Genomic DNA, 72,089 nt, shown 5'->3' on the forward strand with positions numbered 1-72,089 from the left:
TTGTGTTAGTAGCAAACAACCCTCTGAGCCTCAGAGTTCCCATCTGAGAATCCCAGCCGTAAGATGATGTTGTTGTGAGGATAACATAAGAAAACATAAGGAGATGTGCCCAGCACATAGTAGGGCTCCACAATCATCTTTTGAACCTGAATCTGAATAATGTAGGTCGCTCACTTACAGGGATGAAAGGGATGAAATCTAGGCCACTAAGTCACAATGTGACATGCAGAAAAAATAAACTCCTTGACTAGGTAAAACTTGATGTCCCACTATTGAAAAGATCACAAGGCATATGTTGGTTTTAAAAAGAGAAATAAAACATGCATTACTCTCTCTCTACATATATAATATAATAAGACCCAGGTAAATGTTCTGGAAAGTCCAAGCTGCCCTTGTATATAGAGTATAAAAGGAAAACCTGTAAGAATTCCAGAATGATTTAACTGAGTTATCTCAGAAAATCAAAACATCTAATATACCCAGCAATCATTTCAACATGACTTCAGTATCCAAACACCAAAAAACGGTGTCTCAGACCAATACTAAAATCCAGTCCTGCTTTGTTTTATGTGCTTGAAGAAAAGATGTGTGCTATGCATCTCTATACAACAACTGATATTTTGTCGGTTACTGGGGAGTTTCTTCCTTGAAGTGACACTATGGTAAACCTTTTTGTGGAAATGATTATCCCTTATTTTATCTTTCATGTAAATATGGGTCTTCTAGAATCTCATCTGCTCCTAACTGCTCACAACTATCCCTCAGGAACTCAGGAACCCTGAGAATGGAGAGGGAATCAACGTGAGCCAGAACTCAGGATAGTATCTTTGGGAAGAGTCTGGCTCTTGGGATCTTACAGACTCAGGGCTGAGTCCTGTCTCTGACATGCACAAGCTGCATAAAATTGGATAAGTGACTTCGGCAACATTTCATCTGTAAAATGGGTATAATAATCATCTAGATCTAATAGTTTATAATTTAGATTCGATGAGACTATACCTGGTAAACCCTGAGAATAATAAGTGTCAGTGTTAGCTGTTGCCATCATCCTCATCTTGGCCAATAGACACTGAGAGATCTCCTCCCATTAGCATTTAATCCATGTAACCCTTTTGCTCTTCACACAGCCTCCAATATTTATAGTCCATATCAAGCCCACTGAGGAGTGTAGCTTTCAGACCCAGTCACATAACACTATCTACTTAGAGAAAAATGAGAAAAAGAAGGGGAAAAGCTACATGACCTTCTTTTCCTTCTCTCATGACATCTAAAGTGTCCGTAAAAGTCAGAACAGATAATAAAAAAATACATGTTGATTGACAAGTTCCTTGAATGTCACAGATTTCTACAAACCCAGAAATCAAGAAACCATGTTTCCTGTAGCACACTCATTCCACAAAGATGTCACGGGTACCAGAGAAAAACAGAGAGCAAGGGAATTAACTAATTAGCTTCAGTTAGGCACCAGGCAAATAATACCATTATCTTCCTACCTAATAGCCTGGGACCTAATCACGAGCTACTACTGACCATAAATATTCATATTGGCATTTGAATTTCACATAACTGACCTTTTATGTGAAGAAGCCAAGCTTGATCAAGACTGTGGGATACTAATGACATGCAGTGGAAGAGGATACATGAGAAAATATTGACAGGACCTTCCCACAAAATATGAAACCAGCACAGAAAAGACTTAAAGGAGGTAAAATAATACCTGATACTGGACTGAGCTGGCACCACGGAGTCTCTCCTCTCCTCAGCTCCTACCAGACTCTACTGAAGGTAGGATTAAAAAAAGAAAATGCTTGCACTCTCGAATCTTTTAGTCAGTTACCTTTGTCGATGATAGGGCTGATGATGGCTAGCTTGGCCTATGGGCTTCCTGCACTGTCTGCTGCTCTCTTTTGGGTTTGGAAATCTGCTTTGAGTCTCAGGAAGGCCCTGTGAGAACCGGGGCAGAGCCAAAAGTGAGAAAGTAGGGAAGGTTGGTAGGTCAAAGGAGAGACAAGGAGACCTTTGAGGGAGGTGTCCTCCCAGGGTGCCCAGTACCTGGCAGGAAGGTGGCAGAGGAGGCTGGACACTGCTCATTCTTTCATACATAAAAGGGACTTTTATTAACTATCTCTGTGTAAAAACTATTCTAGAAACTGGGGAAGTAAAGATGAACAAGACCTGGCCCCCATCCTTAAGGTTATCATTATATGTAGGGAAAACCAGTAACACACACACACACCACTTTAATACAATGGGGTTTCATGTGACAAGTGCTAAATGTGAGATGTGAACAATGTCTAAGCGATTCCAGAGGAAAGAATGCCTTAAGGATATTGGGGGTTGTCAGGAAGGTGTCTCAAGGAAGATCATATTTTGGTCTAAAGGAGCATGAGTTTGCAAAAGTACAAGTTGAGGTGAGAGTACAGGAAGAGGACAAGTCTTCCAGGTGGAAGCACCAGCATAAGCCCAGGAGATAAGAGGCAATCCTTCGAGGGTTAGTTCCCTTGAAGAGTGAGGTGGGAAAGATATGTGGAGGGGAAATGCAGGGAGATGTCTGCAGGCCAGATCACAAGTAATAAAGGGGGCCCTTCCTAGTGTCTGTATCTAGGACATAATTTGTCTCCAAGAATGCATTTGGCCAGAATGTCTCATGTGCTCTAATACCTCTCAGGAACATGAGAATATGAATGGGGAGGGAAAAGAGGAGGAGGAGGAGGAGGAGGAGGAGGAGGAGGAGGAGGAGGAGGAATGCCCCACAATTAGGGGGCTTCAATAAAGTGACATGTACCCTCAGTTACAAACAAGAAGAGAAAATGTGGCATTTGCTCTTTCAGTTGATTTTGGTCTGAAGTCTTAACACTGTCTTAAGTGAATACTACACCCTCTAATTTTCTGAAATTGCAAGGTAAATGTTTAAGAAAGATGAAAAACAGGGAGTTAGTCCTTTTTTTATTTTTTTCTGAGGTTAACCTTAAGAGTGAAAAAGAGTCTGCCTTCACATCACACCCACGCAGATCTCTGGATTCTTAGGATGAGCAGGGCTGTTGTACTAATCATGTTTTCTTATTGCAGGATGCAGAGCTACATAATAGCTGGGGAGTAACTTCACATTGAGGAGTTAGGTTTCAGAGCTGGCTCTTAGGGATCTGGAATAAAAGCAACTCATAGTCCCTCACAGGGTCTCCAGTTACTGGGAATGGGCAAAGCTTGCTGGAAAAGAGGAAGAAGGTATGCGCGTTGCAACCAGTTTGCAGCTCTGAAGTCACTGGATTTCTCAGCTCCTCCTTTTCTTCTTCCTCCTCTACCTCTTCCTGCCCTTGCTTCTCCATGAACCCAAGCCCCTGCCCCACCACATGGTTAGAGAAGCAGCTATAAAATAGGGACAAATTACCATGAAATTAGTGAGGGAAAAACTTTACATTTGTCTATTCTAGGGAAATTTTCCCCAAAGGGCTCAAAAAGATCTGGCAAGTGCTCCCTTCCTGCCTCAAATAGGTGGGAGTGTGTGGCAGTTCCATGTCTACCACATACTAAGCACTTACTACAAGGCTCTAGGCATTGTTAGTGCTTTAAATAGATGTCTCCATTTAACCATCTCTACAACCCTACAGTACTATTGTGACCATTTTATGGATGAGAAAACGGAGGTCCAGAAAAGTTAGGGGCTTCCCCAGAGCTCACAGCTAGTAAGTGGTGGAGCCAACATTTAAATCTTGGCAGTCTGTCACTAGAACCCTGGACATCTACCACGATACTATAAAGCCTCCCAGACTCCCAGAAATATGCCCATGAAATCTCCTAGATGCTGAAAATGAACCAAATTTCACCAAGGCCTTTTTAATGCAAATTATTCAATTGGATAAATGTGGATTACTATATCTTCAGGACTTTTATTAAAACTTGCTCTACTGTGTATAAAATATTCAAGATACATATGAAAAGTAAGAACAAGTGGCCATGTATGTGGTATGTTTACTCTTCCTACACACCAGTGTAGGAATATCTGAGCTACTGGATCATTGTCCACTTTGACCTTGAACAGCAGGCAGATCTTTCTAGCCATGATTGTTCCTGAATCACCAAACTCCTCTTCCTGCCCTTGCATAATGTGCCCTGCCCTGCTGACAATGCATGCCCCGATGTACTAAGTCACAACACTGAATATTTCTCTGTCCTCATTTTTTTCAGCAAACAGCATGAGTATCAGCTCCAGCAGAATACCCACAAGGTTGTATGAAATTCAGTGGGAGAAAATTCTAAAGTAAATGCTGCAGAATTCTATTATACAACACTGTTTCCAGAGTGCCCAGCATGTCACATTGCCCTGTAGAGCTGGGAATGCAGAAACAAAGGCCTCCAGTGTTGTTTCCATTTGTAAGAAGGCTGAATTAACGTTGCTAGGGAAACAAAGCCTCAGTTTCCTATTAAATTTACTTTCAGCTTATGTGTCACACCTCTTGCAGCCTCGGTGAAACACAATAAAGGAAGAGAACTACAGTTCCTTTATTAAAAGCTCTTAGCGCACACATTTCCCAGGTAAAGATAATCCACAGGAGGATAGATTTGGGCAAATTTCATCATAAAGGTGATTCAACTCCACCTAGGTTTTGCTATATGGTGGGGGAAGATCACATAAAAAGATGCCTGTGTGCATTGCTCACTGTACCTAGGAGCGCACGACACAGGAATTGCATTTGTCTCTATTTCCAGGGGTCATAGTACAGTCTAGAAGTCTTGGAACTTGTGTATAACTTATAATGTATATACAACTTATGTATAAGTTATAATGTAAGTTATTATGTGTATGTAACAATCAAAGAAAGAGAGAAAATTGGAAGAAATGCAGTAATGAATGGGGTCAGAATGGCGGATAGAGGGTCGGAAAGCAGGAAAGGAAGAAAGCAAATGGTAGAATCAGTTCAGTAGTTAGTAATGGACCACGAGACTTTCAAGAGGGAGCTGATCAATTGACTCTGATGTTGTTAAACATACAGGAGAAATGGGTTACGGCTAAGGCAATCCAAACCAGGTATCAAGGATGATCTGGAGAGAGGATATGGATCACACTTGGACGAGGCTGTGTCTGCACAAGCATGGGCTCTTCCTTTGCCGAAAAATGCCACCATCTTAAGAGCTAAAACCAAGCAAGCTTTCTGCAGACTGCTCAGATGTTAGTGTCTGCACACTTCCAGGGACTTGTCAAATCCTGGTCTTAATGCATCGTCAGTCCCCAAGGTTCATGCAGTGGTCCATGCTTTCCAAATCTCCGTTCAAACATCAATTCCCAAGGACATCTACCCTAACACTGCAGACTAGATTCAATCCATGCTATGCATTCTCAAAACCTAGCTATCATTTTCTCCAAATTACTCAGAAGTTATGTATTTCTGTGATTTTATTTATCTTTCTCCTTTATTAGACTATAAGCTCCTTGAATATAAGAAGTGTGCTTGTTTCTGCTTAGCATTGTATCCTCAGTTCCTACACTGAATCTGGCACATAGTAGAGGCTCAGCTAATATTTGTTCAATGAATGAATGAATGTATCCTAATCAGATATGACTAAAAGGTAAACAATCATCCCATGATGACTAATGATACCAAGCCTCCAAAGGCCAGCAGGAAGTCACAGAATCCCAAGCAACTTCTGACTGAGCTCCTTTCCTAGGGAAGCACACACTCCCAGACAGCACCAGCCAGAAGTAGACCAGATAAAATTTGGATCCATCATGAATGTTTAATTGCACTCTTATCTTCCACATACAATGTCAGTATTTGACTTGCCTTGTATGACCATGGGAGGCTTTCAGAATTAATTTCTGAATAACTTCTTAAGGCTTTTTGGTATATTGACTTCAGCCAAGGATCATTGGTATTTCCTGAGACCGGAAAGATTTGGGCCTCGTGCGTAAACAACATCTTGGATCAGGCATGGAAATTTCAACAGTACTTGGCAATTTCCTAGCGGCTTACAACTGCTGATCCCGCCAACACAGGGAGTTTAGATGCAGTTTCCTCATCCCTCTAGTTTCTATAAATGTCCTTCCTGCAGAAAGCAAGTGGCCAGAGGCACAGAGAATAGTGATGTACTCAAGTTTGTCTTCTGCAGCTGAGTTAAGAATTAAATCTAGCTCCAGTGAGGAAGCAGCAGACCATGCATTCAAGACCAGTTACATAAGTGGTTTGAATCACATTATTTTCTATCAAAAACTGTTTTATTCATTTGTACTATTCCATTTGTGATATCAAGGTAAGTGGGAGATGGGAATGTGTCAAGAAACAAAGGCTCTGGGGGATAGCACAGAATGCCCATGAGTAAATCTGTAAGACTCTACTGATAACTGTTCCTTTCATCAAAAGCAGGAAAAAGGTCACCAAGAAAGACATGGCTCTGAGGAATCCAGAAGCCACTAGATCGTCTCAAAATAGAGAATTTCCTCAGAAAGAAGCAGAAAGAGGCCCAGATTTGAGTCAAAGGGACCCAGATATGAATACTGGTTTTGTTACTGAGCTGTGTGACGTTGGGCAAGTTACTTCACTTTTCTGAGCCTCAGTTTCCTTATTTTAAAAGCAGAATAATAATATCTGCCTTCCATCACTGTTTCAAAATTAGAACTAGCATGAAGAGAGGCTCCAGACTGCTGTCTGGCTTGTAATAAGTTCAGCTGTCATTTCACTGGCCATCTCCAAATTGCCCTCACCACTTCTCCATTTTTCTTGGTTATCATCCTGGACCATGCCGGGTATACTTTATTCATGCTACTGTTTTGCATGTAGTTTGCTGAACTTAGAAGTGTGATTTTCTTGGCTTTAATATCTACGATAGTAATAACTTGAATTGCCTATTAATTGCATTTTGTGGTCTCATGGTATGAGAGAGAGCAAAAGCGAAAGTGAGAGAGCTAGAGAGAAAGAAAGAGGGCAAGTGAGGGTAAGCAAAGTCCAGAGACAACTACATAAACCATATCTGATTATGTGCATCTGTCAGAAGCAGGCCAGACCCACGGGATGATCAGGAATAAGTGCAGCTGGAACAGAACCCAGATGTCTTTCTTCTGGCCCCTCGTCACATTCACTCCCACTTCTCTTTCACTCCTCGTTCCCACTTCTCTTTCTCTCCTCGCTCCTTCACTCCAGATTTGGTACTCCTTTAGGATCCCAGCCTTCTACCACCACCACTTTAATGAACTTTGGTCCTGACCCTCATGCCTATCATCATCTTCTATCTAGTCCAGAGTGGTTCTCATGTACTCTCTGGCTCTGTCCAGGCCCAGCATTTCCTCCACTGTCCCTTCTCAATTGAGCCAACTTTGGCTTCCAGTGTCTGTCCTTTTCATCTCTCCTCAATAGGTTTCCTAAATCCACCACTGATTCAATGTAGTTCAGGACCACTGTTCTTCCTGCCTCTAGTTTTGTTTCCTGACTAGCTCATTCTTCCTTTTCATTTCTTTGAGCCAGGGGGCCAGGACAGTCTCTTGTTCATGTTTGCACACCGCAGGGTTGATCGCCCCGTGCCACTACAGACCTGACCAAATGTGAACTTGACTTAGATCTTGCATAGGCTATGCAGGTATAAAAATCCAGGCTCCTGCCATCAAGCAGCTTACATATGATTGGCAGATAACACAGACATATTAACGATATAAAGAAAAAACAGCCACAAAAAGTCTCATTTGAATTTGAATAATGTTCTCAGTAGATCATTATTTATCTGAGAGTGAACGCACCAAAAGAATCCAACAAAAAAAAATGGTCCTAACTGGATTATTTTTATGATTACTTAATTCCAAATTTATACTAATATAATGAGTACAATATGATTTGCTAAAGTACAATGCATAGGGAAAACAGAATCTGCTAAGCTAAGAATGACCTGTCAGTGATTCCATAAAGACTAACTTGCTTAACAGAGACTGGATGACACAGAATTTAAGGTACAACTGCAAGGATATTGTAACAATTTTGATGGTGATCAATAAGTTGATGATTCTTTATAGTTTATTTCAAAAATAGCAACTATTTTAAAGCACTGAATTTCAAGTATACACACACAGAGATACACATACACATAACCTGCTAAGTCATCTTTTGTCAATCATCGTACTTTTTAGAGTTATATATTTCAAACTTCAAAAATATTAGATATAACTCACATTGTTAACATTTGGATAATGGCATTTCCAATGCACAAACAAGGGCTATTGATCAACAAAAGAAAGCATACGATTCAAATAACTGAATTGCAAAATTAAGAAAGCACATCAACTTTGCATATTAAAGATATGTAGGAAAATATATTCATAAAACATCTGTCACCTGTTTCAAAAGGGAATGCTTAATTAGAATGCAATGACCCAGCTTAAATGGTTCAGGATTGTGTCCTGACTGAAAGTAGCCAAGGTAACTAAAAGTCAAGTCAAACAGCTGCTCACTCTGTTGCCTAACTTTGTTCACCTAGTTAAAAGTTTTCATGCTAGATAATATATTTCCCACATTTGTACTTATTTTTCAGTTTCTAGGAAAAAATGTAGAGGCATTCTGGCTTTTTTCTTGGTACAAGTCATGATTCATTTGTTATTATGGTTACAGATAAGAAATATCCAAAACAACAAACAAACAAACAAACAAACAAACAAAACCAGATAAGAAACATCCCAGATATTTCTACGTAATTCTAGACATCTGGATGTGCTGAAAGACACTTCAGATTTGAACTTTCCTCCCATAATGTTTGGTCCGTGTGCATTAAAATCCAGTTAAGCAAATCTTTATCTTAAAGCCTGCTATGTGGAGAATCTGACCTGAAATGAACATCCAGATATTTTTTCATAATTGGGGGAATTCCAACATGAGTGAGAGACAAGACCTTACTTCCAAGAATAGACATTATCACCCTTTACTTCCTGTCAACTAGAGTGTGGGCATGATATTTGAAGGAATGACCCACAGGTTCGGGCTCAGGTTTACAGAGTTGAGACCCCAGTTGTGTGGTCACAAAGGACGCATGGTGACAATGCCAACCAGCAGTGATCAGAGAGGGTAACTCCTATAGCATATCTTTGACCATGCTTCACTTCCTTTGGTTTCCATCTACGCCTAGTGTATTATCCTTCAAATGGAGGTATGAGATATTATTCCTATAAATTTATATTCTACTTAAGTTAACCAGATTAATCTCTGTTTTATTCACTAATAGAATCTTGACTAGCACGAAAATCCTAGTAGAAGTTATTGCAATTTACAGAGCTATAGGATAATGAAAGAGGAATGGATAAAACAATACACAGAATTTATTATGTAGCTTATTTGCTGACAAAGGCAGTGAAAATATAGCTAGTGTTAAAGGATGGGGAACACTGATGCTCTTGGCACAGATTGATGGCATGACTAATGAAATTGTGACCTATGATGTGATGATATTAGGGAATTTGTGCTCAATGTGTTAGGTATAGTCATGGTATTGTGTTTATGGAAGAAAATATTATTTCTTTAAATATTCATATTTCCATATGGGCAATGAAAAGCCATTTTGTCTATAAATAAATTTGGCATTAAATTTGTAAACATTAAACATAAGTGACGTATATATGTATTTTATTTATGCTATTTTCTCTAGTTTTTATGTGGCTGAAAATGCTTAAAATAAAGATTCTAAAAATTATTACTTGCAATTACCTGAGAAGATCACAAACCAGTTGGAAGGAGGGGAAACAAGTATCCATTGCCATAGAATAGTAAAAAGTGTCTAAAGAATTGAAGGATGAGGTCCAATGACAATATTATAACCCTAAATTATTAGTTAAAATTATGAACTTAATTATAGGGACTCATATAATTTTGTAAAATTGCCTCTAATCTCTTATAGCTACTTAGCTAAAATAAATGAATAATAAGCACTAAGTTCTATCATGCACATTGTTGAATTACATCCATTGAGTTCACAGATTTCCCAGACCTTTTTCTGAAAATGTGGACACTGACAGAGAACACATGGAATGCCCAAAATTGGAATGGAGCACTAATGGGGGGGTTTGGAGGACTTGGAAAATCAAGAACCTACAGCTTCCATTTAGTTTCCTCTCTCAATGGAAGTAGCTTCTCCCTTGCCTCAAATAATTATTCCTGCCTTTCCTGAGGACCCTGCAACTCTCTAATCTGTAGAAGAGATTAATTACATTAATTTACAATTGGAATCCATTTCTCTTCATGCCCCGTTACCCCACCCTTCACTTTCTCCAGAATCCTAACTAGAATCGGATTCCCAGTGTGCCCCAAATCTGAGAAGATAAAATCTATGCTACAATAATTGCAAAAATTGTATAAGTTATGTTAGGAAAGACATGGTTTATATATGTGCTAATTTCTGGATTCTGAGAGTGTTCAACTAAGAAAGGCACTGCAATTTAATCAACTGAATTTATTAATATAGGTACAATGAACACATTTTTTAAAGTTAATACACTAGTTCAAGCTGCTGGATCTTATTGTTTTCTTTTCTTTATTTTTATTATTTTTTTTTACTTTAAGTTCTGGGATACATGTGCAAAATGTGCAGGTTTGTTACATGGATATACACGTGCAATGGTGGTTTACTGCACCTATCAACCGATCATCTAGGTTTTAAGACCCATATACATTAGGTATTTGTCTTAATGCTCTCCCTACCCTTGCCCTCCACCCCCCAACAGGCCCCAGTGTGTGATGTTCCCCTCCATGTGTTCTCATTGTTCAACTCCCACTTATGAGTGAGAACACGCAGTGTTTGGTTTTCTGTTCTTGTGTTAGTTTGCTGAGAATGATGGCTTCTAGCTTCATTCATGTCCCTACAAAGGACATGACCTCATTCTTTTTGATGGCTGCATAGTGTTCCATGGTGTATATGTGCCACATTTTCTTTATCCAGTCTATCATTGATGGGCATTTGGGTTGGTTTCTTTCCTAACTGACTTACTTCTACATTCAACATTGGCCACAGGAAATAAAGTTGACATTCCATAAATTTCTTGAAATGTTATTAAGAAAGTCATCCAGAGACACTGAAAGACTGTTGAAGTGAATTTTATCATCCACTGACCCTCATACCCAACTATGACCTCTGAAAGGATCCTCAAAATACGCCCATTACTAAAGCCTTCAAAAATATATTGGTGAAAGAAATCCCAGCATCTTTATAAAGTGTCCAAGTTGTTCTCTGTAGGTGAGAGATGCTGAGGTTGAAATGAGCTCAGTGATTTCAACATGGGTTGAAAGATTCAAGGTGGAACTTCACCACCAGATATAAGGTATACATTATTACCAAAATAGATTACTTGGGTCAGTATGGTAATTAGAATGATCTCACTCAAAAGCCGCAGTTCTCAAACCATAAACTAAGATGCCCAAAGCTCTGCAGCAAAGCCAGAGAAGTGGCCCAATATCTTGTAAATGTTCAAGGAAAACACAGTGAAATATACTGGATGTACCACTAGCTCAAGATAGTTACAATTTCCACTTTAGACCATGCTACATTCCTTTCAGTAACATCATATCTTTGAAAAACAGGGTTTTGGTGGCTGCTGTGGTAAAAAGCAGATACTGACATGAAAATTAATGTTGAATAGAAAACGAGGGTGGTAGTTTTCAATGTGATTCCCAGATTTAAAAAGTTAAGTAGTGCCTAATAGGTATATATATTCCACAAGTAAGAAATTAAAATTATTTAAAGATAAAACAAAAATGTACTCTTTTCCTTCAATCTGTGTGTCCTGTGTTCTTCATGTACACATACATCCCTTTGGTAAGTAGTTGAAGTTATTTAAGAATAAAACGAAAATATTTTTTGTCCATTTTATGCATATTTCTTTTATATAATCAACAAGTTATTAGGACATAAATATATATGAAGTTGTTTTAGCCCAACTACTTAATAAATGGAACTTTTGGTTACTTAATTTGACCCAGAGGCACCAAAAAAAATTACTGAGACACTACGGACACTAAGACTGAGAAAGTTTAGAAATCTCTATCCACAGAGATCTTCATTACTGTTACTAAGACCAAACAACTTTATTTTATTTTTAATTTCATTTTATTTTATTTTAAGTTCTGGAATACACGTTCAGGACTTGCAAGTCTGTTACATAGGTAAACGTGTGCCATGTTGGTTTGCTGCACAGATCAACACAACACCTGCACACATTAAGCCCTGCACACATTAGATATTTATTCTGATACTCTCCCCACCTTTACCCACCCCTCCCCACTTCAACAGACCCCAGTGTGTGTTGTTCCCCTTTCTGGGTCTATGTGTTCTCATTGTTCAGCTCCCACTTATAAGTGAAAACATGTGGTGTTTGGTTTTCTGTTTCTGTGTTAGTTTGCTGAGGATAATGGCTTCCAGCTATATTCATGTCCCTGCAAAGGACACAATTTCTTTCCTTTTTATGGTTGTAGAGTATTCCATGGTGTATATGTGCTACATTTTCTTTATTCAGTCTATCATTGATGGGGATTTGGGTTGATTCCATGTCTTTGCTATTTTAAATAGTGTTGCAATGAACATACATGTACCTGTATCTTCATAATAGAATGATTTATATTCCTTTGGGTATATACCCAGTAATGGCACTCCTGGGTCAAATGGTATTTCTGGTTCTAGGTCTTTGATAAATCACCACACTGTCTTCCACAATGGTTGAACTAATTTACATTCCCACAAACACTGTAAAAGTGTTCCTGTTTCTCCACAGCTTCGCCAGCATCTTTTGTGTCTTGACTTTTTAATAATCACCATACTGACTGGAGTGAGATGGCATCTCAATGTAGTTTTGATGCTCATTTCTCTAATGATCAGTGATGTTGAGCTTTTTTTCATATGTTTGTTGGCTACATAGTAGACACAATAAAAAATAAAGGGAATATCACCACTGACCCCACAGAAGTACAAACAACCATTAGAGGATACAATAAACACCTCTAAGCAAATAAACTAGAAAATCTAGAAGAAATGAACACATAAATTCTGGACACATATACTCTTCCAAGATTGAACCAGGAAGAAGTTGAATCCCTGGATAGACCAATAACAGATTCTGAAACCAAAAAAAAAAAAAAAAAAAAAAAAAAGCCCAGGAACAGACAGATTTACAGCTGTATTCTACAAGAGGTACAAAGAGGAGTTGATACCATTTCTTCTGAAACTATTCCAAATAATTGAAAAGGAAAGACTCCTTCCTAACTCATTTTATGAGGCCAGCATCATCTTGATATCAAAACATGGCAGAAATACAACAACAAAAAATAAAACTTCAGACCAATATCCCTGATGAACACTGATGCAAAAGTTCTCAATAAAATACTGGCAAACCAAATCCAGCAGTGCATCAAAAAGCTTATCCACCACAGTCAAGCTGGCTTCATTCCCTGGATGCAAGGTTGGTCCAACATATGCAAATCAATAAATGTGATTCATCACATAAACAGAACTAAAGACAAAAATCACATGATCATCTCAATAGATGAAGAAAAGGCCTTTGATAAAATTCAACATCCCTTCATGTTAAAAAGAAACTCTCAGTAAACTAGGTATTGATGGAGCATACCTCAAAATAATAAGAGCCATTTATGACAGGCCCATAGCCAATATCATACTGAATGGGCAAAAGCTGGAAGCATTCCCCTTGAAAACAGGCACAAGACAAGGATGCCCTTTCTCACCACTCCATTTCAACATAGTTTTGGAAGTTCTGGCCAGGGAAATAAGGAAAGAGAAAGATATTCAAATAGGAACAGAGGAAGTTAAACTGTCTCTGTTTGCAGATGACATGATCCTACATCTAGAAAACCCCATTGACTCAGCCCAAAAGCTTCTTAAGCAACTTCAGCAAAGCAACTAAGCAACTTCAGCAAAGTCTCAGGATACAAAATCAATATGCAGAAATCACAATCATTTCTATACACCAACAACAGACAAACAGAGAGCCAAATCATGAATGAACTTCCATTCACTATTGCTACAAAGAGAATAAAATACCTAGGAATAAAGCTAACAAGGAAAGGGAAGGACCTCTTCAAGGAGAACTATAAACCACTGCTCAAGGAAATCAGAGAGCACACAAACAAATGGAAAAACATTTCATCCTCATGGATAGGAAGAATCAATGTTGTGAAATTGCTCTATTGCCCAGCAGATTCAATGCTATTCCCATTGAACTACCATTGACATTCTTCACAGAATTAGAAAAAACTACTTTAAAATTCAAGTGGAACCAAAAAATAGTCCACAGAGCCAAGACACTCCTAAGCAAAAATAACAAAGCTGGAGGCATCAGAATACCCCACTTCAAACTATACTACAAGGCTACAGTAACCAAAACAGCATGGTAATGGTACAAAAACAGACACATACACCAATGGAACAGAATAGAGGTCTCAGAAATAAGAAACACATCCACAATAAACATCTGATCTTTGACATACCTGACAAAAGCAATGGGGAAAGGATTTCCTATTTAATAAATGGTGCTGGGAGAACTGGCTAGGCATATGAAGAAAATAGAAACTGGACCTCTTCCTTATACCTTACACAAAAATTAACTCAAGATATATTAAAGACTTAAATGTAAAAGCCAAAGCTATAAAAATCCTAGAAGAAAATCTAGGCAATATCATTCAGGACATAGGCACGGACAAATATTTCATGATGAAAATGTCAAAAGCAATGACAGCAAAAGCAAAAATTGACCAAAGGAATCTAATTAAACTAAAGAGCTTCTGCACAGCAAAAGAAACGATCATCAGAGTAAAGAGACAACCTACAGAATGGGAGAAAAATTTTGCAATCTATCCATCTGACAAAGGGCTAATATCTAGAATCTATAGGGAACTTAAACAAATTCACAAGAAAAAAAACAACCCCATTAAAACACGGGCAAAGGACATAAACAGACACTTCTCAAAACAACTTGATTTTATTACATTAAAAGAAACTTCTAGGTCTAGTAAATAGGGGCTAGACTTGGTACTTGTTGAACCCTTGAATTTTGGAGGCAATATATACCACATTTACACTTGTGTCTGTGACCCAGTGTTAAATGAGACACAGGTCAAGAGACGACTCTTTGGCTGGTCTAGGATATTGTATAAATAGATCTATCACTCTGCCCTTATATGACAAAAAAAAAAAAAAACTTATGGGAATCACAACACCTGCAGTAGACTGGAATATTGTATGTATCCTGAGGGAAATCAAAACAGGAGAATCACACTAAAGATATCTAGAGTTTTGAAGTAAAGCTGATCCCTCTTCACTTTCTAAAACAGGTAATTATTCTGCTTTTAAAAACATCATTTGTTTTGTAACTAGGTCCTGTCCAGGAATCTTTTAGGCATAATTAACTTCAGCCTTGGTCAAGACTGGCAATACTCCAAAAGCACCTGACAAAAGCAAACTCAAAAATTCTCTAAGGAGACATACCTTCAAATCAGGATCTACAAAATTCTCACAACTGAAGCCCCACTGAATAGGAGCTTACAATCCAAAGTTACAAAATAGATGGGGAATTTCACCATGAGCCAGAGAAAGCAGACATAAAAATATTAGGATTATACCCCCCAGCAGTTTATAATTGAACAATAAGACAGAGGCTACCAAATAAAAATGTTTAAAATGACTACAGAAAGAAAAACTAAATATATATACATATATATATACACACTAAATATAGAACAGGAAGTTTTGGAGGGAAAATACCTGAAATGAAAACTATATCCATTGAAATTGCAATAGTAGATGTGTTAAGTTGGAATGTAGATAAAAGCATAAGGAAAATTAATTAACTGGAACATATATCTTTAAAAAATTACCAAGAATGCTGTATTGACAGGTAAATAGATGGAAAATATGAATGAGAAATAAAGAGACATGGAGGATAAAATGAGAAGACTTAACACATATCTGAAAAGGTTTTCTGAAGGAGATAAGTTATTGGAAGAGGTAATATCTGAAATTTTTAGCCTTGATAAAAGAATTGTGAAATTTCAAAACCAAACAGTCCTAAGTAGGATAAAAAAATAAGCTCACACCTAGACAACATAGTAAAATGGTAGAACAGTAGAGATATAAAGAAAATATTACAGACATCTGGAGAGAAGCAGCACATTATCTACAAAGAAATAATGCATAGTCTGGGTCTGGTCTCGATACATTCAATGGTAACAATAGAAATCAAAAAATACCTTTTTTCTCACTTGGACCCGGCAGAATGGCTCCCGCAAAGAAGGGTGGCGAGAAGAAAAAGGGCCGTTCTGCCATCAACAAGGTGGTGACCCGAGAATACACCATCAACATTCACAAGCGCATCCATGGAGTGGGCTTCAAGAAGCGTGCCCCTCGGGCACTCAAAGAGATTCGGAAATTTGCCATGAAGGAGATGGGAACTCCAGATGTACGCATTGATACCAGGCTCAACAAAGCTGTCTGGGCCAAAGGAATAAGGAATGTCCCATACCGAATCCGTGTGCGGCTGTCCAGAAAACGTAATGAGGATGAAGATTCACCAAATAAGCTCTATACTTTGGTTACCTATGTACCTGTTACCACTTTCAAAAATCTACAGACAGTCAATGTGGATGAGAACTAATCGCTGATCATCAAATACATCAAATAAAGTTATAAAATTGAAAAAAAAATACCTAGGAATCCAACTTACAAGGGATGTAAAGACCTCTTCAAGGAGAACTACAAACCACTGCTCAGTGAAATCAAAGAGGACACAAATAAATGGAAGAACATAGCATGCTCATGGATAGGAAGAATCAATATTGTGAAAATGGCCATACTGCCCAAGGTTATTTATAGATTCAATGCCATCCCCATCAAGCTACCAATGACTTTCTTCACAGAATTGGAAAAAACTGCTTTAAAGTTCATATGGAACCAAAAAAGAGCCCGCATTGCCAAGACAATCCTAAGTCAAAAGGACAAAGCTGGAGGCGTCACGCTACCTGACTTCAAACTATACTACAAGGCTACAGTAACCAAAACAGCATGGTACTGGTACCAAAACAGAGATATAGACCAATGGAACAGAACAGAGTCCTCAGAAACAATACCACACATCTACAGCCATCTGATCTTTGACAAACCTGAGAGAAACAAGAAATGGGGAAAGGATTCCCTATTTAATAAATGGTGCTGGGAAAATTGGCTAGCCATAAGTAGAAAGCTGAAACTGGATCCTTTCCTTACTCCTTATATGAAGATTAATTCAAGATGGATTAGAGACTTAAATGTTAGACCTAATACCATAAAAACCCTAGAAGAAAATCTAGGTAGTACCATTCAGGACATAGGCATGGGCAAGGACTTCATGTCTAAAACACCAAAAGCAATGGCAGCAAAAGCCAAAATTGACAAATGGGATCTCATTAAACTAAAGAGCTTCTGCACAGCAAAAGAAACTACCATCAGAGTGAACAGGAAACCTACAGAATGTGAGAAAATTTTTGCAATCTACTCATCTGACAAATATCCAGACTCTACAAAGAACTCAAACGAATTTATAAGAAAAAAACAAACAACCCCATCAAAAAGTGGGCAAAGGATATGAAGAGACATTTCTCAAAAGAAGACATTCATACAGCCAACAGACACATGAAAAAATGCTCATCATCACTGGCCATCAGAGAAATGCAAATCAAAACCACAATGAGATACCATCTCACACCAGTTAGAATGGCAATCATTAAAAAGTCAGGAAACAACAGGTGCTGGAGAGGATGTGGAGAAATAGGAACACTTTTACACTGTTGGTGGGATTGTAAACTAGTTCAACCATTATGGAAAACAGTATGGCGATTCCTCAAGGATCTAGAACTAGAAGTACCATATGACCCAGACATCCCACTACTGGGTACATACCCAAAGGATTATAAATTATTCTACTACAAAGACACATGCACACGTATGTTTATTGCAGCACTATTCACAATAGCAAAGACTTGGAATCAACCCAAATGTCCATCTGTGACAGACTGGATTAAGAAAATGTGGCACATATACACCATGGAATACTATGCAGCCATAAAAAAGGATGAGTTTGCGTCCTTTGTAGGGACATGGATGCAGCTGGAAACCATCATTCTTAGCAAACTGTCACAAGAACTGAAAACCAAACACCGCATGTTCTCACTCATAGGTGGGAATTGAACAATGAGATCACTTGGACTCGGGAAGGAGAACATCACACACTTGGGCCTATCATGGGGAGGGGGGAGGGGGGAGGGATTGCATTGGGAGTTATACATGATATAAATAATGAATTGATGGGTGCTGATGAGTTGATGGGTGCAGCACACCAACATGGCACAAGTATACATATGTAACAAACCTGCACGTTATGCACATGTACCCTAGAACTTAAAGTATAATAAAAAAAAAATCAAAAAATTATGAAACAATATATTCAGTGCTGAGATAAAGTAACTCTCAATTTGCTGTTGACAGAATTCCATGTCCAGTTAAACTACCATTTAAGAATGATAATGAATTAAATGTTTTCAGATCCATATTGTATGAGTTTACCATTAACAGACACTTACTAGTGAACTTGGAAGTATCTGCCTTAGTAAGAAAGAATCTCAATCTATAAAGAAGGAAGTGTGAGCAAAGAGACTGAAAAATATCAGTAATTCCAAGCAAACTGCCAAATGTTATAATATAATCACAATAGTTATTAACTTAAGAAGTACAAAAACAAGTTCAAACTAAAAAATGTAAGGTTGACATTTAAGATAGAATGATGGTGATTAGAGTTCCAGTGTTTCAGGGCTCCTGTATTTTTCCAATGGAGGGAAGAGAGAGTGATTAATTATATACTTTGTTAAAGAAAGTTTGCATATTAGAATTTTAAGAGAAACACAAAAAGACAAGAAACTGAATGCATAACTGTAAAATTACTAGGGTTGGAAGAGGTTATAAGATGCTTAATGCATGACTGCAGTAGACCAAGTGGCCACAGAAATTGATATATTCATAATGAACTGGATGTTTCTAATCCACCTATCATTAAGTTGAGCATACCCACAGACACTCCATCATCTAGTGGAAGTAAACATATTCAAGATCTGACCGTTGCAGTTCCCAGGTTGGACAAGCAAGTAGCTCACACTCCTAACATGTCTACTCCAGCCACACAGTGACATTCTACCTTCTCCCACATCCATAGCCTTATAAAACGTTGTCTAGGACCGTATTTTGAGTCTTATTTACAGAAGGCTTATCATGACATAGATAGAAATGCACTTTTACAATGCAACAGTGGTGGCTCTGAAAGACAGTGAAAACTAAAATTCTTCCAGTGGGACAAATGTGAAATGCTTTAATTTGTGATCAGGATGAAAGGAGAAATGTTCTTAGGTAAACATCTACATCTACTAGCAGGTTCCTTAAAGAAGCAAAACAGGAAAATTGATGACAAAGAGTCTTAGAGAAGAGCTATGTATACGAACTTTTGGCAATGGTCCCAGAGTATATTTGTGTCTCATGTGATGTAAGTACTCAAACAAAATTCTCCTCCATGGAGAATATTCTTCAAATCAAGTAAGATGATCCATTTGTTGTTGTTGTTGTTTTGTTTCAAATTAGTACTGACCTTTAATCAAAGAACTATAAATTCCCGGGTAGTCTTGGAAGCAAGACCGCTCAGTATTTGGAAACGCCTGTATTTGACTTTTCTTCCTCCTTTGCAACTGTGCAAGGTTTCTGTCTGGGTTTCTTCAGAAGACCTCTGCCTCCTTGTCCTGGCATTATGGAGACTCAGGCCCTAATGAAATGTATTTAAGAGGTTTTAAATAATTAAATAATGCCAAGCAGATGGTGATCAGCTCAGGGCAGATATGCTACAAAAAGCCAACTGAGGTCCCTCCAAGCTCATGGATGGAGCAAGGCTGACACTTCCCAATGGGCCTCGGGTTTCTCCACATGCTGTGCAGAGCCCACGGTGAAGTTGCTAAGGCTCTCCATTCATCTGCAGAAGCACACTCTTTTTTGCACAGCTGGAAGACTGTGCTTACGGTCTTTAATCTCTCTGAAAAGCATCCAATTTAGGAATTTTTGCAGTAATCATTTCAGAGTAATGAAAAATGGACGGAACAATAGAACATTTCAAATGTGATATGAGCACTCTGTGCACTTCTCTCTAATGTACGTTTAAAAAGATGTATTAGTCATCCTGAGGAACCCTCTTTTGTCTCCTCACACAATCAAATTGCGCCTGCATGTGGACCACAAACATCATAATACAGTTAATTTACCCAATGTACTCATTTCTCCCTCATAACAATGCCCATAAGATAGCATTCAATTTTGTTTTAAAGTTTTAAAGTTTCCTCACATACAAGATTGGGCTGGAATGAACATTTTTTCACCTTGCAGTGTTGCAAAGCACCATGGTAGAGGCTAATGTGTGCCATTTTGCCTGGTTCAAGTCTTTTTTTTTTAACTTTTAAATTTCCACAGGTTTTGCAGAAACTGGTGGTATTTGGTTTGATGAGTAAGTTCTTTAGTGGTGATTTGTGGGATTTTGGTGCATTCATCACCAGAGCAGTATACACTGAATGCAATTTGTAGTCTTTTATCCCTCACCCACCTCCCGCCCTTTCCCATGCATCCCCAAAGTCCATTGTTTCATTCTTATGCCTTTGCATCTTCATTGCTTAGCTCCCACTTAAGAGTGAGAACATAACAAAGTTTGGTTTTCCATTACTGAGTTATTTCACTTAGAATAATAGTCTGCAATTCCATCCAGGTTGGTGTGAATGCCATTAATTCATTCATTTTTATGGCTGAGTAGTATTCCATGGTATGTATATAACCACAGTTTCTTTATCCACTCATTGATTGATGTACATTTGGGCTGGTTCCATATCTTTGCAATTGTGAATTGTGCTGCTATAAGCATATGTGTGCAAGTGTCTTTTTTGTATAATGACTTATTTTCCTCTGGGTAGACACCCAGTAGTAGGATTGTTGTTTCAATTAGTATTTCTACTTTTAGTTCCTTAAGGAATCTTCACACTGTTTTCTATAGTGATTGTACTAGTTTACACCCACCAGCAGGGTAGAAGTGTTCCCTTTTCACCACATCCATGCCAACATCCATCATTTTTTTATTTTTTTATTATGGCCATTCTTGCAAGAGTAAGGTAGTATTGCATTGTGGTTTTGATTTGCATTTCTCTGATCATTAGTGATGTTGAGCATTTTTTCATGTTTGTTGGCCATTAGTACGTCTTCTTTTGAGAATTGCCTATTCATGTTCCTTAGCCCACTTTTTGATGGGATTGTTTGTTTTTTCTTGCTAATTTGCTTGAGTTCCTTATAGATTCTGGATATTAGTCCTTTGTCAGATGTATACATTGTGAAGATTTTCTCCCACTCTGTGGGTTGTCTGTTTACTCTGCTGACTGTTCCTTTTGCCATGCAGAAGTTATTTAGTTTAATTAAGTCCTACCTATTTATCTTTGTTTTTGTTGCATTTGCTTTTGGGTTCTTGGTCATGAAGTCTTTGCCTAGGCTGATATCTAGAAGGGTTTTTCCAATGTTATCTTCTAGAATTTTTATAGTTTCAGGTCTTAGATTTAAGTTCTTGATCCATCTTGAGTTGATTTTTGTATAAGATGAGATATAAGGATCCAGTTTCATTCTCCTACATGTAGCTTGCCAATTATCCCAGTACCTTTCATTGAATAAGGCGTCCTCTCCCCACTTTATGTTTTTGTTTGCTTCTTGAAGATCAGTTATCTGTAAGTATTTGGGTTTATTTCTGGGTTCTCTATTCTATTCCACTGGTCTATGTGCCTGTTTAAATACCAGTACCATACTGTTTGGGTGACTATAGCCTTAAAGTATAGTTTGAAATCAGGTAATGTGATGCCTCCAGATTTGTTCTTTTTGCTTAGTTTTGCTTTGGCTATGTGGGCCCTTTTTGGGTTCCATGTGAATTTTGTTTTTTTTTTTTTTTCTAGTTCTGTGAAGAATGATGGTGGCCTTTTGATACAAATTGCATTGAATTTGTAGATTGTTTTTTGGCAGTATGGTCATTTTCACAATATTGAGTCTACCCATCTATGAGCATGGGATGTGTTTCCAGTTTTTTGTGTGTCATCTATGATTTCTTTCAGCAGTGTTTCATAGTTATCCTTTAGAGGTCTTTCATCTCCTTGGCTAGGTATATTTGTAAGTTTTTTTTTTTTTTTTTTTTTTTTTGCAGCTATTGTAAAAGGATTTGAGTTCTTAATTTGATTCTCAGCTGGGTCACTGGTGGTGTATAGCAGAGCTACTGATTTGTGTATGTTAATTTTTTATCCTGAAACTTCGTCAAATTCATTTATCAGTTCTAGGAGCTTTTGGGAGGAGTCTTTAGCATTTTCTGGGTATCCAATTGTATCATCAGCAAACAGCAACAGTTTGATTTTCTCTTTACTGATTTGGATGCCCTTTCTTTCTTTCTCTTGTCTGATTGCTCTGGGTAGGACTTTCAGTACTATGCTGAATAGAAGTGGTAAGACTGGGAATCCTGTCTTGTTCTAGTTCTCAGAGGGAATACTTTCAAATTTTCCCATTCATTATTTATGTTGGCTGTGGACTTGTCATAGATGGCTTTTATTATACTGTGGTATGTCGCCTGTTTGCCAATTTTGCTAGGGTTTTAATCATGAAGGGATGCTGGATTTTGCCAAGTGTTTTTTCTGTGTCTATTGAGATGATCACGTGATTTTTGTTTTTACTTTTGTTTATTTATTTGTTTATTGACTTGTATGTGTTAAACCACCCCTGCAACCCTAATATGAAACCCACTTGATCATGATATATTATCTTTCTGATATGATGTTGGATTTGGTTAGCTAGTATTTTGTTAAGGATTTTTGCATCAATATTCATCAGGAATATTGGTCTGTAGTTTTCTTTTTTCTTTTTCTTTTTTTTTTTTTGTTATGTCCTTTCCTGGTTTTGGTAACAGGGTAACATTGGCTTCATAGAATGATTTGGGGAGGATTCCCTCTTTCTCTATCTTGTGGAATACCATCAACAGGATTGGTACCCATTCTTCTTTGAATGTATGATAGAATTCAGCTGTGAATTTGTCTGGTCTTGGACTTTTTTTGTTGTTGGTAATTTTTTTATTACCATTTCAATCTCACTTGCTGTTATTAATTTGTTCAGGGTTTTTAATTCTATCTGATTTAAGTTAGGAGGGCTGTATCTTTCCAGGAATTTATCCGTCTTCTTTTGGTTTTCTAGTTTATGCACATAAAGGTGTTCATAGTAGCCTTGAATGACCTTTGTCTTTCTGTGGTGTTGGTTGTACTAGCTCCTGTTTTGTTTCTAATTGAGCTTATTTGGATCTTCTATCTTCTTTTCTTGGTTAATCTCACTAACGGTCTACCAATTTTATTTATATTTCCAAAGAACCAGCCTTTTTTTGTTGTTTATCTTTTGTATTGTGTTTGTTTGCTTGTTTCAGTTTCATTTGGCTCTACTCTGATCTTGGTTATTTCTTTTCTTTGCTAGGTTTGGGTTTGGTTTGTTCTTGTTTCTCTATTTCCTTTAAGTATGACCTTGGATTACCTATTGGTGCTCTTTCAGACTTTTTGATGAAGGCATTTAAGGCTATCAACTTTCCTCTTAGCAATCACCTTTGCTGTATGTCAGAGGTTTTGATAGATTGTGTCATGGTTATTGTTCAGTTCAAATAATTTTCTAATTTCCATCTTGATTTCACTGTTGACCCAATGATCATTCAGGAACAGGTTACTTAATTTCCATGTATTTGCATGGTTTTGAAGGTTCCTTTTGGAGTTGATTTCCAATTTTATTCCACTGTGGTCTGAGAGAGAACTTGATATCATTTCAATTTTCTTAAATTTATTGAGACTTTGTGGCCTATCATATGGTCTATCTTGGAGAAAGTTCCACGTGCCGATGAGTAGAATGTATATTCTGTGGTTGTTGGATAGAATATTCTGTAAATATCTGTTAAGTCCATTTGTTCCAGGGTACAGTTGAAATCCATTATTTCTTTGTTGACTTTGTGTCTTGATGACCTGTCCAGTGCTGTCAGTGGAGTATTGAAGTCCCCCATTATTATTGTGTTGCTGTCTATCTCATTTCTTAGGTCTAGTAGTAATTGTTTTACATATTTGGGAGCTCCAGTATTAGGTGCATATATATTTAGGACAGTGATATTTTCCTATTGGACAAGGCCTTTTATCATATAATCTCCCTCTTTGTCTTTTTTAACTGCTGTTGCTTTAAAGTTTGTTTTGTCTGATATAAGAATAGCTACCCCTGCTTGCTTTTGGGGTTCATTTTCATGGAATGTCTTTTTCCACCCCTTTACCTTAAGTTTTTTGTGAGTCCTTATGTGTTAGGTGAGTCTCTTGGATGATGCATAATTTAAGTATCAGTTAGTCTCCTTCTACAACCACCCTAGAGTTTGTTCAGTGGTCTTAAAAAAGCAAACTAGCCATAGTGACTGACTTAGAAGCAAGGCAAAAATGTCTGCAACAGGGATTTCTTATGGAATCTGACACAGCTACTACCACAGCTGAAAATCCAATTTGCCAATTACTATGTTTAGCCCCAATACCCAATATGGTCTCATACAACAAGCACCACTCCACTAGCTGGTAGCAAGTTGATTACATTGAATACCATTCTGCATGGATAGGGAAAAAATTTATCCTCACTAGCATAGAGTTGTTATCTATTTAGATTTGTTTTCCCTGCCTACCAAACTTTTGCCAGCACCAATGTGGACCCACTGAATGTTAATAGAAAATTACAATAATCACATAAAGACAGTATCACAGGGGAATAAAGGTTAGGGTCTCATCACCAGATAAAATCCCTACCCAACTGCGGGTCTGGCTAGATGCAAAGGAAAATGGAATAGGTAGTCAGTAATAGAAATCACGGATAAGTTGCCACTTATTTCTGATTGTCCATGAAAATCACTGACACGTAAATAATGCAGTCTTGTGTTGGTGTGGTCTTGCCAGCCAAAATGATTTCATTGGGTTTTTCCCTCAGAAGCTTACATTATAAAAATAATATGGTCCCTTCGTGTTCCAGGTGCTTTGGGAGCTGGGTGTTAAAGTGCAGACATGGCCAAGTCCAAGAACCACACCACACACAACCATTCCTGAAAATGGCACAGAAATGGCATCAAGAAACCCTGATTGCAAAAATATGAATCTCTTAAGGGGGTGGACCCCAAGTTCCTGAGGAACATGGACTTTTCCAAGAAGTGCAACAAGAAGGGCCTAAAGAAGATGCAGGCTAACAATGCCAAGGCCATGAGTGCACTTGCTGAGGCTATCAAGGCCCTCATTAAGCCAAAGGAGTTTAAGCCCAAGATGCCAAAGGGTGTCAGCCACAAGCTCAATCAACTTGCCTACATTACCCACGCCAAGCTTGGGAAGCATACTTGGACCCTCATTGCCAAGGGGCTCAGGTTGTGTGGGCCAAAGGCCAAAGCCAAGGATCAAACCAAGGCCCAGGCTGCAGCTCCAGCTTCAGTTCCAGCTCAGGCTCCCAAAGATGCCCAGGCCCCTACAAAGACTTCAGAGTAGAGATCTCTGTCTGCCAACATGAAGACAGAAGGACTGGTGTGACCCACCCTGGGCTGCCGTCAGCATGGGGCTGGTGCCTTCCTGTGTAATTTGTACAAATAAACCTGAGGCAGGAAAATAATAATAATAATAATATGTTTTTTCCTCAATTAAAAACTTAAGTTTCAATAGTGATTATACTTTTTCAAATTTTTACATGCTGCCCCCAAAACACTTATATGCCTCCCTGGTGAGAGACTAAGAATGAGTACTTCAGATCAATGCATGGGACTCTACAGTTAGGGTCAAGTTAATTCTCTTGTGGGCTACAGACTCCTAGAAGTACAGCTCTTAGGAGTGTACAGACTGCTCATAAATCAGTTAGTCTATTATTGTAGCACTCAATGGGCATAAGTTTCCTGAGTGCTCTCAAAACCATTAACACATTATTCGAGTCATCATGAAGGTGTTCTATCCAAAGCCCTAGCATTTCTTTCTATCTTTAAGGTCAGTCACTTACAAAAAGAGATATTCAAGGTGAGACCATGTCACCTTAAGAAAATATACACACAGATTCCCATAAGGCAAATAATATGATTTTAAAAAACAAAACACTGAAGTGCTGTTTGATATCTAATTTGAAACTGCATTATGTTAGCAATTACATGAGTGGGGGTTCTTCCAGTAATTTTTCCATGTGATTGTCCTGACTGTTAGATTCAAAATGACCTTCATACAAAGACAGATAATATCGCAAGCTAATGAGGAGAGGCAGTCCTGTGTAGGCAAGGCAGGAATGAGTCACAGGAATCCTTCATAAAAGTAACTATGCACCTGCTGGGGAGTGTTTTCTGACTCCAGTAAATATTGATGCGCCTTTCCTCGGCTTTGCAAGATGAAGATTTGTTGAAGGCTGTGATCTACCATAGTTTTCACAAAAGTCTTTTTTGGGGGCTATTTTGTTTACTAGAATTACACAAATACAAGTCAGTCAAGCCTGAGGTACAAGTGGACAATAGAGTTAAATATGTTATCAGACATAAAGGACAAAAAAAAAAAAAAAAAAAAATCAGAAACCAACAAGCTATAGATTGAGGAACAATAGCCAGGAAGGAAAATTTACCAATTTACTAACTAGAATCTGGGATGAGGAGAAATTTCTATTCCCATAACAGGGCCCAGACAGAGTGACGGCAGGCTATAACCAAGATCCTAAAGTCAATCTAACAATGTAAGGACTTTATTGTTTGCAGAGGCAGGTAGGGAATAGTGTCACCGAAAACACTCAGATTTTGTTCTGTTAAAAATCCAGTTGAGCTGGGCACAGTGGCAGATGCTTGTAGTCCCAGCTACTAAAGAGGCTGAGGCAAAGGATCCCTTGAGCCCAGGACTTTGAGACCAGCCTGGACAGAATGAGTCCTCATTGCTAAGGAAAAAAAAAAAATTAATAATAATTTAGTTTTAAAAAATTAAAAATTTACAAAAAATTCAGTTGACTCTTTTTTTTTTTTTTTTTTTTTTTTTTTTTAATGGAGTCTGACTCTCTCCCAAGTTGGAGTGCAGTGGTGCCATCTTGGCTCACTGCAACCTCCGCCTCACAGGCTCAAACAATTCTCCTGCCTCAGCCTCCCAAGTAGCTGCGATTACAGTCACCTGCCACCATGCCCGGCTAATTTTTGTACTTTTAGTAGAGATGGAGTTTTGCCTTGTTGGCCAGGCTGGTCTCGAACTCCTGGCCTCAAGAGATTTCCCCCCACTTTGGTCTCCCAAAGTGCTGAGATTATAGACCTGAGACACTGCCTGACCCCACTGACTCTTGACCTTTGTAAGTAGTGTTTACTGTTTCATCTGCTACTATCTTTTGTGTTCACCACACCCAATATTTATTTAAGATTTGGTACTTAGTTAACTTTCTTTTTAGCATGCTAAAGCACTTCTATTGTTCAGAATGACTTTTGCATTTCCATAGTCAACTCTTCCAGATCAGTTTCTTGGTTTTGCCATCTCTAGGAACCTTCAACACCCCAGCTTTGGTCACCCACTCCCACAACCGCATCCTGAACCTCCTAGACACTTGTCACAACTCTGCGCTTGAAATGTTCAGTTCCCACACACTACTGTTCAATCCCAGGATCCTGTCCTTCTTGCTGTCTCATTCAGTTACTCCTTCACCTACTCCTGATCCACAAGCCCTCCTGTTCCTTTTTCCCTTCAGAGACCATTCTTGTCTTCATATCTTTCCTTGTTCAACTTAGAGTCCATATCTCCACCCTTGAATTATTTTCTTGCCAAAACTTTACTACCTTGCCTCACTGTCTTTTCAATGTTCTCACTTGGTAAATAGCCTAACACTAAATTAACCTGTATCAATTATTACTTAACTTCTGTGGCCTATCAAATAATCTTCCTCACCTTGGTCCCTCCTTATTCTTAATGGAGAAAATAGAATGCCTTTTACTTAATCGAGAAAATTGAAGCCATGAAGCGGAAATGCCCTCAATGCTTTGCCATCCCCGCTACAACCTTACATGCATTTGTCAATACCCCTTCTTGTTGCCTCACTGCCTCTCCAATTAAGTTGTGTTTCTCCAGTTCTCTGAGTACTTCTTCATCCATGCTCTGGATTGGGTAACTTTCCGCTCCCACTTAAATGTATTTTTTCACAATTAAAAACTTTAATTTAGTAATTTTTAAAAGTAATGTAGTTAATCATCTATGGAATGTTTTCTGTCAGTATATTCACAGTCCACATTGCCCTTTTTAAAAAATTTTCCTTTTCTTTTGGCCAGTTTCTCCAAAGCACCATTTAATAAGAGCAAGTTTTTGAGCACCTACTATGAACTAGGTGTTTTACATAAATTAGCACCTACCACATGAGGTAGCTATTATTATTGCAGTTCTACAGATTAGGAAACTGGATCTTAGATGCAGCTATGTAAATTACTTAACATTCCACAGTGACTGTGGCAGATTTGGGACTGGAACCTAGGTCTGTCTACACAGAAGTTTGTCTCTTTCTTTTAGTAATTTTGCCTTGGTTGCCCTCTCCCTGATCTACGGTGCATGTTTTTCCTATTTCCATCTCTTTACATCTGCAAAAAGGCAAAGTAAAGGAGAGTTGATAGCAGTAAAAACAATCACTTACCAAGGTAAAGAGCTTGTTCAACTAATGGGAACAGAAGGAATCAGAAGGACCTGGGCTGACCTCAGCCTGTCTTCTCCTCAAGGAATCCAGGGTGAATGAATGGTGACCTGGAACAAAGACAGTGACTCCCACTTCCCACAGTGCTCCATGCTATGTTCTTAAAGATGGTGTAGCAGCAAATGGGGCTGCAAACTGGCCCAGCCTCCCTCAGATTAGCCTCAGATCTTATGGCAAATGGAACTCAAAGGCGCAAAGAGGCCGGGCGCGGTGGCTCAAGTCTGTAATCCCAGCACTTTGGGAGGCCGAGACGGGCGGATCACGAGGTCAGGAGATCGAGACCATCCTGGCTAACACGGTGAAACCCTGTCTCCACTAAAAAAATACAAAAAACTAGCCGGGCGAGGTGGCGGGCGCTTATAGTCCCAGCTACTTGGGAGGCTGAGGCAGGAGAATGGCGTAAACCCGGGAGGTGGAGCTTGCAGTGAGCTGAGATCCGGCCACTGCACTCCAGCCTGGGCAACAGAGCGAGACTCCGTCTCAAAAAAAAAAAAAAAAAAAAGGCGCAAAGAGAGATATTAGGTACTTAGCTCCACACTGAATCTACACCACTCACACTCAGGTGTTCTGGTGAGGATGGGCACCTTGACAGACCTGTGAGTCACTCCCTGACTGCTTACTGGGGATCTATTAAGGAGGAAACACTGTACTATGAAGGGGAATCCAATAGAAAGCTTATCATTGACCATTTTATAAAATAGTGAGGCAGATGGATCGTGTGCATAATGAATTATATTAAAGATAGAAAATAAGTTCCTAAGAGAAATACAGGTAAAGTACAACTTGTGGCCAAAGAAGGGAAATATTACCATGGCAGGAAAAAGAGCTTTCTTAAACACATAGAATTTAAACCGGAGCAAAGAGAATTTGGAACTGTAGAGATAGTTTTAAAGGACAGGTCATGGGACCATACCAATAGGAGCTACCAGCTAGGAATGTGATGCGGTGTGTGTGTGTGTGTGTGTGTGTGTGTGTGATCTGAAAAGAAACCTGAACATGAAGTAGTTATGGTAAAAAGCTAAAAGTCTGAGCTATCTAAAACATTGAAAATGGGATGGCTAGGAGAGGAAGATGTTTTTGGAAAAGCCCTCCAATCTCTTTCTCTTTCTAAGACCACTCCTGTCTCCTCATCTTTCCTTATTCAGAGTAGATTGGGTTCAACCCTTGATGGCTCTTGCATGCCAGGCTAAAAAGTATGGGCCATGGGCATTAGAATTGGGGAGATTATGAAATATACTGTTTGTGTTTGCTTTTTGACCAGGCATGAGAAACTCAGAGCTATTCTTTAAGAAGGTTAATCTAATAGCAGTATTTGAAGAAATTAGAACACTAGAGAGACAGCAAATCAAGCTCAAAGTTGTCATGATTATGAATACTATTAGGTTTTTTTTTTTGAAATTGTGAAGTTTTTCCACTCACCATAATATCAAAGACTATCTATTAAAACCCATATTATACCATTCTCTGTCTCATTTATGCAATTGACATTTCAAAGACACAAATTTTATCGTCAGCTTTTGTAAACCTCATAGCCTTATTTCTTTAAAAAAGACACAAAAGGACAAATGACACTATGAACTGAAAAAATATGTAAGTAATAGAATACAGACTTCAGCAGTACAGAGAAAGAAATATACTTTGGTGAAGTTTTTAACTACCTAGGCATTTGTTAAAATACAGATTATCAGGCTCATGAGAGCTAAGTCAGCAAGTTTTTCTGTAAACAGCCAGAAAGTAAATAATTTAGGCTTTGTAGGACACTTGGTCTCTGTCAAAAATACTACATTCTGCTCTTGTAGCAAAGAAGCAGCCACATAAAAGTCATAAAAGAAAAGGTATGGTTATGTTATGAGAAAAATTAATTTATATAAATGGTACATGGGCATTCAATAGTAGCAAAAATTAGGGGCTGAAAATGTGATGAGAGATGGGATATTTACCTAATCTTAAAGTATATCCCCATATATTAAATGCTTAGTAATTAATAAGTACTTAAAAGGTATTAATTAACTTCACCAATAAAGAAACCTAGAAGACATAATGTTAGCCACGTGGTAAAAATGAACATCACCAGAAATCATATGCTACTTGAAATAATACAATAAAAAGAGCACAGCATCATTTCTGTGATATCCCTGCAAAAGATACAAAACCCGAATTCATTCAGGAGAAAATGTCTGTCAAACATGAACTGAAGGATGTTCTACAGAGTAACTCTTATGGACTCTTCAAATATTTCAGTGTCATTAAAAGAGAAAGAGAAACTGAAGAAATTATCTGATCAAAAGAGGCTAAAGTGATATGGCAAATAAATATAATGCATGATCCTGGACCTTTCAAAGGACATTATTGGGAGAAGCAGCAAAATCTGATTAGGATCAGTAGACTAGAGAGTAACATGGTATCAATGTGAATTTTCTGATTTGTATGGTTGTACTGTGGTTATATAGGAGAATGTTCTTGTTTTTAGAAAATGCACACTGAAGCATTAAGGTGTGATGGGGTTTAATATCTTTAACTCTCTTGAATGGCTGAGAAAAAAACAAAATGTATAAATGCAGGGAGTGAAAGAACAATAACACAATATGGTAAAATATTAGTAATTGCAGTATCTGGTTGTAGAGTATACAAGAATTCTTCAAACTCTTTTTGCCACTTTCCTGTCAGCTTCAGGTTATTCAAAATAAAATGTTAAAAAATGTTTGGCTGTAATACATCAACTAAAGACAGAAAAAAATGCCCAAATCCCTGGGAATAGAGAAAGAAAGAAATTTTAAAGCAATGAGAGGGTGATATGATCAATTCATACATTGGACAGATCATCAATTCATCAGAAATTTCCATCTGACTTTGAACAGAAGCTTCCCAACTTCCAACAACATGTGATTCAATTAAGGAAAAAACAAAATTGAACCTTGTCAAACAGAAAATACTAATGAAACCATGAGGTACTTCAACACGGCTCAAAATAACTTCATCAATGTTAAAGGAGCTAAACAGATCAAAATTACAAGCAAGAGTTATAAAAAGTAGCATATGACTATGATGTCATGTGTATTGCCAATGTCCTAGAGTTGCCATTATATTTAAATTTAAACTAAAAATTATTTACCTAAGAAGGGGGCAAATCTAGGTATTACTGAACTCCAAATTTATGCAATTTGTAGATCCCTCTCTAGAAAAAAGATTACAAAATTATGTACAACAATTAATATTTATTAAGAAAGACAAAATAAATTATGGTAAACTACAAATTTTAAGAAGCTGAGAAGTATTTTTAAAAAAGATGAATGTTTTTATAAAGTAGATGCTTGGCATGGCTTTTTCATGCTTTTCCCTATATTTTGTGGCTGCATATCTTTACCTTTCCATGTGACAAAATTCTGTATTATCATAATCTACACAGAGAAAGAAATGGGCTGTGTTAGTGAGAAGCCCTAACATTGGAACTTTATTAACTACAAGTGAATCTGTCACTGTCCATGGATAAAATGTTTCTCAAAGATGTTACTATGCTTGCAGAGAACATTGAAGGATGACCTCTGAGCTTATAAAAGGCCTAGATAAGTTAGAAATCCAGGAGCTATACGGAACCATCCAAGTATGTTGACCCTTCAAGCATTTTATGAATATATAAAGGTGAATAGCTAAAGAAAACGCTTTTGAGACCTGATGGGACTTGGTTACTATTTACGTACAAGAGTGACACAGATAAAAGTCTATTGCTAACTAAGTTTAGAAGAGTTCCTTCAACAAGAATAAATAAAAATTCTGAGCAATAAGAAGGCCTGGGGTTGGGGGGAGGTACATAAAATATTGGTACCTCTTACAATCAAGGGCTTCTTGGATTCATTTGGCAGTTTATTTTGTTCCCTTGCTTATTATGAGCAATTCTAGCTCACAATTCAAGGAATTCAGGACAACTAAAACAAAGTATTTATAACAAATGAAAATATACAGTGATTTAAAACCTCTCTAGGTTAGGGGCTGGATTAGGATCCATTAGGAGATTTAGGATCTGGTCTAAGTAGGGTCCCAGCAGTGGGATGGCATTCAAAAGCAAGCAGGAGCAGAAAGAGCCAGAGAATTACTTGATCTAAAGCCCTATGAAAGGTATAAAGTGAGAAAGCTAATTCCAGAGCAGGAGGAAGAAGGTCAAGAGTGAAGTCACACAGAACTTGGGGGACTGCCAGGAACAGGACTTAGAGCCCCAGTGTTGCCCTGGTTAAAGTCCCACATAGCTCAGCCTTCCTGTCCTGGTTCCTGAAAGAGCCCAGGAATGCAGCTAGAAATCATCTGCCATATCTAAGCAGTTGAAAGAATTGCACCTGTTTAATCACAAAAGGCAAAGCTAAAGAAGAGCTTGAATTATTCTCAGATTAAAGAGCTGCTGCCATGCAGAAAAAGGAGCAAATTCATTCCATATTTCCATGGAAAAACTAAAATCAGCATGTGAAATTTACCAGGAGACAGATTTTGAGTCCTTAAAGCAGGAACTTGACTGGAATTATTTGCCTTTGTTCACCTAGAAGAGTGCCTGGAACATCCTAAATTGCCAATACTACTTGTTACATTGATTAATACAAATAAGAAATGACTGTTCCGCAATTACAGTAATTTGATTATGGAATAGAACCTGATGATTTTTTCTGAGCTTTGGGTATTTTAATCAGGGATTTGACCACAATGACAGTCTTAGACATGAAATTGAACATGCACCAGGCACTATTCAAAGTGTCTTCCACATATTATTACACTTCATTCTCACAGCCACCCTTGAAGCAAGTTGTACTATTAATCCCATTTTACAGATGAGGCAACTGAGACACAGAGAGATTATAGTACTTGTTCAAAGTCATACAATAGAGTCAGGATTTGAACTCAGGGGACCTGATTCTTGCCTCTCTGTCTTGCTATATCCCATTATCCCATCTGATAGAGAAGAACTGGAATTGAGTCCAATATCACATGAGAGGTTAGTTGAGTGTTCTCTTCCTACATACTATAATTCTCAGACCATGCTGGATATCAGTTTTTGCTAATGTCAGATCAACCACCTCGTGTTTGGCTAGTTTAATCTATGTTAGCAAGACTGAATATTTAGACATATTAAACAAAACACCAATAAGATGCCACAACACAAGATGCATGACACTACATATACAAAACAATAAATCCTTTATGACAATAAAAATATTGAATAAAAACTAAACTCTATTTTGATGTTGGGGGGGGGCTCTCCTCCAGGTCTTCAACTTTATCAAAAAGTAGCATTTATTTGCTTTCTTCAGTTTCCAAGAACTTGGAGAGTTCAGTGGCACCAGCACAACCCCCATTAAAAATGCTCACTCAGCCTTGCCCACATGCCTAGCAACCTTCTGTTTATTCCACTACAGTCAATTTAAAGTCACAAGAATGACACAGGTTATAAATTGCAGGAGCACAGGTGATGTGTGCGGTGAGGGAGCCTGACTGAGAATGCATGCCCAGTGAAGAAAAATCACTCTGAAGGGTTCAGGGTCAATAATTATGCTGATAGGGAAATCAGCAAAGAGGCAGGTGTCCTGGATAACAAGACATATTTCTTAGCCAGGAAATTATATTTTAAATGAAGGTAAGAAAACATGCTGCTTTGAGGTTGCCAGGTAATCCCAGGAAATATAATGTAGGATTTGTTGCCAAGAAAAGGATTAGGGTAATAGCAATTATTGTGCACCTATGAGGTATTGTAGACTGTACCAGACACGTTGTCATTATCTAATTTAATTTCCCCAAAGCCCAAGGTCACTCAGATAGCAAATGGCAGAGTTACAATTTGAACTCAGTTCGTTATGATTCCACATCTACTCTCCTCCTACTATATTAAGCTGCTCAATATATTGAGCAATATCTTGACAAATTTTGCCTTTAAGAAAGCATTCTGATGGCCAGTGATGATGAGCATTTTTTCATGTGTCTTGTTGGCTGCATAAATGTCTTCTTTTGAGAAGTGTCTGCTCATATCCTTTGCCCACTTTTTGATGGTGTTGTTTGATTTTTTCTTGTAAATTTGTTTAAGTTCTTTGTAGACTCTGGATATTAGCTCTTTGTCAGATGGGTAGATTGTAAAAATTTTCTCACATTCTGTAGGCTGCCTGTTCACTCTGATGGTAGTTTCTTTTGCTGTGCAGAAGCTCTTTAGTTTAACTAGTTCAACCATTGTGGAAGACAGTGTGGCGATTCCTCAAGGATCTAGAACTAGAAATACCATTTGACCCAGTCATCCCATTACTGGGTATATACCCAAAGGATTATAAATCATGCTGCTATAAAGACACAGGCACACATATGTTTATTGTAGCACTATTCACAATAGCAAAGACTTGGAACAAACCCAAATGTCCATCAATGATAGACTGGATTAAGAAAATGTGGCACACACACACCATGGAATACTATGCAGCCATAAAAAAGGATGAGTTAATGTCCTTTGTAGGGATATGGATGAAGCTGGAAACCATCATTCTGAGCAAACTATCACAAGGAGAGAAAACCAAACACCGCATGTTCTCACTCACACGTGGGAACTGAACAATGAGATCACTTGGACACAGGGTGGGGAACATCACACACTGAGGCCTGTTGTCAGGTAGGGGGAGGGGGGAGGGATAGCATTAGGAGATATATCTAATGTAAATGACAAGTTAATGGGTCCAGCACACCAACATGGCACATGTATACATATTTAACAAACCTGCACGTTGTGTACATGTACCCTAGAATTTAAAATATAATAAAAAAAAAGAAAAAAGAAACCATTCTGATTTTTTTCAGGGTCTAATGCTACATAATATCTGAAGTGGTTGTCTTTTGAAATCGTGCAGCCAAATTAATTTGTGGAAATGTTAAAGATAAGCATTATGGGATTATAAGCAGCTTCTTGATGGTACCAAAGGTGCAAGTGTCCCGGGACTTTTCAAGAAGAAAGTTGTGGCCAACCAGCATACTCAAGCTAGAAATGATGGAAATAGTGCTTAGCTCTCATCAGCTCTGCTGTAGTATCTACCTTGCAGATTGAGATGTGGGCCTCTGTAGACTGAAACCTGCATCACTCCAGAAATTAATTCCCGATTATGTGATGAAAGAACCCAACAAGGGAACACAACCGCAACAGAGAACCTCAGGCAAGTATACTCATGAAGACAGAACTGAGGGGACCTAGGACTGCCATAGAAGGCCAGCTTTAGCTAATGCAACCTCTGCTGGAAGGAGAGTGAAAAGTTTGGATATTAGACCATTAGGGAGAAACAAAAGTTACATATTAAGAAAAGAAGATTCCAAAGATACACACCAACTGTCTTCAGAGTTCTCTGTAGCTATGGAAATAAAGCAGGGAGCAGAGATTAGATGCGTTAGAGATTCATCTTTCAGGCCACTGAAGAAATAACTTCCTAATAATCAGAGCCAACTGAAAACCGAATGACTTGTGTGAAGAAGTTGGAAGATCCCTGTTAATGAAGGTGTCATCTCTCTCTTGGTTAAAATGAAAGCGAGAACAAAAAAGAAATAACCAAATTGCCATTGCCATGGGTACTATGATGCTGTCACATAGTTCTTGTGTTTATGATTCTCTCCAGTGCCTCCTATCTTTCTCTTTAAAAGACAAAAAAAAAAAAAAAAAAAAAAAAAAAAAAAAAAAAAAAAAAAGACCTACAATAATCGCTCCATGTTTGGAAAATTATCTTTCCTGACTTTTCTGTTAGTAGAATGCAGTAAGGATACTGTTCACAGTAACTTCCCCAACTAAGATCGGTTCATGCTTCTTTCCAGTCACCCTATTTGGCTCCCATACTCATCACTTCGTGGCATGTTACTTTTACCAGCATATCTGTGGCTGGTAATACCCAGAAATGCAACACATTGGATTTTGTTGTTCTATAACAGCTGTGGGAGAATCAACTGTAGACAGCAAAAGTTAGAACACAGTTCATGATAAAATATCCCCCTTACCAATTATACATTGTTCTGTTTGGACCACTATTTTCCCTCATCCCTGAATTTACTAATTGTCAGTTTCCAGATAATACTTTTCTTTGCTTTTCAGATTCACTTTGAGCGCATACGTCAAAATTCTTGGGCTGGGTCCTCTGGCCTCCATTGCTGACTCTTGTTGCATTACCACTTTTGTATTCAAGGAACCATGGAATTTCAGAGCTAGAAGAGAACCTAGAGATCATTTACACCAAATGCCTAATTTTATGAATGGGAAAACTGAAGCTACTAGAGCTGATACGATTTGCCCAAGGTCATAGGATTAGCAGCGTAACTGGAACCACTGTATTAATGGTGTTGACCTGACTTCCCTGTCATAGGGATGTTGTCCATTTTCAGCTACCGGGCACTAATGACATCTAAGCTACCCTAACCCCTGCCATCTGATCATTTCCTCTGTTGAAGTCCCAAGCAACCAGGATCTGGTTGATTCATCTCTTAACACAGTAGGAAAAATACATATATAGACCTTTCTTCATTAAAGGCAATTGCTCCTTTTGGCTGTGAGATCATTGTACAGAGGTACCAGTTCAATAAGAAAGCTTGTTTTGCTTTTGCACACTAATATTAACATGTGTGTATGTGTGTGTGTGTGTGTGTGTGTTAAAGGAGAGATTTAAACAAAAGAGTAATATGAATGAAAAATCCTGTAAAATAAAGCAACATTAATCATAAAAAGAAGACATTTTTCTTCCCAGCCACCACCTAAATTAAATATTTTGCGTTTTTATTTATTAAAAATTTTATGTACATTTGAACAAAAGTGACTTATTTTCTAAATTCTTAAAAAAAAACAAATCTGGGATATCAAAAATCTCGAGCCAAATCTGTGCCATACATTTTTGTCTTTCATTCTGAGTTCCTAATCAGTACTAAATTGCTACAGATGGCACAGATATTGTCATCCTATAAACATCAGTTCATCTAGAGACCAACCAGCCCACAGCCCATCTGGAGGAAGAAAATAAACCAATATCCACTGTTTACCATCTATATGCTAGCCTCTTCCATATACATTATCTCACAGTAATCCCCACAATAATCCTGCAAGGTAGATATTGTTATTCCATTTGTTTTTAATAGAAAGAGGGAACTGAGCTCATATACTTCACAAATGGTAGAGCTAGAATTTGAGTGTAGATCTAGGTGATCTCTTTTTTTCTCTACATCATCCCATGTGTTACCCTCAAAGATCGCCAACATACCACAGCAGATTTGCTGAGCAGGAATGTGTCAATCATTAGAAAATGAGACAAAACAAGGAAAGGACACTGTGGAAACTGAGAAGAATGTCCAAATGGTTTGTGAGTCTAAGCAGAAGAAGTATCTCCCATGGCATGGAGGAGCTCCATTTTATTACTACATGGACTGCAAAATGTGGCTTTTGTTGTAAGGAGATTGGATATCCCAAGTTCCCTGGCTTAATCATTACATATTATATAAATATATCAGAATATCACATGTACCCTCAAATATGTACTAGATAGATACATAGATTATACATCTATTTTAGAAAAAACAAGAAAAATTTTCAAAAGCATGTTCTCAAAATACGGTTTTTAGTGACCAACAGTCCACGTGAATAATTGTACCATAATTTTAACTCTTCCTCTTTGGTTGGCTCTTTGGGCTTTGTTTTAGATTTTCTGTGTTTGTTTTGTTTGTTTGTTTGTTTTCTTTTTTTTTTTTTGAGACAGTGTCTCACTCTGTCACCCACACTGGAGTGCAGCAGCGCCATCTGATTACAGGCGAGAACCATGGGGCGCAGCCTCTTTGTTTCTATCCCAGTTTCTTCCTACTTTAAATAAATGCTGTTATTAACATCCTTGTATGTAAATCTTCTCTGTAGTACTTTGGGCATTTTTTTGACCCCCATCTCAGGTCCCCATCCCACTTCTCCTAGAGTAAAAAACTGTCTATTTAAGTTTTGTCTGATACAACAACTTGAACTTATGGGAAACTCGATAGTCCAGGACTGTTAGGAAGAAATATTATGAGGATGGAATACGAAAAATCTCGGGCAGAGTAGAGATCGGCCTTATAAAAAGTCACTATAGGAAAAGCATTTGGAGGTCCAGACACAGAAAGCAAAAAGGGTACAGTAATGTCTTTGGTTAAATTCCAGAAACTAACCACGTCAGAGCATTCCAGGTTGCAAGCAAGGCAGAGCCACAGGAAGAGGTCAGGACAGACAGTGGTAATCTTCTAAGTAGATGTGTCCATGCATAGAGGCCAGCCTCAAGCTGGGACTATGGGAGCCGGCTAAAACCAAAGAAGGGACTGGCATGAGCTAGGTTAGGTGCAGGGGCCTAGCCAGCAGGTTAGTCTGGGAAGGATATGTGTATCCTTCCACATATTTCTCTGTATATTTGAACACAAATATGATAACTCTATACATCATATTCTGTGATTTGATTTTCTCATGTAATGTACCGGAGATGCTTTTCCATGTCAGTATATATAAAGCTAATTTGTTAGTTTTAATTTATGCACTAATTTTCATAGTATGGCTATAACAATTTACATAACATTTTCCCAACTAATGAATAATTTGATTTTTTTCATTTTTAAAAAAATTCTACTAATACCAGCATTTTTCCTAGTCATCATCTTGCATCAATTTGGCATTATCGCTCCAAGACAGACATTAAAACATCTGATTTCCCACCCACATTGGTTGAAAATGATGATGGACCTGATTAATTAACAAAAAATGGAATCTAAGCAGAGGGAAGGAGGAGGAAAGGACACAATACAAGTGGTCAGGGTGTTTTCATAACTTTCACTGACATATTTATTACACTTAGAAATGGTATGGTTCAGTAGAAAACACAGGTCTGAGGGGACTCGGGAGACCTAGGATTTGGGATTTTGCTATCACTTATTATCTCTTTTGGCCACAATCTCATCTCACTATCTGTTGAAGGGAACTGGATTAGATGACCTCCAAGAGTGATTATTCTATGGATTATTTAATGCAGATAGATTAAAATTTAGGTGTTAAAGGGGTATGTGTGTGCGCGTGTGTGCGTGTGTGTGTGCGTGTCTTTGTCTATGAAAAAGAAAGAGAAGAACAATGAGAATATAAAACAATGAAGAGAAAGAAACAGGAACAAAGAAAAAATACTCAATATCATTCGTATCCTGAACTTGAGACTCCAGTTCTCATGTAATCAATATTTCTAATGCTCAAGGAAATGGGTCTGTAAATAGTCTTTCTAGTATATTACATTCAAGCCATAAATACTTTCCATCATTTTTTAAATGTTGAGTGGACAACTTAAAGGCATGTAACTTCCTACCTATATTTGGATATTGTCAGACTTGCAGATTTTGGCTCCAATTTTCTGGGAACTGAGGGATTTAATAATTAACAGTAAAAAACCTACTTTACCCATCATATCCAAAGCTTTCCAATAGAAGAATAACATTAATGAAGACAATCTAAGTGAAAAGGAGGTTATCACCTAATTCCTTCTTGTTCTGAATAAAGTTTCATTGGTACAATAACTTGAGATATCAGAAAAAACATTTTTTTTCAAATCCATTGCCTGCAAAACCATTGTTCTTAACCAACACTGCTCAACTGCCCTTTGCGACCATATTGAACGACTGAGTTTCTCTCTGGTTAATACATTTGTAGGTTTAGATACTTAAGAGCCAGCAATGATATGGGTGAGAAACTTGTAAAACTTGTATCATTTATTAAGTTTCCAGAAGCAATTACAGACTTCACTGAGGGACTGGCCTGAGCATAAATGCATTTCAGAACCTTCAGTCTGGCTGTTCACTCATCCTATTCTCCCCTTATGTACCACTCAAGTCTATACATATTTACCTCCTTTCTTTTCTCCCTTTCTTCTTTCCTCTAGTGGGTGTCTCCTTCCTTCATTCATTCACCATTTCCTCCACCATTTATTCATTCTGTTTAATCAAATGTCTTTTTAAGGGAGCATCCGCTATAGCCCAGGCCCTGTGTGTGTGGTGCTGGGGATGCCAAAATAGATTAAAATGATACTTGCCTTCCAGGAGTTCCCATCCCCATCCTCTACCTTTGTTCTACTTTGTGTGTGTGTGTGTGTGTGTGTGTGTGTGTGTGTGTGTGTGTGTGTATTGGCTCTTCTTTTTCTTTTACTGTACTCTGTTGTCTAAGTTCAGTGGGCCCCTAGCATCTTCCTCAAACCCTTCAAACCCATTTTCAAATCCTCTATGTTTGTAGCAGACACTAATTTATTTATTGCTTCATATATTTTTTTCCTATTGCTGTTGTAATGAGTGGCTGAAAACAACAAAAATTTATCTTATAGTTCTGCAGGTCAGAAGACTGACACCAGTCTCACTGGGCTAAAATCAAAGCATGGTAAGGACTTCATTCTTTTCTGGGGACTCTAGAGGAAAATGTGCATCCTTGCCTTTTCCAGTTTCTAAAAGCTGCCTGCATTCATTGGCTCAAGACCCCTTTCTCTGTCTTCATAACCTGCAATGGTACACCAAGTTATCCTTATATTGAATCCCTCACTCGGATGCTTCTACCTCCCTCTTCCATCACTTAAGAACCCTCACCATTACATTGGGCACATCCAGATAACCCAAGATAGTCACCTTATTTTAAGGGCAGCCATTTAACAAACTTAATTTCATCTGCAGCCTTAGCTGCTCTTAGCCATGTAACAGATCATATTCACAGGGTCTGGCGTTAACAGTTGGGAATTTTAGGGGGCCATTATTCTGTCTACCACACTTTACCCTAGGAGTGTTTTTTAATGATTATTATACTTTAAGTTTTGGGATACATGTGCAGAACGTGCAGGTTTGTTACATAGGTATACACGTGCCATGGTGGCTTGTTGCACACATCAACTCATCATCTGCATTAGGTATTTCTCCTAATGCTATCCTTCTCCTAGTCCCTCACCTGTGGACAGGCCCCAGTGTTTGATGTTTCCCTACCTGTGTCCATGTGTTCTCATTGTTCAATTCCCACCTATGAGTGAGAACATGTGGTGTTTGCTTCTCCGATCCTGTGTTAGTTTGCTGAGAATGATGGTTTCCAGTTTCATCCATGTCCCTGCAAAAGACATGAACTCATCCTTTTTTATGGCTGCGTAGTATTCTATGGTGCCTATGTGCCATATTTTCTTTATCCAGTCTATTATTGATGGGCATGTGGGTTGGTTCCAAGTCTTTCCTATTGTAAATAGTGATGCAATAAACATACATGTGCTTGTGTCTTTATAACAGAATGATTTATAATCCTTGGGGTATACACCCAGTAATGGGATTGCTGGATCAAATGGTATTTCTGGTTCTAGAGCCTTGAGGAATTGCCACACTGTCTTCCACAATGGTTGAACTAATATACACTCTCACCAACAATGTAAAAGTGTTCCTATTTCTCCCTGTCCTCTCCAGCATCTGTTGTTTCCTGACTTTTTAATGATTACCATTCTAACTGGCATGAGATGGTATCTCATTGTGGTTTTGATTTGCATTTCTCTAGTGACGAGTGATGATGAGCTTTTATTCATATGTTTGTTGGCCGCATAAATGTCTTCTTTTGAGAAGTGTCTGTCCATATCCTTTGCCCACTTTTTGATGAGTTTTTTTTTTTTTTCTTGTAAATTTGTTTAAGTTCCTTATAGATTCCGGATATTAGCCCTTTGTCAGATGGATAGATTGCAAAAATTTTCTCCCACTCTGTAGGTTGCCTGTTCACTCTGATGATAGTTTCTTTAGCTGTACAGAAGGTCTTTAGCTTAATTAGATCCCGTTTGCCAATTTTGGCTTTTGTTGCCGTTGCTTTTGTTTTCATCACAAAGTTTTTGCCCATGCCTATGTCCTGAATGGTTTTGCCTAGGTTTTCTTCTAGGGTTTTTACGGTCTACATTTAAGTCTTCAATCCATCTTGAGTTACATTTTGTATAAGGTGCAAAGAAGGGGGCCACTTTCAGTTTTCTGCATATGGCTGGCCAGTTTTCCCAACACCATTTATTAAATAGGGAATCCATTTCCCATTGCTTATTTTTGTCAGGTTTGTCAAAGATCAGATGGTCGTAGATGTTTGGCATTATTTCTGAGGCCTCTGTTCTGTTCCATTGGTCTATATATCTGTTTTGGTACCACTACCATGCTGTTTTGGTTACTATAGCCTTGTAGTATAGTTTGAAGTCAGGTAGCGTGATGCCTCCAGCTTTGTTGTTTTTGCTTAGGATTGTCTTGGCTATATGGGTTCTTTTTTGGTTCCATATGAAATTTAAAGTAGTTTTTTCTAATTCTGTGAAGAAAGTCAATGGTAGCTTGATGGGGGTAGCATTGAATCTATAAATTACTTTGGGCAGTGTTTTCATGATATTGATTTTTCCTGTCTGTGAGCATGGAATGTTTCCCATTTGTTTGTGTCCTCTCTTATTTCTTTGAGCAGTGGTTTGTAGCTCTCCTTGAAGAGGTCCTTCACATCCCTTGTAAATTGTATTCCTAGGTATTTTATTCTCTTTATAGCAATCGTGAATGGGAATTTATTCATGATTTGGCTCTCTGTTTGTCTAATATTGCTGCATAGTATAGGAATGCTTGTGATTTTTGCACATTGATTTTGTATCCTGAGACTCTGCTGAAGTTGCTTATCAGCTTAAGGAGATTTAGGGCTCAGAGGGTGGGGTTTTCTAAATATAAAATCATGTCTTCTGCAAACAGAGACAGTTTGACTTCCTCTCTTTCCATCTGAATACCCTTTATTTATTTCCCTTGCCTGATTTCCCTGGTCAGAACTTCCAATACTATGTTGAATATGAGTAGTGAGAGAGGGCATCCTTGTCTTGTTCTGGTTTTCAAAGGGAATGCTTCTAGCTTTTGCCCATTCAGTGTGATATTGGTTGTGGGTTTGTCATAAATAGTTCTTATTATTTTGAGATACATTCCATCAATACCTAGTTTATTGAGAGTTTTTAGCATGAAAGAGTGTTGAATTTTATCGAAGGCCTTTTCTGCATCTATTGAGATAATTGTGTGTGGTTTTTTTTTTCATTGGTTCTGTTTATATGATGGATTACATTTATTGATTTGTTGAACCAGACTTGCATCCCAGGGATGAAGCCAACTTGATCGTGGTGGACAAGCTTTTTGATGTGCTGCTGGATTCAGTTTACCAGTGTTTTATTGAGGATTTTCACATCGATGTTCATCAGGGATATTGGCCTGAAATTTTCTTTTCTTGTTGTGCTCTGCCAGGTGTTGGTATCAGGATGATACTGGACTCATCAAATGAGTTAGGGTCGAGTCCCTCTTCTTCTATTGTTTGTAATAGTTTCAGAAGAAATGGTACCAGCTCCTTTTATGTCTGGTAGAATTCGACTGTGAATCCGTCTGTTCCTGGGCATTTTTTGGTTCGTAGGCTATTAATTACTGCCTCAATTTCAGAACTTGTTATTGGTCTACTCAGGGATTCGACTTCTTCATGGTTTAGTTTTGTGAGGGCATCTGTGTCTAGGAATTTATCCATTTCTTCTAGATTTTCTAGTTTATTTGCATAGAGGTGTTTATTGTATTCTCTGATGGTAGCTTGTATTTCTGTGGGATCAGTGGTGATATCCCCTTTATCATTTTTTATTGTGTCTATTTGATTCTTCTCTCTTTTTCTTCTCTATTAGTCTAGCTAGGGGTCTATCTAGTTTGTTCATCTTTTCAAAAAAGCAGCTCCAGGATTCACTGATTTTTTTGAAGTTTTTTTTTTTGTGTCTCTGTCTCCTTCAGTTCTGTGCTGATCTTAGTTATTTCTTGTCTTCTGTTAGCCTTTGAATTTGTTTGCTCTTGTTTCTCCAGTTCTTTTAATTGTGATGTTAGGGTGTCGATTTTAGATCTTTCCCGCTTTCTTCTGTGGGTATAAATTTCCTTCTAAATACTGTTTTAGCTGTGTCCCAGAGATTCTGGTATGTTGTGTCTTTGTTCTCAATGGTTTCAAATAACTTATTTCTGCCTTAATTTCATTATTTACCCAGTAGTCATTCAGGAGCAGGTTGATCAGTTTCCATGTAGTTGTATGGTTTTTGAGTGAGTTTCTTAATCCTGAGTTCTAATTTGATTGCACTGTGGTCCGAGACTGTTCGTTATGATTTCCGTTCTTCTGCATTTGCTAAGGAGTGTTTTATTTCCAATATGTGGTCAACTTTAGAGTAAGAGCGATATGGTGCTGAGAAGAATGTATATTCTGTTGATTCAGGGTGGAGAGTTCTGTAGATGTCTACTAGGTCTGCTTGGTCCAGAGCTGAGTTCAAGTCCTGAATATCCTTGTTAATTTTCTGTCTCATTGATCTGTCTAATATTGACAGTGGGGTGTTAAAGTCTCCCACTATTATTGTGTCAGAGACTAAGTCTCTTTGTAGTTCTCTAAGAACTTACTTGATGAATCTGGGTGCTCCCTAGGAGTGTTTTTAATTCAACAAGTGTCAAAGTCTCAAGCTACTAGGATAAAACTGCCACACTTTATTATCAGCCAAATGAAAAGGGAGGATATTGGGGGCATTAAAGTTTATCTGAAACTTTGGAATCAGACAAGTCTAACATTACATTTTAGCTTCTGTCAGTTAAGAGTTTTGTGGGCTTGGGAAACCCACTTTTAATTTCCCTGAATCTGTATTTCCTCATCCTTACTTAGGATGTCTCTTCCATGGTGTTTTAAATCAGTGATCCCCAACCTTCTTGGCGTGAAGACCAGTTTTGTGGAAGACAACTTTTCCACAGATGGGGTCAGGGGATATGGTTTCGGGATGATACAAACACAGTACATTTATTGTGCACTTTATTTCTATTATTATTACATTGTAATATATAATACAATGATTATACAATTTACCATAATGTAGAATCAGTGGAAACCCTGAACTTGTTTTCTTGCAACTAGGAGGTCCCATCTGAGGGTGACGGGAGACTGTGACAAATCATCAGGCATTAGACTCTCATAAGGTGCATGCAACCTAGATCCCTTGCATGTGGAGTTCACAATAGGGTCCATGCCCCTATGAGAATCTAATGCTGCCCTTGACCTGATAGAAGGTGGAGCTCATGCAGTAATGCGAGCTTTGGGGAGCAGTTGTAAATACAGACGAAACTTGGCTCACTCACCTGCCACTCACCTCCTGCTGTGCAGCCCCATTCCTAACAGTCCACAGACCTGGGGTTGGGGACCTCTCTTTTAAATAAGTAAATTAAGATCATCTAATCTCAGTGAAGGACCTGGTTCATGGGTGCTTGATGGATGCTAGTTTCCTTCCTCTTTTTAATTCATCAGACCCCCCTCACATAAGTGGACCACCATAGCTGGCAGCCATTCACATTAATACCGAATCAATCAACCAACATGCATTAAGGGCCTACTTTATGTAAGGCACTGTGTGGGACCCCAGGGTGATACACACAACCATATCTCCATTCAAGGAGATGTCAACCTTATTAGGGAATCAGTACATGAACATACGAAAAAGTAAATAACAATAAAAGATAGTTTATCAACACTAAAGTCATAAAACTCACCCTAATTGCCAAATGACTCTCTGCCTACATTCAAGAGGTAAAAGGTCCTCTAAGCTAGATTGAAATGGATGGTTTCATGAAAGCAAAGGATTTGAGCAGGGCTTTGAAAGTTGGATTAGATTTAGGCAACCTGTGAGGAAGGAGAATTGTAGTTTATTCTGAGCAAGCTTTTGGATATTTCCCCCCAGTGACCTTCAAAGATCTCAGGTACTTTTAGGGGAAGTGTTCTGCTCAGCACAGGCTAAGTCAGCCACGTGAACACACTACTAAACACTGCCTTCTCCACCTCCTCCCCTCTGACAGCCTGCCTCCTTGCCAGGCTTCCCCCCTCCTCCTTCCCCTATCTCAACATGAGACAAAACAGTCTTTCTTTTTTTCTGGGATTATTTAGAAGCAGTTTCCCATAATTATAGTAATCTTATCTTCTCTGAATTCACCAAAATTACCCCTTTTCTTTATATGAGCACCACTGCTACATGACAGGCATTATTTGTAAGCTTTGTGCCATGGTGCAATGTTTTTTAAAGTGACATCTGCTCAAATAAACTAATGTTCCTATCTAACTGACTCACTTGGTGAGAACATGTCCACATGCCAATGTGAATGGGTGGGGAGTCGGGGGAAATGCAGGAAGAGAAAAGCATCTGGAAGAATATTTTTTGGTGTTTTAGATTAAGAATAAGACTATTTTATTTCCTACAGAAAAGCAGTGGACATTAGTTGAAGCAACAGCAATGACTAATTGTCTCATAATGTCTGAAACATGCCACGTTTTGAGATGAGTGAAGATGGTCATGCTTTTCAAATACATTTTGAAGAACTTGGTGATTCTCACCCACATTTCCTTGTTCTCAACAACCTGAAAATTTCTCGGTTCATCTACCCTGCAGCTATGCCCTTCTGAAGTGAACCTCTTTAAGAAAGCACTGAGATTCCATCTGTTGTACCTTCCTGCATTCACAATGCAGGAAGTACCTTCCTGCGTTTTCACATGTCCAGTGACTTCTGCTCCCGGAAATCCATCCTCAAATGGCCCTGAGAAGTCAGAGGAGGATGTGGTTCCCTGTCAAGGTCCATTTATTCATCACTTAGTCTATTTACTGAGGTCCTACTATGTACCAAGCCTTGGGGACACAAAGATGGTAAATCAGAGCTCTGTCCTCCAGGAGCTCACAGTCTGAGATGGCCATGATCAAGAAAAGTACCAGGGCACCACAGGAGACTGACACCCAAAGCAGAACACAAGGGAGGGGGTAGAGAAGGCTTCTCCGAGGCAGTGACACCTGAGTAGGATGTAAAATATTCATTTCTGCTTACAAACTTCAATCATCTCTCAATGGCTGTTTCATAATATCCAAACTCCCTCGTCTGGATCTCTAGGCTCCGTATACATTGATCCCCTAGACGTCCCCACCCTCTCTCTCTCTCCACCATCATGAATCATCAGCTCCTGCTGTGAAAGCCTATTCCCTTGCTTCCCCTGCACACCCCTTTATTCTTAACTCGGGGTATTTGCTCTCTTTATTCTTAACTCTGGATCTTTGCTCATGTTTTCTGTCTAAAATGAACCATCCACTACCACCTCCACCAACACCACGAGCAATAAGTATTCAGATACACATCAGTTTCAGGGACCAGCTTATTTTCTTTATGAAACTTCCTCCGATTACCCCAGTTCTTTATGAAACTTTCTCTATCCACCTCAAACATTTTATAGCTTCTCTGAATTCCCATAGTACTTAAGCTATAAGTATAACTTAGATAATATAGGTAAAATAATAGTTACAAACTCATAAAGCACAATGCAAGCGTGAGGTATGGCCATTATCTTAAACTGAAAAGGGAAATTTTGATGCCCCTCACCAACACTAACTGTTTTCTTAGGCAAGTAGGTTCTTTAGCTATAAAAGCAAGAAAAACATATTTACATTGTAAGCTTATTGTGAAGATTAACCAGATACATTGACATGCATACACAATGTCTGGCTTGTCACAGGCAGCTCTTGATGGAATGGTGATATTAGTGGGTATGTTGTTATTTCTCAAAGAGGATAAGTATTTTTGTTCCTTTTTGTTCAATAGACCAGGATAGGTGTGTGTGTATTAAGGTGGTAAGAGGCAGAAAATTTGTCTTATGAAAAAAAGGTTTATCATGAAGGATAAAAGTAAACATCCTTCAGAGCTCTGCAACTTTTATCTCAAAACTCCAAAGAGAATTACAGTATTGTAATGGTTGATGATTCCCCATTTCCTGTATCACTGGTTCTTGGCAGGAAGACAATGGCTTGGCCCTGACACTCCCTTCCAGACTATGGGATCATTGTTCTCTAGTAGACAGTGTTTATCAAAAATGGAGGCACTTGCTGGCTGAGGGAAGTAGAGATGAAGGAGAGGGCAGGGTAGCAGCTGCTCTTTTTGGAAGGTAGTGCCTTTCTGACCTTTAGAATCAAAAGGTTCTCCTGTGTGGAACTTGGATGCTGAGCCATCAGCAAAACTTGAAGAATGGTTGTCAACGTGGGACATTTTACAGCCCCCACTGACAGGACATTTGACAATGTCTAGAGACATTTCTGGTTGTTATAACTTAGGCAAGATAGGGGGATTCTATTGGTGTCTAATGAATAGAGGCCAGGGATGCAGCTAAACATCCTGCAATGCATAAGACAGCACCTCAACAAAGACGTTTCTGGCCCATAATGTCAATAGTGTCGAGGGTGAGAAACCCTGCGTTAGAAACAGTTGTAACCCACAGTGCTAGGTTCTGCTAATCCTAGCTGAGTGATCAGAGCTCCAAACCATGTCTCCCCTATGTCTTCTCTAGACCAGAGTCCGGAATGACCACACTGGAATTAATTAATGAAAATCAGTCAGCAAAACTTGAAGATCTAGTACAAACGTGACTTCCTCTATGAATTCTCCCTAGGTAGACTACCCCTTCCTGTGTCAGCCAGGGTCTGACTGCCTCAACTACTTACAACTGGGGGGTTTTAATATAAAGAATTGATTCCAGGTGATGGAAGAGTTAAACTCAAACAGGATGGTGAAGCAATGTAGAGATTAACAGCCGGCAAGAAGCTACAACCGCCCACGTACTGGAAAGAAGGAAGTCAGTGTTACTAGAACCCGTGGCCAGCCGGAGTGGATCCATAACGTGCAGTCATCACTGCAGCCACTTATGAGACACGCAAATAGGAAGAAATGCTTCAGCTTCTCCCTTTTTCCCATTGGCTGAATCCAGGTAAGGTCACTGACAGGGGAAACTGGGAGATGCAACCTGCAAGATCAGTCCTTAAACGAAACAAGAAGAGCAAAAAAAAGAGGAGGAACGGGCCTGGCGTGCTGGCTTATGCCTGTAATCCCAGCACTTTAGGAGGCCAAGGCAGGTGGATCATGAGGTCAAGAGATCGAGACCATCCTGGCCAACACGGTGAGACCCCCCCCCCCCCATCTCTAGTAAAAATACAAAAATTAGCTGGGTGTGGTGGTGCACACCTGTAGTCCCAGCTACTTGGGAGACTGAGGCAGGATAATTACTTGAACCTGGGAGGTGGAGGTTTCTGTGAGCCAAGATCGCACCACTAGACTCCAGCCTGGCGACAGAGTGAGACCCTGTCTTGGAAAAAAAATAAAAAAAAGAAGAGGAATGCCTAGGAGACTCAAGATCAACACAGTACCCAGTGTACCTTGGGTATGCCTCTTCTGCGGCTCTTCTGTGACAATGATGTTGTCTCATCATTATCAATTTAAGTATGATTCCTTTCCCTTTACTCTTCTCCTACTGGTTAAAATACAGATGTGATGGTGGGAGCTGGAACAAACAGCCATGCTGGACCACAAGATAGAAGATGCAGTTTGAGGGTGGCAGAGCAGCAAGACTGAAGGGACCTGGGTTCCTGATCATTGCAGAGCTGCATTGCTAGTCATCTAGACTTTTACATGAAAGAGAAATGAACTTTTAATGTGACTAATCAATTTCCTTTTTTGTTGTTGTTGTTTGTTTATTTCAGACATGATGTCCTGCTGCTGCCCAGACTGGAGTGCAATGTTGTGATCTTAGCTCACTACAACCTGCACCCACCAGGTTCAAGCTGTTCTCCTGCCTCAGCCTTCCAAGCAACTGGGATTACAGGTGTGCGCCACCACCCCTGGCTAATTTTTGTGTTTTTTAGTAGAGACAGGGTTTCGCCATGTTGCCCAGGCTGGTCTCGAACTCCTGACCTCAGGTGCTCCTAGGCCTCCCAAAGTGTTGGGATTACAGGCATGAGCCACTGCACCCAGCCAATTTCCATTATTACTTTAGTTCTCTCTTGGCATGGCAGCTGAAGCAAAATACTAAGTAACACAAGCCCCTTTCCTCCTGGGTCTTGATGTCTAAAGCATATTAAAGATTCTCTTTCATTCGTTCATTCACAATGTGGAAACTAACAAGAACAGAGAGTGCCATGGCAACATCATGTTTCAGAGGTGTCTTTTGGGCATGTAAAATGTTGCAGCAACTCTCAAATTACCTTGCTTGAGCAAATATTTAATTTTTACCTTTATATTCAAAAAAAAATTTTAGTCAGTAATTAACAGTATCAGTAGGAAAAGTGGAAAAAATGCAAAATGACAAATGAAGTACCTTAGAACAGTACTTCTTAAACTTTAGGATGGCAACAAAATCACCTGGAAAACTTGTTAAAACACAGACTTCTAGACCCCAAACTCAGAGATTCTGATTCAGTACATTTGGAGTGGGGCCTAAGAATCTGCATTTCTAAGCTCCCAAGTGATGTTGCCGTTGCTGGTCCCAGGACCACACTTCAAGTGGTGTTAGTTTAGAATAGGATGCTGGAAGGATGGAGACTGTCAATGAAAACTGCCCACTGTCTTAAAATCAACCTAGACATTCTGCCTTTTAAAATCATATAAGTGAAACATACAAAAAGCTGAGGTTCTCACATTTCTGGCATGGAAAGATCATTAAAGAACCAAGAGAAAAACTGACTTTAAGTTACGGTGGCTTGGATAAAGTATCCAGGTGATTTGATAAAAGGGGAACTCACACATCTACAAGGACCTTGGGGGTTTCACTGGGTATGGCTGCCTTGCTGCCAGTCTGTGGTCAGTTTAGCCACAGTTTTGCCAGCCACTTCGGCCAGGGACACAGACAGTGTTCTCACAATGTAGCAATTGCAGCAGCCTATTCTAGGCAGAGGTGCCAGGGAGGATTTGGGGAGAACTGAGGAGACTTTAGATCCCTTTCAACCCCTCACAAATAAGCACACAGTGTAAGTTTTTTTAAAAAAAAGCATGCTCACTATTCAAGCATGATTTCAATGCAAGTCTTCTAGCCTGCCACGCTCTTCCCACTAAATTACTACCCCTGAGTACTTCCTACACAGAAATGCCGGCACTGCCAGTGCCAAGGAGCGTGGGTTAAAATCCAGCCTCAGTGATCTAATCCATTTCTGTGAAGTGTGTATGAGATTTCACATAGACAGTAGGGCAGAATAAGTGATTTCACAGGCCTGGAAATAAATTATTGGCTGTCTAAACACAGACACTAAATTTAGATATTGACAGAGCTTAACATAATACTTCCTTCCTCCTCCTTCCTTTTCCTGTTTCTCCTCCTTCCTCCTTTTTTTCTCTTTCTCTGCACATCTCTCACTCCCACCCCCTCAGGCCCACCCCTCTGAACAGTCAGTGGGCTTTTTGGCACTGCTTGACTTCATCCTGAGCAGTTCCTCGCTCTTCTTTACTAAACTGCCAGAACCACAAAGACATCACAGCATCCTCCTTGCCTGACCAAATCTCTGCTAGGCCTTTCCGTTAATTAACCTGATTGGTCTGTAATAGCTGTGTCATCTGGGCACCCCAGGCCCCTCTCACACTGCCTCAGAGTCTGAATGACCCAATCAGAGGAATCAAACCAGGATGGGCTTCCCTGCCTGCTTTATGTGCATGCTGGCTACCTGGGCTCTGTTTAGTTCCGAGACTGAGTCTACACAGTGAGGAGTCAACATGAAGACTGATAATTTCTCATCGACTGCCCCAGAATAAGGCTTTACATGTTATTTCAAAAGTCTTCATTCCCTATCTCTATACCCTCAAAAACAAAATCCATCATGGAAAACCCGGTCCCTAATTTGGAATTTTGGAATTCTGACGTCAGGTTTCTGAAATGACTGTCTTTTGTCTTGCTTTGTTTTGTTTTGTTTTGTTCTACGACCTATCTGCCAAACACATTGTCAAGTTTCTGGGTCTAGAGTTCTCTCAATTCTGCCTTTGGCCTTCCCCTAATCTGCATCATCACTGGTGGGAGTAACACTGTTCTAGGAACACAGAGGTGTCACATGAGTAAGAGATACAATCCTTCCCTGAAAACAGGTATTGAAACTGTCTCAGGTGCTATAAGCAGGGACAAAAGCCAATGTTCTAGCCATCCATCAACCATGTGGGAGGGTCTAGAACAAACTGAGGAGGAAAGTCCAGGAATGCATTCTAGAATGAACTCTGCTCCTCTGCGTGCATCAGGATTATGAGCCCTTCTGGGGTCAGGGTTACTATTTTAGAAATTTACCTATAGATATCTAGTCCTAAATCTCCTATCATGGGGTAAGACAGCCAGCATGGGTCTCCCAGCCAAGATCACTTTATTGGGTCTGATATTGTTCTTTATTAAAAAAAAAAAAAAAAAAAAAAAAAAAGCTAGATTGAAAGCATGGTCGGGCCAGGTGCAGTGCTTCATGCTTGTAATCCCAAAACTTAGGGAGGGTGAGGCAAGAGGATCACTTAAGGCCAGGAGTTCAAGGCCACCCTGGGCAACATAGTAAGACTCCATCTCCACCAAAAAACAGAGCAAAACAAAAATCATAAATGAAGGCATGCTAAAGAGCTATGAAACATTTCACCCAGGTATACCTGTTTCTCAAGCCAAGGGGAAGAGGCTGTTCCTTAATTTCCTTGCGTGGATTCTCACTGAGAAAGTGAGATACTCATTGAGGTACTCACATAGGTACTCACTGAGAAAAAAAGAAGCAATGAGGGCAAAGGATGAAAACTGGAGATTCTGGAAATGTATCAGATCCAAGTCCCTGGGCTTAAAAGCCCTCAACAATATCCCCGAAAGTATGGTTTTAGGTAGCACTAACACACATACACACACACACACAAGATAATCTGTAATTACTTTGGAGATTTTAATTAATATTTGATTTTCTGAATAATAATTTTAAAATCTAATACTTCTTTTGTTATTTTCTTAAATATTTTAATTCTTTTAATTTTTTTCTTTCTTTTTTCAGAGACAGAATCTCACTCTGTCACCTAGGCTGAAGTGCAGTGGTGCTATTATAGTTCACTGCAGCCTCAAACTCTTGGGCTCAAGCAATCCTTCCATGTCAACCTCCTGAGTAGCTAAGACTACATGTGCATGCTGCCGTGCCTGGCTAAGAAATCTAGTATGTCTTAAGTGTTTTACTTCAACTTACAAATTTTGTTATTCTAGTTATACATCTAGAAAACTTCAGCACCATTTTTAAGAAAGAAATTTGCTGATTAAATACTCATGAACATTAAAATGCATCAATCAATTTAATCTATTTTATTTGCTTTGTAAGTACGTAATTATCTGACTAATAGAATCTTACCAAATATTTAGATAGTTTTTATAAATATAATAAACAAGACTCAAAACAATGGTGAATCTTATATTCTTTTAGCATTACCATGTTGTTTCTATACATAATTTCCCTTCTACTTTTCATATTACAAAATCACACATCTCAATCAATCATTCAGTTTAAATTTGAATCGTAAGTCTTAGCTGCTGGTGTTTCAACTATCTGTTGCTATGAAACAAACTGCCCCAGAATTTGGTGGCTTAGAATAACCACCATCTTACTTCCTCTTAGAGTCTGTGGGTTGACTGGGCTTAGCTGGGCAGTTCTCATTCAGTTGTAGTCACGCAGGACCTGGGGCAGGCACCACCTGCAGGCTTGATTGGAGTGTGCTGGGACAGCCGGGCCTCTCTCACCAGGCCGCCCAAGTGTCCCTTCTCCAAGTGGCATCTCCACATGGACTCTCCAGCAGGACAGCCAGACTACTCACATGATGCCACATGGCTTTCAAAAGTGAGAGTTCCACAGTAGACACTGGGGACTACAAGATGGGGGAGAGAGGGATAGGGGAAAGGGCTGAAAAATTGCCTGTCAGGTACTATGTTCACTACCTGGGAGACAAGTTCAATTGTACCCCAAGCCTCAGCACCACACAATATACCCTTGTGCAGCAAACCTGCACATGTACCCCCAAATCAAAAATAAAAGTTGAAGATAAAAGAGAGAGAGAGAGAGAGAGACCCAATGGAGAAAAAGGAGAAGCTACCAGTCCTCTTAAAGTTTAGGCCTAGAACTGGCACAGAGCCACTCTCTCCCCCTTCTGTTGGCTAACATGAGTACAGACCAGCCCAAGTTCAATGAGGGGACTGAACAGGAGTGTAAATATTGGGAAGTGTGGTTGATTGGATGACTCTCCTTAGAGACTAGTTACCACAGTTAGATAATCCAGTATGCCAAAAATTCTGAAAGTTTACAAATATCGTAAATACCAAATATCTATATATATGTGTATTTGTGATATCTTATTTATACATTATATATAATATATATAAAGTTCTTGTGACAAGAACTGCTGTTGCTCACCAATATCTGTGTTCTCTTCCTCCCAGGCACACAGCAATACCACATTTTCCAGCCTCCCTTGAAGTTAGGTGTGGCCATGTCAATGAGTTTTGGTCAGTGGAGTATGTGTGGAAGTGCCATGCCTTGCTCCCAGGCCTGGTCTGTCTGAGTGCCCTACTAGATTTAGTATCCATCATTGGTTGTTGCCCGAAGCAGTATTCACTATGATGCTTGCAAAATGATGGACTTTCAACTCTGACATTCCCCCCACACTTACTAGTCAGTACTTGGCTTTACTATAGCCAAGAGCCCTCCCTTCTCACTTATTTTTGTGTTTGTTTATCTACTGATTAACAATGTGAGCTCATTGCTGTTCTCAATTCTTTTGGTATTTAAATTGTCTCAGACTTTGGTGAATGAGAGCCCCTTTTTGATGGATGTTGTGTCTTTTTTTTTTCTTTCTTTTTAAAGAACTTTCCTACTTTCTAACATAAAAAAATACTCCAGACTTATTCTCTACCTACCCTGTCCCAGATCTAGAATTTTCCCTTTCTCCAAGAAGCTCTGATTCCTTTCATGGGGAAATGCTATTTAGAAACCACATCTAGATGCTAGCTGAGCTCATTGCTATTGGGGTGTCTGTGCTTTTAGGAGACAAAGTTAGGAAATACATGAATGTTTATACACACACATACACATGCAAACATATGTACATGAACAAATGCATGTATATATACTCACATACATTTACACACACAATATACACAGTTTAGAAATCACAAGTGTGCACAGATAACATTAAATGCCATCCATCCCCACAGGGGATTTCCTACACCATTTCATATAAGTCCATTCACCACACTGAAGACTTGGGTCCCAACAAGATATGTGCATTTATTCATTTGTTTAATCCTATAATACATCTAAAGTAGTTTCAGAATTTCCTTGTTCATACAATCACAAAAAGAAAACCCATTCAAAACAGTTCAGGGTTTGTTTGCTGCTCTCCCCCTCCTAAGACTTAGGGCACGTAGTCAAATATCATGTTCTTAAGGTTCTTAAGTTAGCCAGCTTGCTCCAGTTTTTCATTCTGTGTGGTTATGCAATTCATTCAAAATATCTTAGGGTTCATATGTTTTCACTGGTTTTCAGCATTAGGTTCTTTTCTCTTCCCATCCTTTAATTATATGTTTTTTAAAGAGGTAGAACATACACATGCGTCTAAAAAACAAAACTGTACAGAAAGATGTTCTTAGAAAATGCCACTCTCTTCCATGTCCCTTCCTCTGCATTTCCCTTCCAACACCCTCTGTAGGTAGCTAACTTCAATGTCTTCTGGTTTATCCTCCCTGTGTTTCTTTTTGTAAAGATAAATATATGCATGTGTTTTTAAAATTTATTCTTTCTTATACAAAGGGAAATATATCATATATATATTCTTTTACATATATATGCTTTATACATATAAAATTGTTTTTTTTAGCTTCACAATATCTTTTGGTAATCACTCCATATCAATCCATAGAGGCCTTTCTCATTGTTTTCATAATTATATAGCACTATACTATGTGAATGCACCATAGTTTACTCAGCTAAACTCCTATGCTTGTACATTTAGGTAATACAAAAAACATTTTCAGTATAAGTAATACTGTAATAAACTTTTGCATTTTTTTAAAGTTACAGGCATATCTTTAAGGTAGACTCAAGGGTCAAAGGGTAAATGCATCAACAAAGTCACCTCCATAAATGTTGTACCATTTTACATTTTTATCAGCAATGTATAAAAACGCCTGATTCCCCAACCTACTAATACAGTGTATTGTCAAGCTTAGAAATTTTTGCCAGTCTTGACGGGTAGAAAATAGTATCTTATCCTCCAGTTTCATCCATGTTATTGTAACTGGCATTATACTCCTTGAAATAAGCCAGATACAGAAAGAATTAGACTGCATGATCTCACATGTGAAATCTGAGAAAAAAAAAGTCAAATACATAGAAACAGAGTAGAACAGTGGTTACCAGAGATGGGGAGAAGGAAGAAATGGGGAGATGTAGGACAAAGGGCACACACTTGTCATTGTGTAAGATAAGCCTAGAGATCTAATGTACAGCAGGAGGACTACAGTTATTAATATTGTAGTATATATTGAAGATTTGCCAAGAGAATGGTTTTTAAGTGCACTTACCACAAAAAAAAAAAAAAAAACCTGTTAAATTGCTTACCTATAATAATCATTTCACCATGGATATTTACATCAAATATTATATTGTACACCTTAAATTTATGTAATAAAATAGATTATATAAATATGTACATATATAAATACATATAACGATAATGTATTAAAAGGAAAATAGTATCTCATCTATATATGTTGTATAATTTTTCTCAGAGCAAAAAGATACAACTAACAAAAGAAATAGGAATATGACCTCAGTGACTTGTTCACAAGCAAACTAGAAAACTCTTATCTCAAAAAGAGCGATTATCAACCAGTGATTTCAGCTGAGGAGTGAATTCTAGAACTGCCCATATTCAGAGCAATGTCTCTTTGCAAGCCTTGCTGAGTCCTATTTAAAATGCACTCTGCCATTTGGAGATCTAATCCATTTGCCTCAAATGGGGTTGTTTATGCAACTAGACTCCCAAATTTCTGTCTACGTCTTTATTTAATTATTTAATAATCAATTTCAACCTTATTGCCTGATTAAGGTGGGAAAATATTCCATATGCCAGCCCAGGTAGATTTGCCACTCAATTGACTCAATTAATATATTGATCACTTGACTCTATTAGAATTCTTTGCATATTCCTCTTCTCTAGAAGGACATATTTTGTATAGGTATGTAAACGGCTAACTGTGTTTGTATCTATTTCATACCTATATCTGGTTCTACACTCGTAGCTTCTAAGGTCATTCTATATAAGACTCCAGTTTGTCTTTCAAGTATTTTCCCCCACTTCTTCCACAGAGTCGACACTCTAGATCATGGATTTTCAATAGCTTTTATGGTAGAAAATTTGTTTCAAATGAAATTCAATATGTATAAAAGATGTACACAAAGAAAGGGTAAATTAGGGTATGGTCACTTGCTGCACAAAAGATTTCAAAACAATATTCTTTTATTCCAAAGATCAAAAAAATTCTTGAGGAAAGAAACACTTTCATTTAGCATGGTAAGTCTAGTTATTTTGTATCATACTGTAAATTTTTTTCAACTATCTGTGATTTGTATCCACAGATTTCAAGATTCTTGAATGCAGAAACTCTGTGTGTATGTGTGTGTGTGTCGTGTGTGTGTGATGAAATAGTGACAGAATCCCCAAACAGAAGTCTCCCTAGGCAGGGCTCCTATTACTGCTTACCTTGGCTCCCCTTCCACTACCAGCATGCTGAACCAATAGGATTACAGTGAGAATCCTATCCTGGAATAAATATCCACTTAGGCTCACAGCTCTATCTCCCCTTCTCATCTTTCTCAGCAAGTTACATGGTTCCAACCTTTCTACAGAAGTTCAGCTTCCCCAGTCTGGTGAAATGCTCAGCTAGTTTTTGCTGAGAGGGGCAGGTCTCATAGGTGACCTGCTAATTAATTAATTAGGCAAATAAGATCCACTGAATGAACAGGCAAATGAACGAAGACCAAAGCTACTCTTTCTAGACCTTCTGTCGCCTTTGTTTCCCACACCACCAATCTGGACAAGGACAGGCCAAGGCTTATTTTTGTTTCTTTTAGTGCATGGTCTTAGAGGTTTTGACCATATAGCCTATGTCACGCCTTCAGCATGGTCAAAATTCAGCCGATAATGGTGATGTTTGTTTCATTTCCAATATAGCACCTACATCCTGCAGATGCTATTTACTCTTCTAAGCAGCATCCTGAAACACTGAAGACACTGTAGCAGATGCTCCATGTGTAGCTTCACCTAACTGTGCCAGAGTTTCAGCTTTCACATTGGAAATAAAAGTATGCACAAGGGTGGTAGGTGGAAGCGAGGCCCAGAGGGGGAAGGAGACAGAGGCAGGGAGAAGGAAGGATGTTGGCCTTGGCCTCGCTTTGAGGAGATACAGGGCTTTACAAGAGCTCACTAACATAAAGAATTGAGCCAAACGTTGCCAAAACTAGGCTGCCTGCAAATGCCAAATAATAAGAATCCTTTATCAGGAACACTAGGAACCTTTTCAGGAGAGAAGCATAAAGAATTCCGGGAAGCGCATATTCAAAGCCTGTTTCCTAGGCAGCTGAAGCCACCCACCTTCTCTTGCACAAATGGAGCCAAATTCAGTTCTCAAATGTGCCGTTTGTCTTGGCTTTCAAAACAATCCTGGGAGTTCAGCTGGTTTCTTTTGCTTGCTGAAAGAAGCCTGTAAGAGAAGGGTTTAATGCTGCTCTCTATCTGGTCATTGGAAATCCTTTCATTCCCAGCCCATCCTGCCTCCCAAGCACCCTACCTCAGCCTCAGTTCTATCTTTGCAGTAGCCTTGAGCTGAGTTGTCACTCTAGTCACTGTGGAAACGCAACAGAACAGTTAACCTTCTTGCAGTTCTTTGAAGTCTTGGGGAGGAACAGAACAAATCATCTATTGCCGTCTTGCTGTCTTCTGGGGCCCTGAAGGTAGCTTTAAAATTTGGCTTTAGTTGGAATATGGGACTTGGAGACAGATCTTGGGGAGAAAATGAGAGTTTGTTTAAATAAATTACAGCACAACTATGTGATAAAATATTACACAGCCATTAAGAAACATGTATAAGAGTACCTAATTATATGGGGGAAGTTCAGGATAACGTATTAAATGGGGGAAAAAAGCAAGTTTCAAAATAGAATGGTCTGAGGAAAGTGAAAATATGTGTGTCTAGAAGGAAAAAACCACCAAATATCAATTGTGGCTACATCTGGGTATAGAACTGTGGATAGTTTTTAATTCCTTCTTTTTCTTTCCTTTCAAATGTTCTATGAGGAACACATTAAATTTTAATCATAGAAAGGATATTAATATAGAATGAAACAAAAATAATAAAGGAAATATAATGTACAAATTGGGCAAAAGTCATGCCAGGTTATGACCAGAGAATTTTCCCTCACCTCACTAAGTCATTTCTCTTCCTTCCCCTTCTAGCACCTGTAGTCTCATCTTTACAAGTCAGCATTGTTTTGTACATCGTCCTACAACTCTGATAGCTCACTGAAAGCATGTTCTGTTTCCCCATGGGGGACTGCCTTTTATTTTTCTCTTGCACACAAACCCCCACCTTCAATGACTAAGGGTAGAGCTATACACACAGCAGGTATAGGGTTGAATAGTCATTTTAACAAAGCCAGAGTCACTGTGAGAAGGAAAGGAATGTTAAGAGGTGCTAGGAAAGGGGTGAGTCAAGTGGCCTAAGATGGAGGTGACAGAGAGATAAAGAGACAGACAGATAGATAGACATAGACAGATAGATGATAAAGAGATAGATAGATAGATAGATAGATAGATAGATAGATAGATAGATAGACAGATAGATAGATAGATAAGCAATTCTTCATCCTGATGCTTTGTATTCCCTAGAAGGAAGGTGAGGGGATCTTCTGAACAATTCTTTAATCTGAAAAAATTATCCCTGTCTCTCTAACACACACACACACACACACACACACACACACACACACACACATACACACACACACATACACACAGTCTGTTTCACATTAAGATCTGTAGCCTCCAGCATAGAACTTGGTGATGCTCAATAACTACTCCCTGAATGAACAAAAAACAAATACCCACTCTCCATTGTACAGTGCCCTTCCTTGTATCACAGACCCTCTTTCAGATTAGGGAACACACTAAGCAGGCGGACTAAAGCATCTACACAATCATGAAGTTCAGAGCCTCCACTAGGAGAAAGGAGTTCATCAGAAGTTGATGCAGCCAGGGTGGAGAGGACAGGCTACTTAATTAAAAAGCATTCCAAGGTCTCCTGGCTTCCCAGAAAGCCTGGCAAAGAGCACTGGGTAAGTGCACAACCAAACCCAGTCCTGTCCTGCTAGGACTGGAATGCCTTGCAGGGTAGGGATCCTGAGAAAGGTTAAGAGCAAGCCTTGGCGAATTGACAGTCCACCAGCCAGATGGGTTTTTGCTTTGGCTTTGTTTGACTTGACTTTGAGTGTGTTGTGTTTTATAAACACTTGATTTTAAATATCTCATTTTCAGCGGTGCAGGTGTGCTCCTGTTCATCCTATCCCATATCCTCCTAGTCTTCCTCCTAGCAGTTTCTCCAATTTACATTACCTGACAGCTTTTGGGTTTATAACCTGTGCTTGGAATGAAGCCATGGGGAACAATGCCTCTACTACTGGAGAGAAGATAATAAAAATATTAATTATAGTAGCAAATGTCCAGTAAGTGCTTACAGTGTGCCAGGTACCATCCTAAGGGCTTTATGTACAGATATCATCTAACCTTCAACACAGGCTGACACTGTTGGGATTCTGTTCAGGTTCCTTTAGACCCCATTTATGAGTTCTGTGTATTCCTCTCCAGCAAATGTGTGCTTATGTGTTTAAATAGGGGACTTACAACTCTTTCCAGTGGATTGACTCCGAGCTACTGGGGCCTAGTAATTTACATTCTCCCCATCCCTTCCCAGCAATAATAATTGGCCACAGGATTACTTATACTCAAAGCTCCCCCACAGGATCAGGCTGGGGCTTCATTACAAAACACATGTGCCTGACTACTTCCCTTTTCCTGTCATACCTGATTATTTTCATCCTACATATGAGGAAAGTGAAGCCCAAATTCATTGCCTCAATGTACAAAATGGCAAGTTGCAGAACCCAGAGCTATCTTCAGAGGGATTTCTAAAGGTGTGTTAAAACACAAGATGAAAGAAATTAATGTGAAAAAGAACACAAGGCCTAGATTCTTCCTTTTGACACAGGATATCTAGATCATTTGTACAGTAGTAAGGATGGCTTGTTACATTGTGTCTGTCTGCCTCTCTCTTCATCTCTTTGTCCTTCCCTTCATCCCATCTAAGGGCTCTTCACTTGGAAAAACTGTGGCCATAGAAAAAGGTTTCGTTGAGGAATGAGATATTTTCCCTTTGTAAAGAGGCTGACATACACATTGATAGAAGCCCGTGATAGTAGATACCTTGGTCTACACAGCCAACAGTTGATCTACCATGTCACCATATTGACAAATAAAGCACTGCACAGCTTAGCTAGCTGTTTTTGTATTGTTGCCATATATTTGAACCAAATTGCATAAAAGCTGAGTCATATGTTCATACATTCAAAAAACATTTACTGAGATCTACTCTATACAAAGCACTGTATTAAGATGGGATACAGTTACAAACCAGACAGACCTTTGCAAAGTTAGTCCACAGAGAGGTTATTACTTGGGAAAATGCCATAAGTACATGTGAAGTAGAGACGCTCACCTTTTTCATGCTCTGTGATAACAGCAAGATAAGATCCTTCTCAGGCTGTCCTGCAGGTCTGTCCTCTGAGGACCCTTCGGCTCCATGCTTTCTCTTTATTTTAATTTTTTTTTCTTTTTATATTGAGTCAGGGTCTCACTATGTTGCCCAGGCTGCTCTTCAACTCCCGGCCTCAGGGAATCCTCCTGTCTCAGCCTTACAAAGTGTTAGGATCACAGGTGTGAGTCACTGCACCTGGCCTCCATGCTTCAATATTCTCTAAAGGCCACACAAAATACAACTGAAGGCAAACCACAACCATGTTCCTTTGCATCTTCCTTAAGTTGGTGACTTATTTTCTATGCTGACACCAGGGCCTTATCATTACAGTAGGTGCAAGTATGGAGTCAGTTGATTAAATAAATTTCTAAAAGACAAAGACTCCACTAAGAGGTCACCAAAGGGTGAGTGCAGTGGCCCATGCTTGTAATGCCAGCACTTTGGGAGGCTGAGGCAGGAGAATTGCTTGAGCCCAGGAGTCTGAGACCAGTAAATTATTTTAATAATTAATTGATTTTGTTCTTTAGTTGAATTAGTTACAACATGATGTTGAACAAATTTTGTGGCCAAAATATCTGGTGGGCAATTTAAATCAATCTGTTTATTATTAATCATGATGATGATGATGATGATGATGATGATGATGATGATGATGATAAAACATGAGCTTGTAAGCTCTATAGTTCAAAAAGGGGAGGAGGTAAAGCTTTTTGTACACATGACTTCATATAATCCTTACAGGCTGTGCCAGCCTTCTTCACTTCTTTCATTGTTTACCTTTTTCACTCTGGATTTTGATACCCTCGAGGTCACGCCTACTTTGTGCCAGGCACTGCACTTGAATTCATAACACTAAATAGATGCACTTTTTGAACACCCCTTTGTCTGTGTGGTAGGCCAAATAATGCCCCCCTTCCCAAAGATGTCCACACCAATCCCTAGGTTTTATAAATGTGTTAAACTGTGTGGCAAAAGGGACTTTGCAGGTATAATGAAGGTTACAGATCTTACGACAGGGAGATGAGTCTAGATCATCTGGTGGGCCCAGTCTAATTACATGAGTCCTTGAAAGCAGAGAAATTTTTCCAGCTGGAGCCGGAGAGAAGTGGTGAAAAAAGCAGCGGGAGAAATGAGGCAGAGGAGAGGGCAGGGAGATATGGAATGTGGGGATGCAATCAGCATTGCTGACTTTGAGGATGGATAAAAGGAGCCACAATCCAGAGAAGGCAGGTGGCCTCGATGCTGAGAATGATTCAGCCAATAGACAGCAAGGAAACAGAGACCTCAGTCCTACAACTGCAAAAACTTGGATTCTGCCAGCAATCAGAGTGAGCCTGGAATTGGATTCTCCTACATAGCCTTCAGTAAGGAAAGCAGCTCTGCTGACGTCTCAATTTTGGTATGGTGAAACCCTGGGCAGGACTCAGCCTAATCACCAAGACTTTTGATTTACAGAACTGTGAGACAATTAATGTGTGCTGTTTTAAACCGTAAGTTTTTGGTCATTTGTTATGTCAGCAATCGAAAAAAAATACCCCTATATTTCCCTATTCTCATGACAACCTACTCTCCCAAGGGTGGATTGGTTAATTCCCCCATAAAGTGAATTTCAGCTGAGATGTTGCTGTGCCCAGGTTTTTTGTTGTGATTTTTTTTTTCAAATTATATTTGCTCTTCTACTTGTAAGTGAAAGAAAGTGTAGGCAGCAACAATCAGAATGGAGAAGGTGTTTTGAAAAGATAGTGTCTTTTTCCTGGCGTTTCTAAAGTTACACCATAGCAGAAGCTCCAAGTCCAGTTGATCTTTTCACAAGTAAGCCTCTGTGTGTTGGCCAGCACCCTGTCTTGCCTACCAAGACAACACCCTTCTTTGTTCAGACCTCCGACTGTCAATCAACTTTTCTCATCAGCCCTGCATAGCCCCCACACCTGGGCTAATCAAGGGATTTCTCTGGGGACATGGACTCAGACTCCTGGTTGGTTTCCATGTATAAAGGATAGCTCTCAGGAAGCCAGGTGGATAGCTGGAGGAGGACACACAGAACCTCCAGTAAATATTCTGCTGTGATGGAATCCGGAGTTGCCTTGCAGTTCCTTCAAACACTGTCATTGCTGAGAGCTGAGAGCTGATGCTGCAGTAGGATTTTATCAAGTTGCTCCTTTAAAGAGAGTGAGCCCCTGTTTTTCAAACACTGAGCCTGTCTGTATGGTCAATAGGCTATAATGCCCATTCATTTCCACAGGAAATGGGGTGATATGATTTGGCTCTGTGTCCCCACCCAAATCTCATCTTGAATTGTAGTCCCTATAATCCCCACATGTTGAGGGAACAACCCAATGGGAGGTTATTAGACCATGGGGGCGGTTTCCCCCATGCCGTAATGGTTTTATAAGGGGCTCTTCCTGCTTCACTCCTTACTCTTCTCTCTCCTGCTGCCTTGTGAAGAAGGTGCCTGATTCCCCTTCTGTAAATTTCCTGAGGCCGCCTCAGCCACATGGAACTGTGAGTCCATTAAACCTCTTTCCTTTACAAATTACCCAGTCTCAGGTAGTATCTTTACAGCTGTGTGAAAATGAATACACCAAGTAACTTGGCTTGGACCTATGGGGCATCATACCTGGGGAAGCAGATATCTGATGCACTTGGTCTGGATGGTCCCACACTACACAATAGCCAAGATATGAATGAGTAGACACCAAGTGGAATAAGCTCCTGAGTCTGAGTGGAGGCCCTAGGGTTCATCAGAAAATATGATCACAGGGTCATGGGGTGGCATCATGTGACTGACCAACTCAGTCTGACCATCATGTGACTGTACCAGAATTTTGAAGCAACATAGGAAAAAGAAGCTTGAATCTTTCCAGCTTCTGTAGCTGTTGTCAAAGGGACTTGGTGCAAAGCACAGGAGCAATTTTACTGTGTGCATTTCAGAAGATTTTCCGAATAACAGAACCGGAACTTCTCTGTCTCATGCTCAGGAGATTGGCCTGCGTTTTCATGTTGGCTGAATTTCCACTGGCCTCTTTGATCTCTGGTTGTTCAATATGCCCTCCTGCTCAGCATTTCCAGGCTCACCATAGCTTTCTCTCATCTTTCTTCTTCCTGTCACAGCCAAGCTTTAGATTGTCTGGATTATAAATCCCAACTCATTAGATGGCCTATCATAGATTGTAATTTGCCTTTCATTACACTGTTCTGTATTATTTTTTATTGTTTACTCTGTAAAAATATAGCTATTTGTCTAAGGTTTTGAATCAGGACCACGGAAGCAGAAGGATCCTCAGGACACAGAGAGAACAGGAAACAAAGTTTGGAATAAAAATTATGGATTTAAATCCCTGACCACTCCACAGTAGCCTTGAATAACTATGAAATTTCTCTTTGCTCATCTTTTTTATTATAAAATAGGAGTAATTAGACCGATTTATTGTGAACACTCATTGGAAATCCATGTTCTTATAACAGCCTCCAAGCCTTCTGGCTCTCTCACCCCACCTCCTCCCTATCTTCTCTTCTACCTCTCTCTCCTTGTGCTCCTCCTGCTCCAGTCACACTGTCCTGTTAGATATTCCTCAAATACACCCAGAACTGTCTCCCAAGGACATGTGCACTCTCTTCTCTCTCCTTGGGAAGCTCTGTCCTTAGATAACCACATGGTTTGCTTTCCCATGTCCTTGGGTGAGCTGCTCAAGTCAGAGACCTACCCTCATCACCTATATTATTTAGAGCAATATCACACTGCCACTTCTACACCTCCCAACCCTGGTACTTCATAGCCCTCTTGAGTACTTTACGTTTGTCCACTGCTCTTATCACCAACTGACATATTACTTATTTATTTTGCATCTTGCTCTCCATTAAGAGTTGAGTTTGACTGTTTCATTCACTGTTGTATCTGCGGCAATTCTATGAGGCATGTTTAAAACATTTTAGGTGCTCAACAAATCAATCCAGAAAGAGTGACTGAGAGAACTTATATAAAGTGCTAATGCCCATTACAGGAAGGGCATTTAAGAAACTGCTAATGACAATATATCTGACGGGTAGTTGCCTGAAATAAACTCTTTTTTAGAGGATTTTCTTGGTGATTTAAAATTTAAACTTACTTTATTTGGTGACTTAAAATGTATACTTCACTTTGAAACTCTGAGATGAAGAAATAATTTGCATCTAGGGAACTAGACTTAAATCTCCTTAGAAATAGCTAACTACTGCTCTGGTGGGTGACTCCAGGCTGGTTCTATGATCCAAAATGCAAATTTCTCTCTGAAGAGGTAACAAAACAGAAAGTTGGAGAGGAGGGAGATATTTAGCTGCCTGAAGAAGTGGTGGCAATGGCGTGGACTTTGGCATCAAGAGATCTGGATTCAGATCCTGATTCTACCACTTAATAGCTAAAGGACTTTGAGTAAAATTTACCCTTGCTGAGTCCTGCAGTCTCTTCCTTTCAAATGATGGTAAGAATAGCTATTGTCTCACGATGTTTCTGCTTCACATGCAGTGTCTCATGTATGAGAAATAAGGCCATGCATATAAAAATGTTTTACAAACTATTAATCACTATGCAAGGATTGGCTATTGTTATTGTTTAGTGGGACTTGTAGGCTCTACAGGTTGTCTTGACCTCAAGAAAATGCCACTTAGTCATTTGTACAAGATTTTGACTTTGAAGTATGAAGTTCTATTTCGTGAATTTCTTCCCAGCCTGTGACTTTCTTTGCTTTGAGCTTTGATAGCCGTCTAGCACATTCACTTTTATATTCCGATGATACTTTTCTTCAAGAAACTCGAGATGCTTTGTAGATGATTATCTCATTCATTCTTGCCATTTGAAAAGAAAGAATAAAATTATTTTGAGTCTAGCAAAATGGAGAAAAGCAGGATCACAAAACCCAGGCTGGTCGGGCACAGTGGCTCATGCCTGTAATCTCAGCACTTTGGCAGGCTAAAGCAGGAGAACTGCTCGTGCTCAAGAGTTCAAGACCAGCCTGGGCAACATAGTGAGACGCCACCTCTACAAAAAATTTTAAGATAGCCACGTATGGTGGCATGTGTCTATAGTCCTAGCTACTTGGGAGGCTGAAGCAGGAGGATCACTTGAACCTAGAAGTTCAAGATTATAGTCAGCTCTGATCATGCCACTGCACTCCAGCCTGGGTAACACAGTAAGATCATCTCAAAGGAAAAAAAAGAATCACAGGCTAATTTCTCATCTATGCATTGACTCTCATTTTCATGGAAGGAGGGCTTTGCACCCTCTATCTGGCCTGTGCCCATCTCTACCAGGTATATCAGGGTTTTAGCCAAGACATGAGGGAAGGAGAGAAGAGCTTTTACAGAATCTTGTGATAGAACGGGGAACTTTAAACCATTGTAGAGAAGAAATGCAGTGGTTCAACTCTTGTTGATTATGACTGTTAAACAAAAATTATAAAAAGCCACTGTTTTGGGCTAAGGTGATTGTTAAACAAAAATGATAAGAAGCCACTGTTGGTCAGGTGCAGTGGCTCACACCCGTAATCCCAACACTTTGGGAGGCCAAGGTGGGCAGATTACGAGGTCAGGAGATGGAGACCATCCTGGCCAACATGGTGAAACCCCGTCTCCACTAAAAACACAAAAATTAGCTGGGTGTAGCGGCGCATGCCTGTAATCTCAGCTACTTGGTAGGCGGAGGCAGGAGAATCACTTGAACCCGGGAGCTGGAGTTTGCAGTGAGCCGAGATTGCGCCGCTGTACTCCACCCGACAGAGCTAGACTCCGTCTCCGTTTTGGGTTAAGCTCCTGTACTAGGCCCCAACAGACCATGTTAAAAATCAGAATGGAGTCACCCATGCTAAAGTTTCATGTCACCAAACTGAAACTAAGTTGTTCTCTGAGCTTCTGAGAAATCAGGAGGGAAAGATAACAGCCTGTTTTCCAAACAGTCATGATAATGGATTAACTGTTTTAATCCTTTCAACAAAAAGTAACCAGAATAACCTGGTATTAACCAATCAGTTATCTTTCTATTGTTCTGTCTCCCTGTTCCTGCCTTACTGGGAAATGACCAATCTGCTTCTAAATCTTTGTTTCTGCTTTCTTCAACCCTTTCTGTCTATAAAACCAACCCCCTCTGTTCAACTGACTGGGATACTTACTCCATTTTATGAAATGAAGTGTTGGCCAATTCAACTGAGATCTTGAAACAAAATTTGTTTGATTTCTCTTTTGATACGTCTTTTCAATGGGTACTGGGGGACAGGAAGGCACTATGGAACCATGAATACTTTGCACTTTCTAAGTCGCTGTCTGAGACCAGAAACAGTTGGTGGGGAAGTGGTTCAGCAAAAATTGGCTAAGCGTGAGTTCCTCTAAAAATGGAACTTCAGGAAAGCCCAAAATTCAGAAAGGGCAGGACACATGAGGAAGCCACTACTTCCCGTAAATGCTGGATTGTGTTTTTCCATAAATATTTACTTGTGTTCTTTTCTGATTTTTGTTTTTACCTTGGCTCTCATCCACCAAATGGATAGAAGTACAGGTTTCATCAAGGGCCCAGCGGCCAGAGGAACAATGGTTCTATCCGCATCAATGTCCATGACCTTGGATGTCACTTAACCTTTCTCTGGCTATTCTTCCTGGTCTTTCAAATGGATATGACATTACTTGACCTTCTGTAAATCATGGTATTAATATAAGAACAGAGCAAAATTCTATGTAATCCACATGTAAGCTGGATTCATATTATTCTCAAACTGTCAAATGAAATTACCTCAAAATCCCTACTACATGTGTTGAGAAACTTGGTCTTCCTTAGGATTCTTAGATTTCTTAGAGAAATTTTTCCTAGTTAACCTGGCTCTGAATTTCTACCTCTGCCAAACTACTTCATTTTATAGAGCACCTGGCTACCCATACATGTATTAATCACTTTTCTGTACTATTTTATAACTTTGTGAGACAGCATCCTAATTACTTCCAGAAAACGGCCAATCCAAGTGTATGCTTGTATAAGACTTTCATTGAAAGTTTGAAAAATGGAAGGTTTTAATATGGCAGTTTTGCAGAAAATAAAAAAGAAAAAGTAGACATGAGGGTACTTAAGTCCTCAGGCAAATCCTCCTCCAGAAATTTCTTAACTGGTCTCCACAGTCAGGTTTCTCAGCCTCTTATCTTATCTTCTCCACAGATTTATGTTAACTTCTCATGCATAGATGTTTAGCTATCAGTGTTGACCTCTGGACCTCATCTTCCTCCCTAATATGGTCTATAAGGTCATTTTGCAAGACACAAGGCTGCCCCTCCAGAGAAAAGTTATACTGCTAAGGTGGGAGGCAGCAGCAGGTATCACCAGTTATCTTTTCTAATAACACTTTTTATATTCTTTGCACCATATTTGAAAACTCTGTATTTTCAGCAAGAAAATGTTCTTCATTGAGTTCTTATTAGAGTGAAATCTGATATCCAACACATGCTTTTTTGAAAATGTTATCAATTGCTATTCTACACATCTAAACTTCATTAAATAACTGATTTTTGAAAGCATAATAGCAAAATATTGTGAAATTCTGAAGCCCCTCTGAAGCCCAATAAATTTTGACAGTTTTATTGGAGCCTATCGTAGTATATGTCAGTGGGAGCAAGGTGTGAAAGGGACCTTCAGGGAGAGGTAAGGCAATAGCTTTCTAACATTCTTTTTTTTTTTTCTTGCAATCTGTTCTTCACAGGACAGATGAAGTAACCTTTGATAAATGCAAACCAGGCCATGTCATTCCTTTGCTTGAAACCCTTTGGTGGTTCCTCATGTATTTATGTGTCAGTCTTCCTTCTTACTCCTGTCCAGGTAGGATGGATTCTCAGTTCCTCCAAGACACCAAGATCTTTCCCACACTAGCACCTTTGCTACCACCCATCCTTGTCTCCATTGCCTGGAACAAAATTGCCCCAGCTCTGAACATAGCAGCATTTCCCTTGCTCTTGGCATATCTGGATCCTTCTCACCCTTTTAACCTCAGTGTAAGCATAAGTATCACTTCCAGCTGAAGATGTTCTCTTACAGACCCTATCCACACTCATACTCCTAGCATTCTTCATCTCCTCCTACTTTTCCCCCTTTGTATCACTTACCACAATCTGTGATTATTTTATTATTCACTTGCTTGCCTCTTTTCTGTCTACTCCACTTTATCAGGAGTCTGCAAACTTTTTCTGTAAAGAGCCAGATAGTAAATATTTTAGGTTTGTGCCATACAGTTTCTGTTGCAACTACTCGACTCTGTCACTGCAGCATAAAATCAACTGTAGACAATACATAAACAAACTAGTGTGGCTGTGTTCCAATAAAACTTTATTAATGGACACTAAAATTTGAGTTTCATACACTTTGCATTGTCATAAAATTTTTTTTCTATTTTTTATCATGTTTTAAAATTTAAAAACCATTCTTATCATGCAAAAACAGATGGCAGACTAAATTTGGCCCATGAACTATAGTTTAATTACCCTTGCAATAGATTGTAAGCTCCAGAAGGACAGGTGTGAAATCTTTTGATTAACCACTGAATCTCTAATATCCAGCACAATATTTGGCACAAAATATGTACTCAAAAAATATGTATTAAAGGAATAGGGCGATGATACGAAATTCAAAACAAAAGACTTGTAGGAAGTATGAACTGGTAGAAAAGCCAAAGGAAAAACAAAGATATTAGTAAAAATGTGATCACAGGAAAGCTTCTAGGCAAAAATTGAATACAGGCCCCTAAATGTCGTGTCCAAAACACATGCCGAAATAAATATGTGCTCTCCCTAGGTAGCTCGCCACCCCTCCATAATACTGTGACAGTCCAGTAGACTCAAAGGAGAGGTCAGCATATATTAGTCCCTATGAGGTTCAAACATATATGATGGAATGTGGTAGATTTCGTTATTTGTATGCTTTTGAGACTGGAAAATATTTGGTTTGTTAGTGATGGAGGGAGCTGTTGTTATGTATAATCCAGTGGGTCCTTTAAGGTTTTGGAAGTCCGGGTTATATAAGAAAATAATTTTAAAGTGTAGCCATTAAATGACTATCATCTAAGTCGGTTTAAGAAGTTAATGATTCAAAATGTGAATAATTTAAGATCTGTTTTCCAAAATAACTGTACAAATTTTAATTTAAGCAGCAGTGAGAATAGTGATATCAGTGCCACTTGCAGAATTTGTTTGTGTGGGTGCATGTTGCATCCTAATAGACCAAAAAAGAAAAAATTCTGCTACTTTGTTCTGAAGTTGACTTTTTATTCAAATTTTTATCATTTTTTTTGTTCATCATGTCCTTGGCCCCTCCATCTCTTGAGGATTTTTGTTCATTAATTTGCATGAGGCTCTAATATTTTTAATATTTAGGGAGAAATTTTACTTTCCTGACCTCATGTTTTGATGAAGAGACTTCTTTTAGAGAAAGGATTCTTCATCTGAAGTCCATTGGGCATTAAGTCTGGGGATAAAAATGGCAGGAGCAGGTGTCTTTGAACTTTAATAGGAAAATGTATACTTTTATTTTTACTAACCGTATTAGGCTATTCTCACATTGCTATAAAGAACTACCTGAGATTGGTAATTTATAAGATAAGAG

The 72,089-nt window shown here is 39.0% G+C and overlaps 2 pseudogenes across 1 annotated transcript; both read left to right on the forward strand.

The window, feature by feature from the left end:
• The first annotated feature begins 16,213 nt into the window (after positions 1–16,213).
• LOC104668959 lies at positions 16,214–16,655 on the forward strand (annotated as a pseudogene). Its single transcript, XR_748916.2, has one exon. The product of XR_748916.2 is annotated as a 60S ribosomal protein L31 pseudogene (transcript).
• An 8,487-nt stretch (positions 16,656–25,142) lies between these two features.
• Positions 25,143–25,610, forward strand: LOC104668958 (annotated as a pseudogene).
• The last annotated feature ends 46,479 nt before the right edge of the window (positions 25,611–72,089 follow it).

The sequence above is a fragment of the Rhinopithecus roxellana genome, chromosome 8, assembly GCF_007565055.1.
Source record: "Rhinopithecus roxellana isolate Shanxi Qingling chromosome 8, ASM756505v1, whole genome shotgun sequence".
Lineage (NCBI taxonomy): Eukaryota > Metazoa > Chordata > Mammalia > Primates > Cercopithecidae > Rhinopithecus > Rhinopithecus roxellana.